Below are 72,089 nucleotides of genomic sequence, written 5' to 3'. Positions count from 1 at the left end.
AGTGAAAAACAGTCAGAAAAGATGAGCAGGGCGAAAAATGTCCTGTAAAAACCATTCCTGTTTTGGGGCCTGTCTCATTGTTGCCCATCTAGTGCACCTGTTGTTAATTTCATTAACATCAAAGCAGCTGAAACTGATTACAAACCCCCTCTGGTGCTTAACTGACCTGATCAGTATCTCAGGAGTCTAATTGACTTGATACTACACTCTGATTAAAAAGTGTTTCTTTAATTTTTTTTGAGCAATGTGTATATATATATATATATATATATATATATAAAATAAATGTGTTTTTGCCACTCCCTCTGTTCCTGTCAGAAGTCAGAATAATAATCCCAATAATATCTCATCCTTTTGACACCCTATCACTGTAACAGTAAGGGTAAGTTTCTCCAAAAGGGAACTCAGATGGTCTGAGGTTCTAAACTTTTTCTACTATATCCAAAAACGAACAAAAAGTTTTGGCTAGAGCTGGACTTTAATTACATAAAAAAAACACACACAAAAAGATAATTTTGGTTTATATTATTTTTCTTTCTATTTCTAGGATTTGGGAATCGATTCGCTAAACCAAAGGGTCCTAGAAATCCACCAACAACATGGAAGATTTAACGCAACCCACCATGTGCACATTGGAACCTCCGTCACTTCCCATTTCCACTGTCATTAGACAGTTCTAAAAATGTTATGCCACAATTTAACTGGAAAACATTACAAACCTGAGCTGTTCCTTTCCTATATTTGGGCTCATATGTAGAATTCAGGGTTTGCAAAGCTTTTACGATACACATAGACAGAGTGCACCTTTTGCTATGCACTTCTCTAAAAGTTTGAAAATGCCTCTGTTCTTAATTACTGGAGGTATTTCATTATCCTAAATGTAAAATGTGCAGACATTATGGCAATCAGAAATTTATAATGCAGTTTCCAACTTAGAAGTGCATTATTGTGAAGAGGACTCAAGTATTGTATATGTGTACATATTAGGTTTCTTTACATATCTCCTGTGTTTGCTGAAGATGAGAACTAACTGGCATGATACCTTGATGGGTGTATAAAAATAAGTCATATCAATGAATCAAACCATGTCGTTTGGCCTTCACATTTTGCAGCCCTGCATTCAACCGCTGCAATGTCTTGGTCAGCCATTGTAAATAACTAATGCCTCCTAGTCTAGCATACCTCCTCTTACCTGGAGATGATAAATGAATTGCCTTTTATCTTGCAATGGACAATTGTGACCAAGTGAGTGTTATTAAAGCCCAAGGCTGGCCATGGATAGATATTTTCTTTTTTGTTCAGCTAGTGTGCTGAATGAAAAAAAAAACAATGGATTCCTTCCTCCATGCAATTGAGGTGGATAGAGGATTCCTCCTGCTGAAACATTGGAGTTGATTTACTAAAGGTAAATAAGCTGTGCACTCCAAGTGCAGTTGCTCTAGATCTGACGGGAACATGCGAGGAAAATTAAAAAAACAGAATTTTTACTGGACACATGATTAGATGAAAGAAATCAGCAGAACTTCGCCTCATTTCAGATCTTCCTCTTGGATCTAAAGCAACTGCACTTGCAGTGCACACCCTATTTGCCTTTTGTAAACCAACCAGATTGTATTCTGACAGCAGGGAAACTCTGCAGTTAGAATGCACTGATCAGTGTCTACAGCCGCTGTTCGAGAAAAATTTCCCAACAAACTCATTAGTTCAACTTCTGTCAAGCGGGGGCAGCCACATATGGATCAAAATTTGATCCATCCATGACCAGCTTACAGTAAGGCTAGGATCACACCTATGCAGTTTGCATTTGACCCGTTTCTGAATTGCGTTTTGCCGTATTTTGCATTTTTTTTTCTTGTTGCTAGGCAGATTTAAAACGCATCAAAAACGCTGCAAAAATGCAGCAAAAAGCACTACATGCTTTTCTGCAGTGTTCCCATTGAAGTCTATAGAACCAGAAATGCAACTTTTTGCATTCAAAAAAGTCCCCGACCCTTTCCAAAAAACACACCGGGTGAAAACACGGAAATGTGAAAGTTTCCTATAGGAAATCATGGTAAATGGACTGTAGTGCATTTCTCCAAAACGTGAAGCACTACGGAAAACTTTTAAGTGTGAACCTAGGGTAACTCCAGGTTTCTTGTGACTTTAAATAGTGTGACCCAAAGAAACTATTTGCTTCACTAACAGATGCACAAGTTGTGAGTGCAGTATAAACTGTATATAGCATCAGCGCTGTGTTTCAGCAGCAGTACAGGGACTTCCCATCCCACTCCTGGAACAGAATTGAGTTAGACTGAGAGCTGTTCAGCCATTTACAGGAATCATTGTATTTCTGTAAAGAATACAGGGCTTCTTCTGATTCTCTGAGTTGGAGAGGTCGGCAGATTACACCATGCTCTTCACCTCAGCCAATCAGAGCAAGCCTTGTATTCATGGATGACCTACAATACTTTTTGTGAATGGCCGAGCAGTGCTCAGTCCTACTTTTATTCTAGGAGCGGGACAGGAAGTCCCCATCCCACGGCCATAACACAGCGCTGCATACCTTTTAATAGAAATGGAAGTAACAGGTTCCCTCATATAGTACAACGCTATCATCATTCTAAATCAATATCATAGAGTCCAACATTTTATAAAAAATGGAAAAAATAAGTGAAAGCTGTATAGTGTATGTAGGTGAAGCTACAGACTATTAATTCAGCACGGAGGCATCAGCTGGTGAAGAAGATAGTTCTGAACTTGGAAGCTTGATCCAAACAAACTATAGAGAGAAGGAACCCTGGAATTAGATTTTGCTCTAGGCAGATTTAAAAGGCACAACTTAGCAGATGTATAATCATTAATACATCAATAAATGTATATTTTTAAATTCAAGCATTGTAGACAAGCAGTGCTGGTATAGCAGAGATGGAGTGTTTGAGGGAGAGGCAGCACTAACAGCTAATCAGTGCAAATGATAACCAGCAGCTTGTTAATTGTAAAAAAAAAAAAATCAGAGAGATCAACTCATCACTATGCTGCTTCTCCTTTCACTGTCCAGTAACAGGCAGGGGTGCACCCAAAAAAAACCTGGGCTCAAAGGTAGTGAGTTGAATGATGCTGGTCATCACACTGAAGAGATCTATATGTATGATCTATCTATACAGCGCTGAGCAAACCTTTTAGCGCTATATAAATACTGTATAATAATAATAATCTAGCAGCAGAAAAAGTAATGCAGGGAAATCTCTTCATTGATCGTGACTATAGGAGCACAAGTTGGTAACTTTAATTATCTTGTAACCGCTTCCCGTCCGCCCTATATCAGAAATACTGCTACATGGGTATGCAAAATCACGCATATATACATGATTTTGCAGTTCCAGGTAGGGGGGCATGCGCGCCCTACCTGCGCCTCCATTTGCGGCCTCGGCTGTCAATCACCGTGTCCCGGCTGGTGATTACCCGCATGCACCCGGTGATCGCCGAGTATTACTGACGGGGGAGAGAACTGTATGTAAACAATACAGTTCTCTCCCCTGTCAGCTCCTGCACCCTGCTTTCTATGGCTCTGCATAGTGGAGCCATACAAAGCAGTGTGCTTCCAGTTGAAAGCACACACAGCAGATAATGTGAAACAGCACACAGTTAACCCTTTGATCGCCCCACATGTTAACCCCTTCCTGCCCAGTGCCATTAGTGTCAGTGTTTTTTATTAGCACTGATCACTGTATTGGCGTCACTGGGGATGTCAGTAACACCAAACCAGTACCCCCTAGTGTCAAAATGCCCGCTTCAGTCCCACTATAAGTCACTGATCGCTGCCATTACTAATAAAAAAAAAATGTAAACCAATTAATTTATACGTATTGAGGTTTTTTTTTTAGCAAAGACGTAGCAGAATAGATTTTAACATTTTTTTATTGGACATGTTTAATAGCAAAAAAGTCAAACATATTGTATTTTTCTCAAAATAGGCGTTTTTTTGTTTATAACGTAAAAAATTAAAAAATGCACAGGCAATCAAATACCACCGAAAGAAAGCTCTATTTTATGGGAAAAAAGGACGTAAATTTAATTTGTATGCAGCATTGCATGAGTGCGCAATTGTCAGTTAAAGTAACGGAGCGCCGTAACACAAACAATGGCCTGGTCAGGAAGGGGGGTAAATCCTCTGAAGAGCAAGTGGTTAATGAGCTATTCATTTTCATCCTGTTGGTTGGAGTTCTGCTTAAAGCAGAACTGTATGTATATATAAAAAACACGCCCATTTATGTATTTATTAAAATAATTATATATATTTTTATATAGTATTGCAGTCTATCTCTTTATTGATATTGTGCAATCCTGTGCACACTTGGGCCAAGGAAGGAAGGGAGAGTATTGTAAGCCACTTAGACTGCATTGCACAGTGCTGACAATCTAAAGCCCAATACACACGATGAGAATATTGGACAAATGATTATCTGGGGGTTTTTTTTTTGCATGCTAGTGTCATATCAAAAGTGAAGAGGTTACTAAAGTTACAAAAAATCTTGCACGCCAGAAAGAAAATTCGGAAGGGATGTAATGTATTTGTATTGTATTTTTGAATGAAAAGTGTACTGCTTAAATGAAAATTGTATGATCTGGTATCGTATAAGAAAAATTTGTTGTGCTTGTCCCTTCAGATAATTTCAGATGAAAGTTGTGTACTAACAATCAGATTATGGTACGATAGCTTTGAAAGCTGTATTTTTTTTCAAGATTTTCTGTTCTTGTGTACTAGGCTTAAGATTGGAAGCTTGCAGGTAGGCCGTGACCAAGTTTGTATTACTTAATTGCAGAGCAGGGACCAGGCTAACTTATCCAGCAGGGGTTCCTGGGTCACAAAATTGGCTAAGTAGAATATTATGTCTTTAAGCAGATAAGATACTACACACGTATGTATTTCAAATGTAAATTTAGATGTTTGTTCACAGTTGAATAAAGATTGAGAAAAAAATACAAATGTTTCTGTTGACTATATACTATCATAATAATGGTAAATGTAAGATTATTTATGTTGGGTATACATATTTTAAATACAAAACTCTTTATCTTTTTAATTTTGTTTCTGTGTCATTTCACAATATGGCCATACCTATATTATACAACATTCAACAGCCAATACAGCAGTTAAAAGAAAGCTAACTAGATCCTAGATCCTAAGTTTCAGATTTTGTCATCTTTAGTTAAGATCATTTCATTAGTTCAATTGCTATTTGGGTCACTAGGTAGGGAAACGCAGCTATTGATGGAACTGATGTTTTCCAGCATTTTGCAGGAAGGGGTCTATGCTTGTTTGGGTCTCATTTAAAAAGTGTCAGTAGTAAGAACTGTCATTTTTTTACTACAGCCACCAAGTAAATGCTTGCCTATCTTAGAAAATAAAAGCCGTAATCAGAAAGTATGGATATGAATGGAGGTTGTAGGTGACTAAAACTGATCACCCTAAACCCTCATGGACATTCCATAAGAAACAGTGAGCTCACAAGGAAGAACAAACAAAATTCCTGAGTAGGTGTTTACAGCAGTGCATCAATACCATAGTATAATGTGTCCCTGCCACAGGAAACCAATAAATGTTATCTACCAAACGCTATAGGCCTTTTGCTCCAGTGTAGTACCTTATTTTTGTAGTGCTACCAGGGGCGGGCTGACAACTCATGGGGCCCCCGGGCAATAGGGGATCATGGGGCCCCTGTGTCCTTGCCCACACTCAAAGCACCCCCATAAAAGCCTATAAAAAGGTACCAGGGGCATTTTATGGGGCCCCCTACTGACCCCAGGCCCTCGGGCAGTGCCCGAGTGCTCGAATGGTCAGTCCGCCCCTGAGTGCTACCCTCTTGAGGGCCCCCTAGGCTCTGCACAACCAGGCAACATGCATATTCCACACTTTCATCCACAGTCAGTAAACAGTCCATGAGCTTGTTTTATTGTTGTTTAATTAGGGGGTTAACAACTTGGATGGGGCATATGGGATGCCCAATGGAACTGAAACAACTTTGCGGACAACGTTTTAGACACAAAAAGGCAAAAATCCAGCAAAAAGCACAGAAGACCAGATCCTAGACTCTCTATTGCTTCAGGAGTGGCTCTTCCTTTCTGACAAATCGACACACAGTATTTGCAAGGAGCACTTGGTCCCCTTAAATGAACCGCCTTCTGACCCCAAATGAAAATCTCCTCATCCACTTTGTTGTCTTGAGAGTATCTCAAGGCAAGGGATTCCAAGACACACTAATAATGCAGTCCCAGGGAGAACTATTTGGGTACTGCACCTGAACGCCCTCTCCCTTCTTTGACCCAGGGGGTGTAGACGTACTCACACTGCCCTGTTCCTGTAGCTTTAAAGGTTGGCGCTGCTTTCAGGGCTTACGCTGGGCTGGCTTCTGTTGTCTTCTAAATTATGACAATTATAGCGTTTCTTTTCCCAGAGAGATTTAATGGGCTCAATGACAGTCCATAAAGCATAAATCCAGGTGAATACTTGTAAATATTACAACGAACATTACTTTTCCTGTAGCAATTAATCCAACGATTCTTTTCCAGAGAGATGAATTTATTCGGATAAAGATATTTGTTACAGATAACAGAAATCCAGCTGAATACTTGTAAATATTACAACAAACAACAACCCTCAAAGTCCCATTTAAGATACTTCATATCAAACATGGAGATACTACACCGTCCAGCATTTGTCTAATCTATAATATTCACCTAGGTAGCTTCCATCTCTGCAATAATGCAAGTTATGATCTATACCTGTGCTCCCACATTAAAGACAGGAAGAAAATAAATTAGAGTCCCGGCACCAATGTTGTCTTCAAAATATATGAGGTCCACACAGAAACAGTTCATAAGACAAATCTGTTGTCGTATATCAATGATGGAGGACGTATGACCAGTGTATATTTATAAATGTACTTTTCCTGCAGCAACTAACAGTTCTTTTCCAGAGAGATGCATTGAATCAGTTCAGCAACAGTTCATAAGACAGAGGTACAGACAAGGCAGATGACAGGATACTTGGAATATTCATGCAATCATTAGAAATCTTCAGAGAACTCCTGTCTCCTGTGACCCCACAACCAAAAAGAAGCTTCCTTAATATACACATTTTTCCCCATTCAGTACAATGGCAAGCACTTTTAGGAGCCCCTTTGATCTTATGTGTCTAGACCTAGAACAGCTGTATGCATAGATTTTAATTGAGAAGTTAAATAGATATTCCTTGTCTTGTTTATGGCAAATCTGCTGTCTTCACCATAAACAAGCACACCATGAATATTTAAGACCTTTTCCAATCTATTTGCAAATAACCTGCTCTGAAATGTCCCCTGATTCTCCACATATTTACCCAAAAACTGGTTAACCCAACAAAACAAAGATAAGGTAATTACCTTGTGCATAAATTAACATAGTAAGGAGTTCTTGGCTATCATTTTGGTGTGTAAAATATGCAGTTGATCTGGCCCACTATGAATGCCAACTTCACATACATGAATATGAGTATATTTACTCATATTTTATATATATAGTTATATCAATGATACGCACATTTTATATGCCTACAGCTTCTTCCCCTGCTGACAGGTAGACTGTGGGACAGTGAAAATCCTTATTTCCAGCTTCCAGCCTGTAGACCATGGGTGTCAAACTGATGGACCTCCAACTGTTGCCAAACTACAAGCCCCATGAGGCATTGCAAGACTGATAGTTACAAGCATGACTCCCAAAGGCAGAGGCATGATGGGACTTGTAGTTTCACAACAGCTGGAGGGCCTCCAGTTTGACACCCCTGCTGTACACAGACCTCTCCCAGGCTCCACATCAGCAGCACTTCCTCACTCTATCTTCCCCCTGACTCCCCTGCTGACCAGGCTCTCTCTTATTAAGGGCTGACCTAGTCTCCATGCCAGGCCTCCTGTCTGGGGATTGGCCAGATTCCACTAAGTATGCAAATCAGCCCCTTCTCACCCCCACCTACTGGCTTCTAGAAACTTCTCCAAATCTATACAGCAGGGGGAGGTATCACAGAACTGACCTGTAGAGCCCTCCAGCAAGAAACTTCGCTGACTCACTCCCAGGCTGACTCATGCCCAAGCTTCTGGCGAGCCTATAATTGTACAAAAAGAAAACCTATCTACACTGGATTGCATTACATTTTTTCTTATATTTTACAGGTTTTTAAATAGCACTAACAATTTATTCAGTGCTTTAAATATTATACATTCACATCTGTCCCTGCTCTCAACAAATCACAATCTGAGGTCTCTGTCTATGTGATTGGTTTTAAAGGGATGAGGTGGCAACCGTAGGCGAGCTCAAGACTGGCTGTACACAACTCTATAGTAAGAGTCTCCTCCTATAGCCGTCTCTGTGTAAAAGACAGTGCTGTAGACTAGGCTACAGCAGCATTCCTTTTTTTTTTTACTGTGTGCTGGAGTTCAGCTTTATTCTGAATTATACAATTATAATGAAACACAAAAAGAATATAGAAATACTGCATTATTTGTTTAAATGTGGAAGACATATAAGGTGTGATATGCTACAGTGAATTGGTTTGAAGGAAGAGATGATATCACATCACATTTAACTGTCACATGTGTAGCAGGAGTGTCTTGCAGGGAGTCTGGAGAAGGCTTGTTTGGGATTTAAACATCTCCTGGGCTCCCTTCTTACACCTTCCAAGATCTCTGATCCATTCCAGGATCTGCATCGCTCACTTTTTGGTATTTTTGGTTAACATGAGGTACACAGTGAGTGCACTGCAGCTGGAGATCAGACAGCTTGTGTCTGTTAGAGCTAAAGGTTAGTGAAAACTGCAAATCTGCGTATGTGGAGGCTGACAAGTATCAGGCTTGGGCAGCCTATTAGGATTGCTGATGCGTAGTAAGAGCTGAGACACGGCTACGTTTTGATTTATTTTTCTCTGAAACACTATACAGCACCTGTAAATTGCTTGTAAATAGAAAAAAGTAAACTCACCATTATTTGCCAAGACATTAATAGACTGGATCTGTGCCTAACCCAGGATCTCCAACCAGGGAGCATTACGCTTGCTACCTATCCCCAGCTTACATGTTTAACCAATTGCCTACCAGGCACTTTTACCCCCTTCCTGTCCAGGCCAAATTTCAGCTTTCAGTGTTGTCGCACTTTGACAATTGTGTGGTCATGCAACACTGTACCCAAACAAAATTTTTAAAATTTTTTTTAGATAAATAGAGCATGCGTTTGGTGGTATTTAATAACCATTGTTTTTTAGTTTTTGCTAAACAAACTAAATAAGACAAAATTTTGAAAAAAAAAAAGTTTTTTCTTAGTTTCTGTTTATAAAATTTTGTAAATAAGTAATATTTCTCCCTCACTGATGTGTGCTAATGAGGCTGCAGTGATGGGCACTGATAGGCTGCACTGATGAGGAGGCACTGGTAGGTAGCACTGATGGGCATTGACAGGCATCACTGATGGGTACTGAAAGGCAGCACTCATATATGGCACTGATGGGCAGCACTGATTGGAACTGATAGGCGACAGTGACTGGCACTGATAGTTGGCACTGAAAGGCAGCTCTGATTGGCACTGATATGTGGCATTGATGGGCACTGATGGGGCTACACTGATCATCAGGGCACTGATGATCAGTGTAGATGTTCCCTCTGAGGAATGCCGATTACTGGCTCTCCTCTCCTCACGCGCTGTCACTGTGAGGATAGGACTGCCGATAACCGGAATTACCTTGTTTACATGCAATCAGCTGTGATTGGACACAGCTGACCACATGACAGAGCCGACATCATCAGCTCTTTACTCTGATCAATGATCCACTGTGTCCCAGGGACACAGTGCACCACCGATCACCGCACACCCCCAGGGGCTCGCATGTGCCATTAAAGTGGGAGGATGTCATATGACCCCTTTTTGGAAAGCAGACACACCAAGGAATTTGCTGATAATTTACCATGGCCTCTCAACAAATAGCTTGGGGTATATACTTTCTGAAAAGTGGTCATGGGGGGTATTGTGCTATTCTGACATTTCAGAGCCTCTGAAACTGTGATAGGTAAAGGAAGTGGAATGAGGAAATTGCGTCTTTTGAAAGCCTGATGGTGGTCATTACTTTTCAACTAGGCTCCAAAAAAGTCTCACACATGTGGTATCCCCATAATCAACAGAAGCAGCAGAATGTATTTTGGGGTGCAATTCCACATATACCTATGGCATGTGTGAGCAATATATCATTTACTTTTTTTTATTTTTACACAAACTTGTCATTTAAATTATATATTGCTATACAACATCACCATCAGGCTTTCAAAGATCATAATTTCCTCATTTCACTTTCTTACTACGTATCACAGTTTCAGAGGCTCTGAAATGTCAGGATAGCACCCAAAATGGCCCCTTTTTGGAAAGTAGACACCCCAATCTATTTGCTGAGATTTGGTGAGTTCGTGGAAGATTTTATTTTTTTCCACAAATTTTTGGAAAATTACACTTTTTTTTTTTACACAAAATTGTGTAAAAAAATGAAATATTGCTCACACATGCCATGGGTATATGTGGAATAACATGCCAAAACACATTCTGCTACTTCTCCCAAGTATGGGGATACCACATGTGAGAGACTTTTTGGCAATCTAGCCACACACTGCTCCCCAAAATCCAATGACCACCTTCAGGAGGCCCTGAAATGCCAGGACAGTACAAACCCACTCCCAAATTAACCCATTTTGGACACCTAAAGGAATTGAATAAGAGGAATGGTGAGCATTTTGAAGATATAATTTTTTTTTCTCAAAAGGTTTTGAAAAATAAAAAAAAGAAAAGAAAAAATATATTTTCTCCTATCACTTTCCAGGACAGCACATCTGAGAGATGAGGAGCTCCTCCCTACAAGAAACACAATCAATTTACAGCTGTTATAAGTCTCCTCCCTTCCCCTTGCCCTCCAGTATTGATTGTGTTTCTCCCTACATCGGAACGTTTGTTGTTTTCTGTGACCAGAAGACCGGGGGAGGGTCGGATGATACCCCTGTGAGGCAGGCATAGGGAGGGCGGAACTAACCTGCAGGCTTGTTCCTTCTCACAGGCTGCCCCCACTTGACACCAGCGCTCCGGTCACAAGGGAGAGTAAACCGCAGTGTAAGGTCAAAAATGCTGCCCAGCTGCTGTCTCTTTCTCTCCCGCATGGTCTTCAGTACCCATTGGCTTGCAGAGGAACAGGAAAAGGAGGCGTACACTCCAAGCCTCACTCTGGCTCCACAGGATCCCCAGCCGAATGACCAGAAGTGGGTGCGGCCAGGAATACGGCGTGGCCCACAAGAAAGCTGAGAGATGCCGGAGGACATCGGGGACTGAGGACAGCAGGGCAGCTGGGAGCGGTCAGCTGATGGCATATGTTAAAGCCCTGCAGCTGGAGGGGATAGGAAGAGAGAGAAACTAAGCAATTGGTGTTCCTCTTCTCTCTTACAGAATCCCCTAGCAGTACCCAGGAGACCTCTGATAGACCGCCTTCTGTATTAGTGGGCTCTAGCTCCTCTAGGAAATGAGGTTATTGTGGAGAGAAGCTAGCTAAGTCCCACCCTAAACCATTTTGCGATAGATGCAATAACAAGCTGGAAGGGAAAGATGCTTCAAACTTGATGAAAGATTTCCTAGCATCTATGCTATCTAGGAGATGGTAGCCACTATCCAGTCTTTGCAAAACAGTGGCATGGCCGCAGGGCCCAGGTCCAGAGGAGTTAACAACAAAAACAGCAGACTCAAATACTCCTGTGCTTGGGGATGGACTCAATAAAGGTTATGACCACATTGCGGATGTCCTGGAATGTGCACTCCTTGCTGCCCGCAGAGGACCGGGGAAGTCCAAATGTACTGGGTAGAAAGAAAACAAACAAAGGGCACACCAGCATAGTGCATTACCTTAAAAAACATTTATTAAAGCAATAAAAGTATGTATTGTACTCACAAACGACAATTTTGTCAAAGGTACATCATGAAACAACAGCTCAGTCCAATCTGCACGTGTCTATCCACAATGGGAACCCTGGACTTCCAACAGGCTAACGCATTTCGAGGACTTGCCTCTTCCTCAGAGCCACTGGCACAGTAGTAATCCACCCACTGAACACCCCATGCCCCATGCTTGGTCCTATATATTTTTCTATCTTCGGATGAGAAATCACCTCCTGCAGTGCTGCACGTTTTTTATTTAAATCTGTGCCAAAAAAATGAAAAACATATATGATGCATAGGCGCGATCTGCCCACCGACCACACCAGGCCCCCATGCTTGGGCATATACCTTCTTTTTTTAACTGCAGATGAGAAGTCTCATCCAGCAGCGCTGCACTCACTGACATATATATTCTAAGAGCAACACCCAGTGGTTGTTGGAATAAACAGATCAGTGCCGCAGCTGAATGGTGTTCCTGCAAAGCAAACAACAACAGTTAAAGGATAAGTTCACCTTTGGGTGGAACATGTAACATGTTCCCAGTGCTGCAACCGCTGCCCCACCCCTCCCTGTGACAGAAGCACCGCGTGCTAACACTTTTTAAAAACAGCCACATCATTCATTCACATTGTTCTGTGAATGAATGAACTACAAGTCTCAACTGCCTTAGTGGCTATTGGCTTGCACTTCTCAATGAACTACGATAGCGCTGTGGTAGTTCATTGAATCTTCCTGTCAGTATATCTGCTTGCTCATAGATTCCGTACAGGCAAGCAATATACTGACAGGTCTGCAAGAGACCTACATGGCAAAAATATGTGCCAAAGCAATGTATTAATCCACCCACTGACCACCCCATGCCCCATTCTTGGTCCTATATATTTTTTTGTTTATCTTTGGATGAGAAATCTCCTCCTGCAGTACTGCGCACACTATTGCTGTCAGAATAAACAGATCCGAGCTGCAGCTGATTGGCGTTCCTGCAAAGCAAACAATGGTTAACAATAAAACACAGTAGCAATAGAACATTAACTCAATGAAATAACTGTTTTGTGAATGAATAAACTACAAGTCTCAACCACCTTAGCGGCTATTGGCTTGTAGTACTCAATGAATGAGCGCCGTGGTAGTTCATTGAATCTCCCTGTCAGCATATATGTTTGATCATACATCCCGTATGGGCAAACCAAAAGAGACAAAGATTTTGCCTCGATCATGTGATCAGCTGTGTCCAATCACAGCTGAGCACATGTAAATAGGGAAATGCTGGTTATCAGCATTTCTCTCCTCACAAGCTGTCACGCTGACAGCTCAAGAGGAGAGCCGGCAATCGGCATTCCTCAGAGGGGATGTGTACACTGATCACCAGAGCACTGATGATCAGTGTGCCCTGATGATCAGTGTAGCTCCAGCAGTGCCACCTGTCAGTGCCCATTAGTGCCACATATCAGTGCCTACCAATGCCACATATCAGTGCTCAGCTGCCTTTCAGTGTCACCTATCAGTGCCAGTCAGTGCCACCTATCAATGCCAGTCAGTGCCACCTACCAGTGTTGCCAATCAGTGCCAGTCAGTGCCGCCTATCAGTGCCTGTCAGTGCTGCCTATCAGTGCCACATAACATTGCTAGTCAGTGCCATCCAGTGCCGCCTATCAGTGCCATATATGAGTGCTGCCTTTCAGTGCCCATCAGTGCCTCCTCATCAGTGTCCATCAGTGCCCATCACTGCAACCACATAAGCGCATATCAGTGAAGGAGAAAAATCACTTCTTTACAAAATTTTGTAACAAAAACAAAGAAAAAACTTTTTTTTTCAAAATTTTCAGTTGTTTTTGGTTTGTTTAGCAAAAAAAAAAACCCAGAGGTAAACACCACCAAAAAAAGCTCTGTTTAAAAAAAATGATAAAAATTTTGTATGGGTACAGTGTTGCATGACCGCACAATTGTCATTCAAAGTGCGACAGCACTGAAAGCTGGGAATTAGCCTGGGTAGTAAGGGGGTATAAGTGCCCAATAGGCTAGTGGTTACGTGGGGGGCAAAAACACAGCTCAACCATTAGGTTTGTCAACCCCTCTAACTGCACATCTAGTTGAAGCCTTGAGGCATAGTGGAAGAAAAAGTATACTATTCTGCAGGGGCGGACTGACCATTTGGAAACTCGGGCACTGCCCGGGGTCAGTAGGAGGCCCCATGATATGCCCCTGGTACCTTTTTCATAGGCTTTTTTGGGCGTGGTTTGAGTGTGGGCAAGGACACAGGGGCCCCATGATCCCCTATTGCCCGGGGGCCCCATGAGATGTCAGTCCGCCTCTGCTATCCTGTATTTTCCCCATGGCAAATGCACTGCAACACAATGAACGTAACAGTCCAAAGAAAGAAGAAGGCAGTGACCTCATAGAGAACAACCAATGGCGAGACCTGCACCACCTGCAGGGAAATGTGCATGAAAAGACGTGCAGTCTTTTCCGCTGTGCCTGGCCCATTACTCTGCCAGAGCAGGCAGTCTACGTAGTGTTTACTATCTCGTTCACTACAAGGACTACTATGTCATGCAGCCAGCACTGTATGCCTGCTCCCCCACAGCACACACACAATTATCCGAAAACGAGGGCTCTCCACTGGAATGTAAACAACCGGCCACTCAATGGTTAACATGACGTCAGAGGCTCCGTGCACCCAGGCACGATCTCCATCCTCGGACTACAGCTCTCCTTCCATAACAACTACAACTCCCATGAATAGGCGGGGCACTGCGCATGCGCCCCACCTGAGCTCCGCTGCCAGCGATGACAAGAAGGACTACACCTCCCAGGCGGCTTAGCACTGCGCTCATGCGTCGTAGCACAGGTCGGGCCATTTAAAAGTCGTCGTTAGGGGAAATGGCCGCGCAGCTTGGTACGTTCGCTGAAGAGAGGGACAAAGCCAAAGCAGGTCGTAAGAAGAAGCGGAGGGAAGGCTCACCTTGCTCGGAGAAGAAGAGGAAGAAGAAGAGCGAGCTGGATGGCGGGGACGGGCCGAACGAGAAGGAGGCCAAGAAGAGGAAGCTGGCCAATGAGCCCCACCACAGCTGTCATCATCACCACCACCATCATCACCACAAACACCACCATCACCACCATGGCAAGGAGGAATTACCTGCCCCCGGCCTGACACACAGCGCCATCCCTGTCCCTGCCATCACCCACATGGACAGGCCCCGGGACAAGAGCAAGAAGAAGCACCGCACCAAGAAGAAGGAGAATGGAGGCGGGGAGACCCCCTTAAGGATTGTCAAGAAAGGTCAGAGGGGAGGACTGGGCACGGGAGGAGGGAGGGTGTACCTGTGTGTGTGATAGAGACAGGTAGGGGGTGTGCGAGGGGGTGTGTGTGAGATACAGAGATCAGGGATATATATATATATATATATATATATATATATATATATAAAATTTTACAGGCACTCATGTAGCATCCATGTACACAGATTTAGTGTGTGTATATATATATGTATGTATGTATGTATGTATGTATGTGTATATGTATATATATATATATATATATATATATATATATATACCATATCTGTGTAAATCGATCCTACATAAGTGCCTGTAAAATTTAATTTATATATGTATATAAAAGTATGTTTGTTTGTTTTTTTTCTCACACACACAGTTATCTTGGGTACCAGGTGTGAAGGGGGTGTGTCTATAAATATGGGGTGCTGTATGGGATATAAATATGGGGTGCTGTCTGAATTGGATGTGTATATACAGATGGGGTGCTATGTCTGTGAATGGGGTGTATGCATATCAATTTGGGATGCCGGGGGGGGGGTGTAAGAATGTGGGGGGTGTTTATAAGTTTGGTGCGCTGTGTGAAGTGGGAGTGTGCATGTCAATTTGGGATGGGGGGTGTGTTTATAAATTTGGGGTGCCATGTTGAGGGGGTGTGTGTATATGAATTTGGGATGCAGAGTGCATGATTGTCAATTTGGGATGCCTGGTGTGGGTGAAGGGGAGTGTGTGTGTGTTTATAAATTTGGGGTGCTGTGTGAAGGGGTTGTGTAGATCAATTTGGGGTGCTGTGTGTGTATCAGTGAGGTGCTGTGAGAAGTGTTTAATTATTTATAATATAGGCATGACCAAAAATATTGACACCCCTGCATTTCTGCACCACTTCACCCAGAAAAGTGTTGCAATTACAAATGCTTAGGCTTTCTCATGTTTGCATTGGTATGGCACGAGAAAAAAAAGTCAAATCCTGACATTATTCTAAATCCGACACCTAAGTCAGGTGTATTGCAGGTGTTCCCAGATGTTCGATAAATGCACAAATCGGATACATCTATATATTTGTCTTACCCACCAAAGGATTTGTAGTTCTGTACAGCCAGTCTCGTGATTTACGCACATTGGACAGGTTACCGATTTTAAAGCATAAACGCCAACAATAAACTTCTTGTTTTGCTCCGTTTTATTTGGTCTGTTCACCTTTGGAACATGTTATACTGTATGTTTCACTCATATTTTAAGATGGAAAATGTAACAAGTTCCGGATCCTGTCCCCGCATCTGTTGTCACAGTTCAAATACCACACAACTGCATCATTCATTCAAAGTTCTGTGAATGAATGAACTACAACTACCGTCGGCCTCCACAGTTGACTACATATAGTTCTCAATGAAATAAGAGGGCAGCTGTTGTCATTGCTTTCTTCACTGAAGCTGGCTGCTGGGTAGATCACGTGACCAGACCGGAGCACCTTTAAATTAAGAAAGTATACACATCTTTCCTTTACAGGTTACTTCCATTGGGAGTGGAGAGTAGATTTTTGCTTGGTTAGCTTTTGCCAGGAATTCTACTTTAAAATATAATTCAAGGCAAAACTCTTTATTTTTGGGCAGAGTTGAAAGAGATAAGAACAACTACTAGTTTTTTTTTTTTTTTTTTGCTGTTTGTGCCCCCAACAGGGGGATTCACCCTCTCTACTTGCGCTGTTTACTGTTCTCACTGAAACTAAAAGAAAATCACAAAATTTGCATTGTCCAGAAAAGTAATAAACGGGGACACTAGTTCTGGTGAACTGAAAGCCCTCATGGGGAGGGGGCACATGGCCCAAAAAGTTTGCATTGAGCCAGCCATATATTATTATTATAGAGTGTTTAGCGCCAAAAACGTTGCTCAGTGCTGTACAATATAGTGGGGGACAGTACATGAGACAATACAGTAACAAAACAATACACTAGGGGTTCAAGGGCCCTGCTCTTTCAAGCTTACAATCTAGGAGGGAGGGGCTAGTGGTACAGGAGGAAGTGGCTGTGGGGAATGAAGTGGTGGGAGGAGTGGAGGAGATTGGCTATTAGGTGAGGGTGGGGTAGGCTTCCCTAAAGAGATGGGTTTTCAGGGTGCGCCTAAAGGTGAGGAGGGTTAGGTGACAGTCTGATGGATTGGGGTAGTGAGTTCCAGAGGATGGGGGAAGTGCTAGAGAAGTCCTGCAGTCCGGTGTGGGAGGAGGAGACCAGGAAGCTAGAAAGTAGGAGGTCTTGTGAGGAGCGAAGAGTACGGGTTAGGTGGTATTTCGGTATCCGGTCGGCAAGGTAGTTTGGGGCAATGTTATGAACAGTTTTGTATGTCAATGTTAGTAGTTTGAATTTAATGCGTTGGGCAATTGGAAGCCACTGGAGGGAATGACGGAGGGGGGTGGCGGATATGGAGCGGTTGGTAAGGTGGATGAGTCTGGCCGCAGAATTCAGGATAGACTGAAGCGGAGATAGTCTGTGGTGAGGTAGGCCGGTGAGAAGGGAGTTGCAGTAGTCCAGCACGGGCTGGGGGGAAAACTAGGAGCTCGGTTTTGGAAAGGTTTAATTTGAGGAAGTGGAGTGGCATCCAATCTGATATGTCGTTCAGTAGGTGGGTGATTCAGGCGGAGACTGAAGAGATGAGGGGTAGAGAGGTAGATTTGCGTGTCACCGGCGTAGAGCTGGTAGTTGAAGCCGTGGGAGTGTATCAGTTGGCCAAGGGAGGAGGTGTAGATGGAGAAGAGGAGGGGCCCGAGGACAGAACCTTGGGGGACCCCAACAGAGAGGGGGAGGTGGCAGCGTTATAGGTAACACTGAAGGAGCATTGGGATAGGTAGGAGAGCCAGGAGAGAGCGGAGTCTCTGATGCCAAGAGTATATATAGATATATATATCTATATCTCAAAATTTGGCCAGTTCAATACATGTATGGGCAGGCTCATTGTACCAAAGTCAGTCAACTTGGGTACTACTGGCCTGTCTGATTTTTTTTAATTAATTTATTTATTTTTATACAATTACTGCCAGTGGCTATAGCCAATAGCAGGAATTATTGTGTTCTGCTGTCCGGAAAAGAAAATCAACCCCTTTTGCAGGCCATAGACAGGTCGTTTATCGGCCGAATTTTCGTCCGCATGAAAAATCGTCCGATATTCACACTATTAGTGGGGCCAGCCCATCGGCCGTTTTTCACGGATCTCCTCATTTATTTTTATCGGTCGTGCTGGAAAATCCACGAAAAACAGCTGTTTTTCGTGGACATTGGTGGCAGTATTGGCAACGGGGCCGACCAATTTTTTTTTTTTGGCCAACAAACGGCCCGTGTATGGCCTGCCTAAGTCTGCTCCTTCTGTGATAGATATAGAGATATACAGTGCTCAGCATAAATGAGTACACCCGTTTAGAAAAGTAAGATTTTAATCAGTATCTCAATGAACACAAGAACAATTTTCAAACTTTTGACCAAACTGAGTTTTATAGAACATTTGTTTAGAGCTGATTACTTGAAAGTCAGGTTAATAATATAACTTGGATTACAAAATGTTCACTTTTACTTAAATTCATTGATGCACAAAATGAATGCACCCCACAACAAAAACTACTACATCTAGTATTTTGTTTGACCTCCATGATTTGTAGGGACAGCAGCAAGTCTTCAAGGCATGGAATGAACAAGTTGGCAACAAATTGCAACTATCTTTTTCCATTCTTCAAGAATGACCTCTTTTAGGCTAAGTTAACACTAGCTTTGTTAGAAGGCATTTCAGTGAACTTGTATGGCGATTTTCTTCAACCCTTCTCATCAAAAGACTCTTCTGTCCAGGTGTTAACTTCTGTGGATGACTTTGACATCTCTGTGAAATGGTTGCAGTTCCATCTTTGTTAAACTTTTGTATCACTTTTGCTACAGTATTCTGACTAATAAGTAAATCTTTGCTGATCTTCTTGTAGCCTTCACCTTTCTTGTGTAAATAAATTATTTCTTTCTCAGGCCTTTCTCTTCCATGTGGTGCCATTGCTGACAGCATGAAATGGAAAGGTTGTTTTTTTTAAGTAACGCCCTTTTATAATCCGCTGTCTGCTGGGCACCTGTTTAATGAATAATTAGACTCGCGTGTAGTTGAATTCTTGTTCATTTTGATTTTGTCTAAAATTTAGCTTTGCTGCGAAGACTTTCATTGGGGTGTATTCATTCTTGCAACATGGGCTTGAATAAATTTGTTAGGAAATACTTTTTTGTATCTGTGGGAGTATTTTGTAGTACAGTGTCCCATATAAAATGTTGATTCTAAAAGGGAAAGTTAAAGGTTTTCTGACAAATCTGTTGGGGTCAGGGTGGATAAAAATCAATGATACTTTTAAAAAAATCAAAAAAATCAGATTTTTTTTGAATAAAATGCTTTTTGAGGAAAATATATTACCATCCAAAGGTTATTCCATCATGAAATAAAGATTAGTTTTTTAATTATGTAGAATAAGGCTGTATATGTTTAATTTGTTTGGTAAATAAATTCCATGAATCCATTCACAATGTCATGCTCTTCCAGAGGTTTCTGTAAGATTATTGGGCAGTTTCTCTGCCTACAAGATATTATCACAGATGCTTGGTTTACTTTTGCAGTTCTCAAAACTGAATTTGACTCAGCGGAGATCACATGCCTCTTCTTCACAGCAAAAATGTTATAACATGAACAGAGTTAAGAAAAAGACCTGAATCCTAACTTCTACAAACCTATGAATACAGAATCAACCCCTTCAGTGCTAAGTTTCAAGAAGTTCAGTGAATAGAATAGAAACAATATTTTTCTGATTGTTTGGAGTGGAATAGATCTGCACAAGAAGAAAGTGAAACGAAGTGTGAGGAGGAAGGGGCTGACAGTCTAAGTTTCTTAAAATATATATATTTTGTTTAGCCAAATTAGTTAACAAACATGGATGTTTAAGCAAATAACATATGCTGGAATGTTATTGTTTCAGTTGAATAAATCTATTTAAATTGTTATTAAGGTAATGATTATTTTTCTCCTTCCTAAGTACAACAGAAAAGTTGTCCAAATATGAATGATTGACCTATTAAACTGGGGATAATAAAACTAATATGAAAAGTTATTCTAAAAATCTTCATCTACTTGCATATTAAAGTTATACCAGCAAGAATTAGTCTTTATATAGAAAACTAGGATTTAAATCAAGCCTTACTGACTAGTGATTTAAATCGTGATTTAAATCAGTTTGATTTAAATCAAATCCACCCTGGTTGGGGTGTACTCATTTATGCTGAGCACTGTATATAGATATTTAGGCTGGGTTCACACTTGTGCGGTATATCGCATGTGATTCGTACAGGAACTACACAGCATTCCTGTGCAAATCACATGTGCAATTCGAGCCATACATTTTTGTATGGCTCAAATCGCACTGCATCCGCACCAAAAAGGTGCAGGACCCTTTTTTGGTTCGCACTAGAATTGGATTGCATGGGTATTCACACCTATGTGATACAATTCTCATATCGCACTGCATTTTGCAGACCTCTTTCGGGGTGTTGTTAACTTAACATACACACCCGCAGCAGTTCGCATGAACTGGGTTCGATCGCTGTGTGTGTGTCGCAAAAAATAAAACACCCAGTGGTGATTAAAGACCACCAAAAGAGAGCTTTGTTCGTGTGAAAAATTTATTTTTAAAAAGTAAAGTACAGTGTTGCTTGACTGCGCAATTGTCATTCAATGTGCAACAGCACTGAAAGCTGAAAATTGCCCCGGGCAGGAAGGGGGTGTAAGTGCCCAGTGGGCAAGTGGTAAAGCATTAGCTTACTGTAGTAAGAATGTAGTTGAACATCAGAGGGAAATTTCAGGTGAATTATTGTTTATATTATCCTATAGTTATGCTTTAATGAGCAGAAGTGGAAGCTGAAGCTAGTAGCCTCTTTCACACTGAGAAGAGTTCTTCAATTTATGCAGGGGAACACAGGCATACCCTGCTGAACTATATGGGCAGTCAGGTGTTTGTTTTCATCAGATTACCTCTGATCCAGTCCACTAAAATATAAAAGAATGCTGATGAATTTGGACATCCATCAACCATGGAATGCCTAGTGGCAGGTGGGGGGAGCTGTCAAATGACACATGCTGGTTGGTGGAGAGCGCAACCAGAATCCACACTAGGTACTATTGACTGAGGCCCACTGAGGATATGCTTTGCTCATTTTTCATTTCAAAGGTTTACAACCCCTTTAAGGCATATCGAAGCACCCAAATATTATATATTGCAGCTTACCAATTTTTAGAGGCGGCTGCTCCCATTTGTTTTTACTTTTCAGGCTAAGAACATTTTCAGCAAGTACAGAAAATACCCGTTGATCTTGCTAGAAATGCAGTGTCCTTGTCCTGTGGACTTAAAATTGTGCAAAGAACCTTATCTTTCATTGTGTTAACTACAAGTCCAACCAATTCACCAATTAATGATCATGAGCAAGGACAGACATGTTTGAAGTCCTGCCTGTGTGACAGCCATAGCTCCCCCCACAAATACAATGGAGAAAATAGTGTAGATGTAGTATGTCTGCGGTACTGATTATAGTTATATATATATATATTTTTTTTATATTCTGTCGTTTTTTGGTGTTTGACATGTTTGCTCACGGAGTATGAAACTCTTATGTTACATGTGTCTTTTGGTTTCTGCTTTAACAGGACCACACTTTCTTGATTTGTAAGAATGCCAAATGAAACACCTGCTGTTTGTATTACAGTGCCATTTTATGTATAATGTGTCCAAGGTGATAACAGGGAAGAAAAGGGTCATAATGTGATGAGTGCAGAGCCACCTGGTATAGTCTACGTCCTTGATATTACCCTTGGTTTTCTGTTCCAGCAGTGTTTAAAAAAAGACATATTGCTTTTTTAGCTGAACTTGGATAATTATGAGATATAGACTTTGTTTTTTCCTATTTTATTACTTTTTTTTTTTTTTTTTCTTTATGCTGATTTTAATCAATGACTAATAATTTCTACCATTTGGCTGGATTGCCTTTTTTTTTTTTCTTGTGTGACCATTACAGTCTCAGATACCAACGCTAAGGCCAGAATCTGATGTTTACACTCCAGATCTCACCCTACGCAGAAATTTTTTTTTGCTCTGGGACAACCATCTAAGCGCCAGCAGATCGAAAGAGAGAGTCTCTGGAGCAGGTTAACCCTTTATACACTTGCACAGTAGCTTCCACCATGTTTTTTATTGGTAATCCACTTTTCATTGTCTGTAGTTCTGATTTTTTTTTTTTTTTTTTTTTTTATTAGAGCATCTAGGGATTCGATTTAATGATTTGTAATTATCGTTTCAATGTAGAAAGAGGAAAATGGTACTGAAAAAAATAATACATATCCAGGAATGGCAACAGTAAAATAAATGGGATAAAAAAAACAATTAGCAAGGTTTGCCCAGACTATGGTTCTGTGCAGTGTCCAATTCATTTGTAAAGTAATTCCATGTGATGTATTGGAGTCACTGGCTTTCAGAAGCATGACTCTCGCAGTATCTTTAGTGTTACCAAACCCACAATGGTAAAATCAGTCTGCATATGCAGTAAAGCATGTTTATATAATAAAAAAACAATGTGCGCTATCAACCTAGTGAATAAGCTAATAAAATAGAACTGCTGCAATAACACTTAGAAGGTGATCCCACACTTAAAACATACATAAATAGTGTTGCGCTAACTCCTATAGACATAATAGTCCATAAATAGATTCAAACAAGATCAATCAAAATCTGAAATATAAATATACATATAAAGTGCTTGAATGGTGAAAATCAAATAAGGTGCTTGAATGGTGAAGAATAACTACGATGTGCTCTGAATAAAGTCTATTTGAAAAACACGGTGCTCCACCTTAACTCAATGTTCCTCCACCATAAAAATATATAATATAGCTGGCCGCTCACCTCCTACTATGGACCCATAAGTTAATACAGGTCCACCAAGCATAACTCCAAAACAATGCTCTAGATGGCAGCAGAGAGATGACAGGCACCCCTTCAATGACCATATAAAACGGGACTCTTCTCAGCTTGACTCCACATATAAAAAGAACAGAGGACATCTCCCTTAGTGTAATACTGTTTTAATTTCACATAAAATAATGCCAGTGTCACTCACAGGATAGAAGCAGTAACCGTGATTTCAATTCAAAACTCCCGCCCTGTAAAAAGCTGGCAAGGCGGAGACTAGTGACATCATTGCCAGCTTTTTACAGAGTGGAAGTTTTGAATTGTAAATCTGCTTAGCACAGAGCCAGTCAGCTCTGTCTAGACAGAGGGTCAGGGGTCATGCAGCCTCATCGGACAGTTAGAATAGAATGAAAACTCTTCCTACAAGATTAACCAGTACTCAGCCGGACACTGATAGAAGTCACAAGACTACTATCTACTGCTGATGAGAGAAGGTATTTAGCAGTTTATATTTTCTAAAAATAATCGCATTTCTATGTTCTGTGTACTGTGCGAGGCCAGATATAGTGAACGCAGGGTCCTGGGTTCCGTAAGACTTGATGTCAAATGAGAATTCAGAGCTGCAAATACAGCTGTTATTTCTGGTACTTGGAGAGTGCATTACAGAATCCAATCCACATCAATAAGTCTGAGAGGTCTGCTAAAGGGACAAGAGTTTTTTTTTTTTTTTTTTTTTTTTTAATGATGTACCCTTAAGGCCAACTATATGAAATACATTGATACAGCCAACATATTGCCTATAGGTCCCAGATTGATGGCAGGACGACTGTCTGTTTCTTATCCCAGCAACTCGTGGGATGGGGTTTGCATCAGCTTTCTGCAGACATGAATCTGGTCATCTGATCCATTTTGAGAACCAGAACTGCTGGTGTTGCACAGGTACTGTGGGGATTTATGCAGGACTCTATCTTCAGCATCTACACAAGCTCCTCCAGAAGTGGGAGTTTAGCTCTATGGGAGAGAAGTGTGAAATGATCTTTAGGTCTGCTTTCAAGTGTCTGTAAACAAGTCTAAGCCCTGGTTCATAATAAACGTGGCACAGGAAACATGCAAACTGTGCAGGTTTCCCACACCACATTCAAAATGCAGTCCAGTTGCAGTGTCAATGTTAACTGCACCCAAAATGCAGTTAATGGGTGCAAATCATACTGCACTGATTTGCATGTGAATTAAAATGGAAAGTGTTGCACATTCCTGTGCGATTCATAGTGTGAACTGGGGCTAACAGTGGGTCTGTCTCTTACTGTTCAGGCTGGCTGCAAACTGGCATTACATCTGCTTTAGATGGAAAATATTTGTCTTCTACCGCCTTCTCCCAATCTTGCCACATAGTGACATCATTCAGGTGCATTTTGCTTGGATATGATCCCCCTCTATGCTTCCTGTAGCTTCCTTTGCCACATAGGGAGTAGAATATATTCCTGACCCACATTGCGCAAAAGCTTTCTGGCATTGCAGTCATACCAGAATTTTGTGCTTGGCCTGAATCTGTCATGTTCTCCTGCACTATCCCAACCAGTGTGTCCAATATTACTTTTTTTTTTTTTTTTCTTGGAAAATTTGTACATAATCCATGACAAACGCCTCTTGACCAGCAGTCTTTCCCTCCCCAGGTTTCTCAGATTAGGTCTAAAGCTTGCCATACTCTGCTAAATGAGGTGGATGGGGAAATCCTGACCTTCCCCACCAGCACCACCACTGTCAGAATACATACACTGATCAGTGGTTGCAGCTGATTGGCTTCTTGCCCACAGGTGCATCAAGGGTTGCCGTTTTAGTTTTTGTTTTTTGTTTTTTTTTCCCCCTCCTTTCCACCCACTAGGGAAAGCTTGACAGTTGTCAGATACTTGAGTGTTTACTTGGGTATCTGCATTTTTCCTTTGCCATCTTCCAGGAGAGCCCTTGAGAGACTGCCTCTCCCATCAGGACAGGAAATGTATTGCCTAGAAAATTCAAAAGCAAGCCCTCCAGCACATGCTCAGTTATTTGTGTTTCCTCCTTCCAGGGGTGACATTTTGCCAGAGGAATCGTGTGGGGTTTTTTTTTTTTTTTCTTTGTGCACAGGTAGGCACTGCATTTCCATGTGTGGTTATTTTGGCAGGAGGTGGTAGTTGTTTTAAGCTGACTGGGACCTGTTGGTGTCAGTATCAGCTTGTTTTAAGGCCTCCTTGACATGGAGCTGCTGGATTCCTACAAGAAGAATTGACATCCTTGCTGCTGCAATAGCCGGGCCATGCAATGAGCTGCCAGCCTGCCAGTAGTTTAAATAGAGTGAGTAATACCACCCCCCAAAAAAAAAATCTTCCTGGTACACAAAGTGTTATCTAAATACATTCTTAAGGAATGGGCTTGCCCTGCAAAGACTTTTTTTTTTTTTTTGCCCTTTGAGGACCTGGGCCAGCTTAAATACCTGTACGGATAGGACAGGGGATGTTCTTAAACAAATTTAGAGTTTTGGTTATCTCAATTACAGGCTCCTCTGCAGGAACACCTAGGGATCGATTATTGGAATCTCTTCCTATGCTGTTTTAAGGCAATCAATTTCATTGCAGATGTATAAGCAGACTAGAGCAAAAGGTCTGCAAAAAGTTGTACTCTGGTTGCAGCAGCCAGAAGGTCTCAGTTGTAGCTTTGTAGTATTCCATTCCCAGGAGATAAGTGGTTTACTGTAGTTGGATGCAGTCTTGGACCTCACAGCAGATCGTAAGAAAGCATTTCCAGAGAAGAGGCATTTCTTTTGTGTCTGGAAGAGCCAACTTCAAGTGGTAAGACACTAAACCTAAAAAGCACTGCACAACCTATATGGGGAAAGGCGAGGGGGCATACTCTTTAATCCCCCCAAGTCACCATGTCACAAGCGACTCAGTGGGAGGAAGATTGGAGTCCTTCCACCCACAGTGGAAGAAGAATGAACAATTTATTCTGAGGATTATTAGGAAAGGTTATGCCTTAGAGTCTAAGCCTTCCTCAAGATTTTTCATAATGAAGTTACCCAGGGATCCAAGTAGGGTCAGGGTCTGGCTCTCATTTTAGGATATCTTGTGGATCAGAGAGTTCTAGTACCCATGCCAGAACAGGAAAAGGGTTCTATTCTTGTGTGTTTTTATGGTAAAAAACAGTCAGGCAAATTTCTAAGTCTCAGTCCTTTGAACAAGGTAGTCAAATACAAGAGGTTCCAAATGTACTCCAAGATGGCATTCATCTTCTCCGCAAGAAACATCCAGCAGCAAGATTGCTTTATGACAACCTTGTACTTAAGCATGCCTATCTGCATGTCCCTATCAGTGAAAGCTCCCAAAATTGTCAGGCAGTGGAGAGCAGGGTATTGGTATACCATTTTCAGAGCAATGCATTGCCTTTGAGCTTTTTCTTCAGCTCCAATAATTTTTTTCAATGGTTCTTGCAAAGCCCATGACTTTGCTGAGGCTACTGTGCATTAATTATTCCATACATGGGCAACCACCTTTTTAAAGACTGTAACCCTAATATTTCATATTCCTGATATGTGCTTGTTGTACTATGTGCTTGTTTTAAAAAGTATCATTGTATTGCTTTCATCATGTGACATTCCTGGTGATCCTGCCAGTCTCTTTGCTTTCCTATTTCAAACTGATCATGCTAGGCATGAGAGCACATCCATCCCACTGTGGTTAGTTTTCTGGCTTAACCTTTGGAAGACAGGCAGACTTTTCTCCTAGCTTGTGCCCCACTGCACAGCCATTCACTGGGAATATCTGTGTACTGCTGTACCCTCACCTCTCTCAAAGGCACTTTAGCAGCTGAGAATAGAGGTTATGTGATCACTTGTGAATGTTTTGCTTTTCATATATATTTTACATTGAATGGGTAGTTTTTACAAGGTAAGGATTTACATATATTGTAACAGCTTCTTTAAGTGAACAGCTTCAAAAGGACATTGTGTACACCCAGCAGTGGTTGAATGATCTTGACTGAATAGTAATCTAGAAAAATCAAACTTGTACCCTACTAGGGTAATCTCCTTTTTAGGGTACCCTAATCATTCCCAAGAACAGAAGATCTTCTCCCACAGAAAAAGTCAGAACATCAATATGTGGCTGAGGCAGCGGGCACATTTTCATCAGAGGCTCCCCCAAGGGTTCCTTTTTCAGGTCTGGGATCAGAAGTCTTTACACAAGCATGTACTCCTCCCAGCCTGAGTTAAGAGTTCTGTGGTGATGGAGGAATTGCTCAAATCCCAACAAGGGATTTCTATGCCTTTGAAACTGACCACAGACACAAGCATGTGGGCCTGGGGAGCCCATATGGGATCAGAACTGGCCCAAGGGAGATGGTCCTTGGAGTCCAGAGCCTCATTCAATTAAAGGGAAATAAAAGTGATTGTAAAGGTTCAGTGTTTAATACTAATAAAATAATAATAATAATAATAAACATGTTTACTTGCCTGCTCTGTGCAATCCCTTTCCTCCTTTTCTAGGGTCCAAGGCTGATGTTCTCGGCTTCCCCTCCCCTCCAATTGTCCCTATAGCATGCTGCTTGCTAGGGGGGGTCACTTGTGCACACTTGAAGCAGTCTGTGTGTGTCTGTATACAGTGCCTTGAAAAAGTATTCATGCCACTTGAAATTTTGCACATTTTGTCATGTTACAACCAAAAATGTAAATGTGTTTTATTTGGATTTCATGTGATAGACCAACACAAAGTGACAGATAATTGTGAAGTGGAAGTAAAAAGATAATTGATTTTCAAAATATTTTACAAATATCTGAAAAGTGTGGCATGCATTTGTAGTCAGCCCCCTTTGCTCTGATACCCCTAAGTAAAATCTAGTGGAACCAGTTGCCTTCAGAAGCCACCTAATTAGATTAAATTAAAGAACATTGGTGAACAAACCGTATCATGAAGGTCAAGGAACACACCAGGCAGGTCAAGGATAAAATTGTGGAGTTTAAAGCAAGGTTAGGATATATTTAAAATTTAAAAAAAACCCCAAGCTTTGAACATCTCATGGAGTACTGTTCAAGCCATCATCTGAAAATGGAAAGAGTATGGCACAACTGCAAACCTACCAAGACATGACTATCCACCTAAACTGACCAGCTGGGCAAGGAGAGCACTAATCAGAAGTAGCCAGGAGGCCCTTGGTAACTCTGGAGGAGCTGCAGAGATCCATAGCTCAGGTGGGAGAATCTGGCCACAGGACAACTATTAGTCCACAAATCTGGCCTTTATGGAAGAGAGCCTTTTTTTTTTTTTTTTGAAAGAAAGCCATAAGAAGTCCAAGTTTGTGAGAAGCCATGTGGAGGGCACCGCAAGGCTGTGGAAGAAGGTGCTATGGTCAGATGAGACCAAAATTGAACTGTTTGGCCTAAATGCAAACCGCTATGTGTGGTGGAGAACTAACACTGCACATTACCTTGAACACACAATCTACACTGTTAAACGTGGTGGCTGCATCATGTTGGGGTGCTTTTCTTCAGCAAGTACAAGGAAGCTGGTCAGAGTTGATGGGAAGATGGATGGTACCAAGTACAGGGCAATCTTAGGAGAAAACCTGAGTCAGCAAAAGACTTGAGACTGGGGTGGTGGTTCACCTTTTCAGCAGGACAATGACTGAATACAAATGCATGCCACACTTTTCAGATATTTATTTGTAAAAAAATGTTAAAAACCATTTATCTTCCACCTCACAATTTTGTGCCACTTTGTTGGTATATCTAATACATAAAATACATTAACGTTTTTGGTTGTAACATGACAAAATCTGGAAAATTTAAAGCGGTAGGAATACTTTTTTCAAGGCATTGCAGACACACAAGACATGGCTCCATTTCACTCTTAACCCCCCCCCAATTCTCACAGGATTTGATTGGAGGCAGCATTGCCTCCTGTTGCTGTCTCTGAATCAAAATCGAGGAGTGATTGAGGGAGAGAGCGCGGGAGAACACTCACTAGAGGAGTGGGGGAAAGACACCGCGCGAGAGGAGGAGAGGCATCGAGTGTGCGAGTGAAGGAGAGGGAGGGAGAGAACACGAGAGGAGGAGGGGAAAGATTGAGCATGTGAGTGGAGGAGAGAGGGAGGGGGAGAACACTCACGAGAGGAGGAGGGGAAAAATTGAGCATGCGAGTGGAGGAGAGAGGGAGGGGGAGAACACTCACGAGAGGAGGAGGGGAAAAATTGAGCATGCGAGTGGAGGAGAGGGGGAGAACACTCACGAGAGGAGGAGGGGAAAGACTGAGCATGCGAGTGGAGGAGAGAGGGAGGGGGAGAACACTCACAAGAGGAGGAGGGGAAAGACTGAGCATGCGAGTGGAGGAGAGAGGGAGGGGGAGAACACACACGAGAGGAGGAGGGGAAAGATTGAGCATGCGAGTGGAGGAGAGAGGGAGGGGGAGAACACGCATGAGAGGAGGAGGGGAAAGATTGAGCATGCGAGTGGAGGAGAGAGGGAGGGGGAGAACACGCACGAGAGGAGGAGGGGAAAGATTGAGCATGCGAGTGGAGGAGAGAGGGAGGGGGAGAACACTCACGAGAGGAGGAGGGGAAAGACTGAGCATGCGAGTGGAGGAGAGAGGGAGGGGGAGAACACGCACGAGAGGAGGAGGGGAAAGACTGAGCATGCGAGTGGAGGAGAGAGGGAGGGGGAGAACACGCACGAGAGGAGGAGGGGAAAGATTGAGCATGCGAGTGGAGGAGAGAGGGAGGGGGAGAACACGCACGAGAGGAGGAGGGGAAAGATTGAGCATGCGAGTGGAGGAGAGAGGGAGGGGGAGAACACGCACGAGAGGAGGAGGGGAAAGATTGAGCATGCGAGTGGAGGAGAGAGGGAGGGGGAGAACACGCACGCGAGGAGGAGGGGAAAGATTGAGCATGCGAGTGGAGGAGAGAGGGAGGGGGAGAACACGCACGAGAGGAGGAGGGGAAAGACTGAGCATGCGAGTGGAGGAGAGAGGGAGGGGGAGAACACGCACGAGAGGAGGAGGGGAAAGACTGAGCATGCGAGTGGAGGAGAGAGGGAGGGGGAGAACACGCACGAGAGGAGGAGGGGAAAGATTGAGCATGCGAGTGGAGGAGAGAGGGAGGGGGAGAACACGCACGAGAGGAGGAGGGGAAAGATTGAGCATGCGAGTGGAGGAGAGAGGGAGGGGGAGAACACGCACGCGAGGAGGAGGGGAAAGATTGAGCATGCGAGTGGAGGAGAGAGGGAGGGGGAGAACACGCACGAGAGGAGGAGGGGAAAGATTGAGCATGCGAGTGGAGGAGAGAGGGAGGGGGAGAACACGCACGAGAGGAGGAGGGGAAAGATTGAGCATGCGAGTGGAGGAGAGAGGGAGGGGGAGAACACGCACGAGAGGAGGAGGGGAAAGATTGAGCATGCGAGTGGAGGAGAGAGGGAGGGGGAGAACACGCACGAGAGGAGGAGGGGAAAGATTGAGCATGCGAGTGGAGGAGAGAGGGAGGGGGAGAACACGCACGCGAGGAGGAGGGGAAAGATTGAGCATGCGAGTGGAGGAGAGAGGGAGGGGGAGAACACGCACGAGAGGAGGAGGGGAAAGATTGAGCATGCGAGTGGAGGAGAGAGGGAGGGGGAGAACACGCACGAGAGAAGGAGGGGAAAGATTGAGCATGCGAGTGGAGGAGAGAGGGAGGGGGAGAACACGCACGCGAGGAGGAGGGGAAAGATTGAGCATGCGAGTGGAGGAGAGAGGGAGGGGGAGAACACGCACGAGAGGAGGAGGGGAAAGACTGAGCATGCGAGTGGAGGAGAGAGGGAGGGGGAGAACACGCACGAGAGGAGGAGGGGAAAGATTGAGCATGCGAGTGGAGGAGAGAGGGAGGGGGAGAACACGCACGAGAGGAGGAGGGGAAAGATTGAGCATGCGAGTGGAGGAGAGAGGGAGGGGGAGAACACGCACGAGAGGAGGAGGGGAAAGATTGAGCATGCGAGTGGAGGAGAGAGGGAGGGGGAGATAGAGTGAGAGAAGGGGGGGGGGGGGCGGGAAGAGAGTGAAGGGAGAGAGATCGAGAGCGCGTGGAGGAGGAGGGAGAGAGAGTGTTTGTGAGAGGAGGAGGAGGAACAGATTTTATTGCTGCTGTATAATTTTGTAGTTATGATAATATGTTTGGTATATGCATTTTTTAGAAATAGCACTGCACAAATTTATATATTTGTCTACATTAGAGGGTTGACAGGCTGCTAAGATTATGCTTGATTTCTAAGGGCTCATTCACACGGGACGTATGAATCTGTACCTGTTAGGCCATGTTTACCTGCACGAGGATGCACAGCTCTTCCATGCATCCAATGCAGGCAGCCCCATTGCTGCCAGTTGGGGAGTACAGGCTGCATCCCGGTATGAAGGAAGCTTACATGAAAGGAATAGGCAAAGATCTACACGTTTTTAGGAAAAGATATATTTTGTCTTAACTTTTCACGAGGGATATTTTAACATTACCAATACTTACTGGTGCATAAAGACTTGGTTTTTTAACTGTTTAGTCTGGGAACAGGTTCGCTTTGAAGCGGCACTACGCTGCATCTGAGCACCACAAACAAAAAAGGCTATTTATACATGCTTTATTTTGCTGAGAAATCACCTTAAAAATGCCTTAAAAATAATCTTGAGTAAGGTTAGATAATTCATGTAGCATTTATTTTTTGAATCCATGTGCCCTTAGCTCAGCCATGCAAGCAGGAGGGTGTGCTTATCTGAGAACCCCCTCCTGAAGACTCCTGATATGTATGGCATTGTTTGCATAGGCCTGGAAACCAGTAACTGCAGTAACTGCAAAAATGTGGGGAAAAAAGTATCTTATGTTCATTGATGGACACAGCTGCTGCTTCTTTATCCATAACCAAACAGGGTTTTATAGCCCCACCAACAGGAGTAGGACACTAGGCAAAAAAAAAACAAAAACTCTGCACCTCCTATGGGCAGTCCTCTTGGGCATAAATTCCCCTCTGGTATAGGCCTCCAGTCATTTTCTGCCTAATGTCTTCAGGAGTTATGGACAGGTTTTTGCTGAGACCTATGGTTTCATTCCTTTTTTTTTTTTTTCTTTTCCCTGGAATTTTTTCTTCCTGTGGAGATCTTCTATCAACAGTTGTGCTGGATAATCTAGGACCAGTAGTTCGCCTAGTCTGACCAGCAAGTGTGCGCAGGCAGCTAGCTCCGCACTTGGTTGGCCATGACAGCCTCAATCCTGGACCAAGGTGGCCAGCGAGCTAAACATCTTGCGCGGACACCTACAATGGGGAAAATAATTTGATTCCCTGCAGATTTTGTAAGTTTGCCCAAGGGTCCATGATTTTTATCATAGGTGTTTTATAAATGATAGAGACAGAATATCAACCACAAATCCAGAAAAAACGCATGATACAAATGTTATAAATTGAGTTGCAACTCAGAGTTTCAGCTTCCTCTATAAATTTTCTATAGGATTAAGGTCTGGAGACTGGCTAGGCCACTCCATGACCTTACAGGATAAGTTCACCTTTGGGAACATGCTACATGTTCCACCCGTTTTTAGGGTGGAACATGTTTCCATAGCCGCAGCTGCCACCTGCTGCCCCTCCTCTCTGTAATATCTGTCAAATTTGAAGACAATGCGGCCGTGTGGTTCTCTACCCATGGAGCTACAGTCAGGTCCATAAATATTGGGACATCGACACAATTCTAACATTTTTGGCTCTATACACCACCACAATGGATTTGAAATGAAACGAACAAGATGTGCTTTAACTGCAGACTGTCAGCTTTAATTTGAGGGTATTTACATCCAAATCAGGTGAACGGTGTAGGAATTACAACAGTTTGCTTATGTGTCTCCCACTTGTTAAGGGACCAAAAGTAATGGGACAGAATAATAATCATAAATCAAACTTTCACATTTTAATACTTGCTTGCAAATCCTTTGCAGTCAATCACAGCCTGAAGTCTGGAACGCATAGACATCACCAGACGCTGGGTTTCATCCCTGGTGATGCTCTGCCAGGCCTCTACTGCAACTGTCTTCAGTTCCTGCTTGTTCCTGGGGCATTTTCCATTCAGTTTTGTCTTCAGCAAGTGAAATGCATGCTCAATCGGATTCAGGTCAGGTGATTGACTTGGCCATTGCATAACATTCCACTTCTTTCCCTTTAAAAAACTCTTTGGTTGCTTTTGCAGTATGCTTTGGGTCATTGTCCATCTGCACTGTGAAGCGGCGTCCAATGAGTTCTGAAGCATTTGGCTGAATATGAGCAGATAATATTGCCCGAAACACTTCAGAATTCATCCTGCTGCTTTTGTCAGCAGTCACATCATCAATAAATACAAGAGAACCAGTTCCATTGGCAGCCATACATGCCCATGCCATGACACTACCACCACCATGCTTCACTGATTAGGTGGTATGCTTAGGATCATGAGCAGTTCCTTTCCTTCTCCATACTCTTCTCTTCCCATCACTCTGGTACAAGTTGATCTTGGTCCCATCTGTCCATAGAATGTTGTTCCAGAACTGTGAAGGCTTTTTTTAGATGTCGTTTGGCAAACTCTAATCTGGCCTTCCTGTTTTTGAGGCTCCCCAATGGTTTACATCTTGTGGTGAACCCTCTGTATTCACTCTGGTGAAGTCTTCTCTTGATTGTTGACTTTGACACACATACACCTACCTCCTGGAGAGTGTTCTTGATCTGGCCAACTGTTGTGAAGGGTGTTTTCTTCACCAGGGAACGAATTCTTCGGTCATCCACCACAGTTGTTTTCCGTGGTCTTCCGGGTCTTTTGGTGTTGCTGAGCTCACCGGTGCGTTCCTTCTTTTTAAGAATGTTCCAAACAGTTGTTTTGGCCACCCCTAATGTTTTTGCTATCTCTCTGATGGGTTTGTTTTGTTTTTTCAGCCTAGTGATGGCTTGCTTCACTGATAGTGACAGCTCTTTGGAGCTCATCTTGAGAGTTGACAGCAACAGATTCCAAATGCAAATAGCACACTTGAAATGAACTCTGGACCTTTTATCTGCTCATTGTAATTGGGATAATGAGGGAATAACACACACCTGGCCATGGAACAGCTGAGAAGCCAATTGTCCCATTACTTTTAGTCTCTTAACAAGTAGGAGGCACATATGCAAACTGTTGTAATTCCTACACCGTTCACCTAATTTGGATGTAAATAACCTAAAATTAAAGCTGACAGTCTGCAGTTAAAGCACATCTTGTTCGTTTCATTTCAAATCCATTGTGGTGGTGTATAGAGCCAAAAATGTTAGAATTGTGTTGATGTCCCAATATTTATGGACCTGACTGTATATTGTTTATTCACAGACTTCCATGTATGAATGAACTGCAATTTCCAACAGCCTTAGCAGCTGTCGGCTTGTAGTTTTCAATGAACTACCACAGCGCAGTGGAGCACCGTGGTAGTTCATTGAAGCTTCCTGTCAGGATATCTGCTTGCTCGTACATCCCTTGCAGCAAGCAGATATTCTGACAGGTCTGCAGGAGACCTGCATGGCATCTGCGATCTACTGATTGCTTGTGCAATGTTTTCCAGGCTTCTTTGGACAAAAATAATAAATGCACATTTTTTTATTTTTTTTTTTTGTTACCTTGCAAAAAATGTGCATTTATTTTTGTCTAAAATGTGAACTTACCCTTTTTAATGTGCTGCTTCTTGAGCCACTCCTTTGTTGCCTTGGCGGTATGTTTTGGGTCACTGTCATGCTGGAAGACCCATCCACGACTCATCTTTAGTGTTATGGCTGAGGGAAGAAGGTTCTCATCCACAATTTTACAATACATGGCCCCGTCCATTGGCCCCTCAATGCGGCAAAGTCGGCCTGTACATTTGGCAGAGAAATGGGCCCAAAGCATAATGTTTCCACCTCCGTGCTTGACTGTAGGGATGGTGTTCTTAGGATCATAGTCAGCATTTATCTTCCTCCAAAATTGAGCTCTTTGACATTAACTCGACACACCATATTTGGTCTCATCCAACCATAGCACTTCCTCCTAGTCCTTCTCTGAATCATTTTAGGTGTTCATTGGAAAACTTCAGATGGGCCTGTACATGTGCCTTCTTGAGGAGGGGGACATTGCGGGTTCTGCATTTCAATCCATGACAGCGTATTGTTACCAAAGGTTTGTTTGGTTGTTTGTTTGGACTGTGGTCCTAACTGCCTTGAGATCATTCACAAGCTCCTCCTGTGTATTTCTGGGCTGATCCCTCACTTTTCTCATGATTATTCTTTACCCCACAAGGCGAAATCTTGTAAATCTTCTAAACCAAGGGTGATTGATGGGGATTTTTTTTTTTTATTTCTTCCATTTGCAAATAATCTCCCCAGCAGTTGTCCCCCAGGGTGGATTTGATTTAAATTTACTAGTGAAAAGGCTCAATTTAAATCATAATTTTTAAAGAGCAACTGTCATCTCTGTCCCGCAGCGGCTCCTCCTCTGACCCGCTGTTGACTCATTGACAGTCCCATTCACTTTAATGGGACGGTTGTTTATGCAGCAGTGACACAACAAGGTGAGGGACGTGGCGGCAGGTATTTGGATGTCTGCTAACAGTCGCTACCATGATTTATCTAAAGTGACAGGTTCTCTTTAAATGTAAGGAATCTAACTCATTCTTGCTGGTAGTTAGAATCTTTAATATTTGCAAACCAAATGAAGGTTTCCTTTTTCCTGTTAGTAAAACAGCGATATCAGAACCGATTTTAGGTTAATAGGGTAACCACACATAGCTAGAGAACTCAAAATCTTTTATTTTATGTGGTTTTTTTTTTCTCATGGTTACTGTGAAATTGTGTGAATGCAGTGCATGTTATCTCAGCTTGCAGAGCTTGGATTCATTGAATGAGTTTACCAAAAATTTAAATATTGCAGAATATACAGCCTCATGCTACATAACGAAGCTCCATTTCATGCTGAATAAACTAAATTATTAATGTATCTTAAATAGGAAACTATATTTTGATGGTTTTTTACTCCAAAAGCATTTTATTAAAATTTGATAAAAACAAATCCGATTTCAATAAAAAAAACTTTTTTTTTTTTTTTTTAAATCGTCGATTTGTATCCACCATGGTTTGTCTCCTTCTCACCAAGTTTCTTGCTGATGGTCTTGTAGCCCATTCCTGCCTTGTACAGGTATACAAGCTTGTCCCTGATGTCCTTTTGACAGCTCTTTGGTCTTGCCCATAGTGGTAAGTTTGAATGGAAGAAAGATTTCGTGGACAGGTGTCTTTTATACACATAACAAGTTGTTTGTTAGCACCTTTTTTAAATTGACAGGACTATGTAGGGTACGATATATTTACTTTACTCACTGAACTGCAACTCAGTTAATATTATTGTATCACGTGTAGGTTTTTTTTTTTTTGTTTTGATTTTTGGTTGATTATTATGTCTCTATCATTTAAAATACACCTATGATAATTATAGACCCTTCATTTCTATGTAAATCGACAAAATTACAAAATCTGCAGGGGATTAAACAATTATTTTCCCCACTCTATGACCAGGCGCCTAAAGTCTGTGTCAGTGTTACCCCTGGCTGACAGCCCCCCCACTTTGGTGGAGAGGAGGATCTGTCACAGGAGTGTTGAGCACACGCTCCATGGATCGGTAAACAGATGCTCCCTCCCCGGATGCACGAGGGGAGCGAGTACCCCCTGTGGTGGTCGTTCCCTACAGGGTTCTGCCCCCCTCCCCCATTAATCATTGGGGTTTGTAGCAAGGTGGGTACTCTGCTAACCTTGTTTGCTTGTGTCACGGTGGGTTTAGCTAGGGATACTGGGCTGTTTTAGCATTGTTGTACTGTGCTGCAGTGGATCTGCAGCCCAGGTGCACTCTGTCCCCTGGCCTGTTTAGCTGCGGGTGACTGTGCTCCCGTGAGAGGCCTAATTTATGAACCTTCATTACGGTGCCTCTACCCCCTTTTACAAGTGTTTTGTTAGCAGCCTCCCTTGTGGGGCCTTTTCTGGCTGCCGCCTTTACAGGGTTTCTAACAGCGTGCCCTTTTGGGGGGACCTCGTATGGTGGCTGCCTTTGCAGGTCCCAGTCAGCAGCCTCCCTTGCGGAGTCTTGGACTGTGGTCGGGATCTCATCCGGTGGTCTCCCTGGCAGGGCCTCATCTGGCGGCTTTCCCTGGGGAGCTCCTTCCTGTGGCCTCCTTTTTCTGGGCCTCGCCTGGCGGCCTACTTTTGCAGGGCCTCAGTGGGCGCTGGATGGCTGAGCCGGCAGCCACATGGGGCGAGTCTCTCTCCAGGCTCACGGACATGCGTGTGTTTTTTTTTTTTTTGTGTGCAAGCTGGCCTGCACCTTGTTTACCAGGTGGCTTGTCTGAGTTGCTAGTTCGTGGCTCCTCAGATTCTGAAGTCAGGGACCAGGTGTCTGTCGGGCCCATAACGGCAGTTCATCCTTTCTGCTAGGCTACATCCTGCCCTTCCAGGCCCCCGTGGCTGGGGTCAAGCGCTCCTGAATGCACAAGTCCACATGTTGCGGATAAGGTCCACCTTAGCATGCAGGTTTGCCCTGCCTGTTTGTAGGGTGGAGGTTGTCCTTGCTGGTTTGGGGGCCTGTGGTCTGTGAACTGCTGCTGGCCAGCTACAAAATAGTTTTTTTTTAAATTTGTTTTTTATTCTTGTCTATTGGTGCAGGATCTGCCTCATTGGGGGTTTTGTGTCTTGATCCTTCGAGGAGTGTTTGTTCCGTTGGTCGAGTCAAAGCGGTTCAGGGGTTTTTACTCCAGTCTGTTCACAGTTCCCAAGATGGACGGGATTCACCCGATCCTGAACCTTAAGGACCTGATTGCCTTGGTACAGGTTCACAAGTCCCATATTGGGGTCCATTCACTCGGTGGTGACCTCCCTTTACCAGGGTGAATTTCTAGGTCTGTAGACATAAAGGACCCCTTCCTGTACATTCCCATCTGTTTCTGCCGTATGTATTACGGGGTCAAAAACTGGCAAGGAGATTCTCAGCTGTCAGACGCTAGATCAAGGTGAGTGATCTCTATACCCCGGAGGTGTTCTATCAGCCCTGCCTTTGATGGGGGATGCCAGATGTGGATCTTCTGTTGTCCCGGTTCAACCAGTAGGTTCCGTGGCAAGACTGTTGGATCCTCTGCTGGCGCCGGGGGATCAGTGCAATCTCATTTTTATATCTTTCCACTCCTCCGCTTGATTCTTCATTTACTATGTAGGATAGAGGCCTGTCATCCTGGTGGGCCTGGACTGGCCTCACCATCTATGGTACGCACATTTTTATCCAGGGGTCATCATGTAGTGCCCCGTGCGCTGCATGTTGCTGCCGTGAGACTTACATTTGGTGTTGTCGGCTCTTCGGTAGCCTCCTTCAGTAGCATTTCAGAATATTCCCTTTCTTCCACTCTCACGGAAGGTTGCCTTACTAGTTGCTATCAGTTCGGCTCATTGGGTGTCAGGAGTGGCAGCTTTGTCCTCCTAAGCCGCCTTATTTGCTTCTGTGCAAGGATACGGTGGCATTTTGGCCATCCCCTTCTTCTTTTTTTTCTCTGAAGGTGGTTTTGGCTTTCCACTTGAATGAGGACAATACCTATTCCTCTATTTGTCCGTGACTGTCGTACCCACCCGCTCTACACTCCTGGCTTGGTTCCCATGATAGTGTGTACTCCTCTGATGGCCGCCTTCTGTAGAGTCCAATTTTTCTATTGTGGGCCTGGCTGGTTTGAGGACTGGCATGGAGGCTGCCTCTGCCACTTTTTTCCATTTTATTTGGCTGACGCTTGTGCAGGTGCATGCCATTAAGGGCCAGGATACTCCCTTCCGTGTGATGGCGTCCTCCACCAGGGCAGTTAGTGCCTCCCGGGCATTCTGACATCTGGCGTCTGTCTCAAGTTTGCCTGGGCTTCTATGCTCCTTGTTTCTGACATTTTTATACAGTTGATCTGTTGGGCATCCTCAGATGCTAGTTTTGACCGCTAAATTTTTGCAGGTGGCTGTTTACTCTTGGGTGCTCATTTGAGGTGGTCCAGACTGTTGACAGGTTGCCCTGGGAATTTTCTCTATTTGTTGGTTTACCCATCCCTCATTGTGGCAGTGCTTTGGGCCGTTCCGCTACTTCTGGTCAATGTGTAAAGTCTGACGTCACGTCCCTTCGGATGTTACACATTGACCGGAAGTAGCGGAGAGGCCATCTTTACTAAGGTGATATCAATACATGCATTCTTGGAAGCTGCTTGGAGATCCTGTCATGTGGGAATACTTGCAATTTTATTTCTATACTGATGTAAGCATATTTTATTAAAGCCTCGACTTATTTAATCTGAATACTACGCTATATAGTCCTTTCTTTCCTTCTGAGCGGTAATCTATGGACGACCTTGAGAAGTGTTTCCTTATATCATGCTTGAGAACATTGGATAGTCGACCATACTTTTTGGATAACTATATTGAAGTAAAAAAGAATTGAGAGGATTCACTGACACTAAGAGGGTTTTATTATTCATTTTGGACTTTCAAGGGTGAAAGTGTGACTTTTTGAATGTCAGTCTTTTAGGGTTATTGTTTTTGTATATTTTATTTAGTTTATGCGGACACCGGTTTTGGATTTTGAATTTCTGATCACTGTCACCTGTAATACATTGCACACAAAACCACAGTGTTCACAGAATCAGGCCTGATCTCTGTTAGCACTTGCCGGTTCAAGCAGTCCCTGACAGCCAGGTGCTCTTTTTCCCGTGAGTCGCACTAGGTACCTGTAAATTTAGAATCCAAAATGTCCAACGAAAAGTACACTAGTGAAGAGGCCTACAGGATTCTGAGCATGTCAGGTGAGAGCAAAGGGGAGGAAGACTCCCTGACACACTCTCCCTCAGAATATGAACCTGTAGACCGCAGCGGAACCCTGACAGGTAGTTCACACAATGGAGAAGAGGTCCCTGTTAAGTTAAGGCATAACCGATCCCATGAAGCTGAAGTTCTAGGACGCATGACTTGTCTCATATACAGCAGAGTGCCAGTACTAGTGCTGCACTACCTTTTGGTGAACTGGCGAGCACCAGCAGCCTAGTACATCCTGGTCTTTTTTTTTTTTTTATATATACCAGCACTGCAGTATCATTTTGCTGATGTGGCGAGTCCCATAAGTGCAGTACAAGCTGCTGTCTGGGGGACACTACTACACAAGTAGTGTCCCGCAGCCACCAAGAATTCGCACACAGGCCCGTACAGCCCCTAGTGTCCTTCCGGACATGCTTGCAAATCCTGATTGGCAGCCCACAGATTCTGCAGCACCCGTACTTCCCCCATTCACTACCCATCCTGGAATTCAGCTGGAAACAGCAAATTTAACTCCCTTTGATTTTATGGAGCTGTTTTTCACAGAAGATTTGTATAATTTTGATTATGGGCCAAAGCAATTTATAAGCTCAACAATGTATCGCTGCAAACCCAAATTCAAACCTTGCCAGACCATTCTCATGGAAACCCATTACGGTTTCCGAATTTAAAACCTTTTGGGGCCTAACCCTCAACATGGGCATTGCAAAAAAGAATCAGTTGTGATCGTATTGGTCCACAAACCCAATTCATCATATGCCTGTGTTCTCTGCTGCCATGACCAGGCATAGATCTGACACGATAATGCGCTTCATGCATTTCAGTGATAACACATTCTGTCATCCTTTGAGTGACCCATCTCACTGAGAAATTTGCAGATGTGTGTATGCCCCAGCAAAACATCTGCGTGGTTGAGTCCCTCATTCACTTTACTGGCCACCTTACATTCAAACAGTACATTCCTAGCAAGCGTGCCAGATATGGGATCATTTAAGACGGAAGAGACAGCGAAGTAGAACCTCCCAACTGCCCAGACTACATGGGAAGCAGTGGCAAGATAGTTTGGGACTTGGTGTCATATTTTTTCTGTAAGGGATACCACTTATACGTGGACAATTTGTATACAAGCATGCCACTATTTCTACAATCTTGAAAGTGGCTCATGTGGCACCATGCGACCTAATCGCCGGGGTTCACCTCAACGGCTTGTAAATACCTGACTTAGAAAAGGGGAGAAAGCCTGCTTGAGGAATGATCAATTGCTCACAGTGAAGTGGAAGGACAAATAGGATGTTTTCGTCCTGTCTTCCATTCACGCAGACGTGACAGTCCAAATTAGCACGGTATCTGGCGTTGTTGAGAAACCCCTCTTTGTCCACGACTATAACCTTAACATGGGAGGGATGGACTTCAACAACCAAATGATGAATGCATACCTAGTTTCCTGGAAAGTTCTTCACTGGTACAAAAAGGTACAATTTATTTTAATTGGCTATATACATATACTGCTTTTGTAATTTACAAAGCAACTGGATGAAGTGGATCCATCCTAAAATTCCAGGAAGAGATCATCACAGCCCTTTTGTATTCAGAAGGTGCTGTGACCCAATGCTCAAATCCACACACTTTTTTTTTCTGGCAGACATTTCTTTTTGTTTTTTTATGCAACCTGTGGGCTGAATGAAAAAAAGATAACATAGCATATACACCCAACAAGTACCAGCGACGTACTAGTATATCACTGGACTTTGAGTGGGTATACCAGGATGATGCCTGCAGCTGCAGGCATCATCCTGGTGTCGTATTTTCAGCCAGCGATCAGCTTTCATGTAAAAGCAATCCTAGTTGCTAATTAGCTGCAAGATTGCTTTTACAAGCAGCGGGAGAAGATTCCCCCCTCCCCCGCTGCCTTCTCGGGCAGTCCCATGCTATCGGAACCTGAGAATACAGCCGGTGTTTCTGCCAGCTGACCATAGAGCTGATTGGAGACCGGAATAGTGCCAATCCTTTCTATAGTCTAAGAAATCAGAAGCTACAAGCATTTCATCACTTCAGTTTTGCAGGATATAAACAGCGCCATTTGTAAATTGGGAAGGCATCTGATTACACCAATATTGGTGAGATTAGATAATGTAAGGGCAGGGGAGATATCTAGAGTCTGATAGACCCCAGATTTCTCAAAAAAGAATATATGACAATGCTCATTGAGGTTATAGGGGGATATTTGCATTCCCTGTGATAGCATTAAATGTGCTAAAAAATAAAAACAAAAATGAAAGGGACAGTGTAAAAAAACCTTCGTTGACCCCGTGCCAGTATGTAAACAGTGGTTGCACCATGCATGTGATGTATCGCTGCAAACATCAGATCAAGGGCAGTACTTCTAGCACTAGACCCTTCTGTAAATCTAAAATGGTATCTTGTAAAGACTTTTAAAGCATTCCCTATGGCTATTAAAAATGTATGCAGTTTGTCGCCATTGCACGGGGCATGCACTGTTTTAAAGCATGTCATGTTTGGTATCTCTTTACTCGGCATACCATCATCTTTTATAGTTTACCATATAATTGGCCAATATATTGTGTTTTTGTGCATTAAAAGTAAAAAGTGTATTTTTTTTTTTTTTTTAAATAATTTGTGCATGAAAAATTGCTGCGCAAGTACTATGTGACATAAAAAATTGCAGCACCCACCATTTTATTCACTAGGGTGTCTGCTTTAAAAAATATGTATAATGTTTGGGGGTTCAAAGTAATTTTCCTAGCAAAAAATACTGTGGGTTTTTTTTTTTTTTATGTGAACAAAAAGTGTCAGAAAAGGCTTGGTGTATTCAGGTGGTTTGAAGAGTAAGTGATGTGTGGCATAAACTTCTAATGCTGGACATAAAATGACCTTTTTTGGAAAGTAGACACCCCAAACTATTTGCTGGGAGGCATGTTTAGTCAATAGAAGCATTTATTTTATTTTATTTTTACCTCACGTTTTTGGAAAATGACAAATTTTTTTTTTTTTTTTTTTTTTACAAAAAATTGTCCCTTGTAAATTATATATTGCTCACACATGCCATGGATATATGTGGGATTATTCCCCAAAATACATTCTGCTACTTCTCCCAAGTATTGGGATACCACATGTGAGAGATTTTGTAGCAGTCTAACCAAGGCACCTTCAGGCTTTTAAAGGGCTTTATTTCCTCATTACACTTCCTGACTACCTATCAGTTTCGGAGGCCCTGAAATGCCAGGATAGCACCAAACCCCCCAAATGACCCCTTTTTGAAAGTAGACACCCCAAATAATTTGATAAGAAGCACGGTGAGTATTTTGCAGATCTCGTTGTTGCCACAAGTGTTTGGAAAATTTAATTTCAAAACCCTGCGAGGGACAAAAAAGAGATCTGAAAAATACTCACCATGCCTCTTTCTAAATTCCTTGTGGTGTCTACTTTCCAAAAAGGGGTTATTTTGGGGGGGGGGGTATCCTGACATTTCAGGGCCTTCGAAACTGATAGGTATTGAAGAAGTGAAATGAGGAAGTTACGCACCTTCAGGCTTTCAAAGTGGTCATTGGATTTCAGGCTCCTGTATGTGGCTAGGCTCCCAAAAAGTCTCACACATGTGGTATCCCCATACTCAGTAGAAGTAGCAGAATGTATTTTGGGGTGTAATTCCACATATACCCATGGCTTGTGTGAACAATATATCATTTAAGCAACAACTGTGTGAAAAAAAAAAGTTTTTGTCATTTTCCAAAGACTTGTGGGAAAAAAAATATATCTTCCATGGATTCAATATGCATCTCAGCATATAGCTTAGTGTGTCTACTTTCTGAAAAGGGGTAATTTAGGGGTGTGTGTACTGTCCTGGTATTTTCACACCTCAAGAAATGTGAGAAAGCAAAAGCTGTGTAAATTCCATTATTTATACCAGTGGTCTCCAAACTGCGGCCTGGGGACCGGATGTGGTCCTTTGCTTACCTCTGTCCGGCCCTCAGGGCTCTTTTCCTCCAACTGATACAAGACACTATTCCTTTCCTCCCACCAACAATGGGGCATAATTACTGCTACTGACATCAGCAATGAGGCACTATTTCTCCCATTAACACCAACGATAGGGTACTATTCCTCCCACTGACACCATTGATGGGGCACTATTTCCCTCCCACTGACACCAACAATAGTAAACTATTCCTCCCACTGACACCAATAATGGGGCACTATTCCTGCCACCGACACCAACGGTGCGGCACTATTTCCCCCCAATTACACCAACAATAGGACACTATTTTCCAAACTGACATCAATGATGGGGCACCATTCCTCCCACTGACACAGCTGCGCACTATTCCTCCTGCTAACACCAACAATTGGGCACTATTCCTCCCATTTACACCAATGAAGGGGCGCTACTCCCCCTAATAACAAAGGTGCGTTGTTTACTCCCACTGATTCCAGGACAACTACTCCCAATGGCCACAGTCCGGCCCCCCAGAAGTGTGATGGACAGTAATCTGGTCCTATGTTTAGAAAGTGTGGAGACCCCTGATCTATACCATAGTTTGTAGATGCTATAACTTTCACACAAAGCAATCAATATACACTTTCATTTTTGTATGACCGCACAATTGTCAGTGCTGTATAGCAACTAGCGCAGTGCTGTATAGCAAAAAATGGCGTAAATTGCAGTATCTATACCATAGATTGTAGATGCTATAACTTTCACACAAAGCAATCAATATACACTTATTGGGATTTTTTTTTACCAAAGACATGTAGTAGAATACATTTTGGCCTAAATTTATGACTAACTTTGTGTTTACTATATATTTTTTATAGCCGAAATTAAATATTGTGGTTTTTTTTTTTTCAAAATATTTGTCATGAGGGACAAGTAAATTGGGACCCTGATGTAGTCCTTGGACAAATAGTTTTTCAAAAAATTTCCACATCCATGAACAGTGATCAGTGTTAATAATATGACACTGACTGGAAAGGGGTTAACATCTGGGGGCAATAAAAGGGTAAACTGTGTGCCTAACAAGTGTAAAGTGTTTACTGTGTGCGGCTTTTACTAAGGGATGTGCCAGTTTTTGTTCCCTGCTCTGCTTTAGGTATATTTCTAAGAATAAATCCCTGCAAATTAACTAGTGTTTTAATCACTTTTACCTCTTCCACAGAAATTCCAGATGAGAATGGCAAATCCCAGAGAGTACTAAATGACGATAAGGCTTTCCTTCTTAAAAAGCTCAAGAAAAAGAAGAAAAAGAAGCATAGAGATGATTTAAGAGGAAGGCGGCTGAAAATGTACAACAAAGAGGTCCAGACTCTGTGTGCTGGACTGACCCGCATTAAGCAGGAAGCCCTAGACCAAGTCAGTGTAGGAGTAGAAATGAACCAGGAGTCCTGCAGATACCTAAAAGATGAACAGCTTTGTCGATCAGACCTTGGAACTGAAGAGTACAGAGTTCCTCAGGAGGTCCAGATGCCCTTTGCATCTCATCAAGAGCACTGTATCCGTACCAGTATCTTAAAAACAGAATCTCGATTTAGCAGACTAATGCATGAAGAGAATCAGTCGAATGGTGGCGCCCCAGTTTTACATGCTTACATGGATGAACTTTCCTTTTTGTCTCCTATGGAGATGGAGAGATTTGCGGAGGAGTTCCTTGAAAAGACTTTTAATGAAAATGACAAGAGTGCGTCCTGCTATGCTTTGGCCATAGTGCATGGTGCAGCTGCTTACTTACCAGATTTTCTGGACTACTTTGCTTTTAACTTTCCAAATACACCAGTTAAAATGGAAATCCTTGGCAAGAAAGACATTGAGACAACAACAATTGCAAACTTTCATGCACAGGTAAATGTTGAACCTATAATTAGAAAGTGATATTGAGCATGTATTTTAAACAATTGTAAGCTTACATTTGTTCTATTGTGAGATGTATATCTTGAATGGCTTGTAAGGCACATCATTTGGTTACTCTGTAGGACAGGATAAGTCATGTCCTGGGGGAGTTGCCAATGTGCCTGAAGGAAAGGAAAGCAGCTGAAGCCATCTTAGTGATGTTTCTATTGTTCAGGGGTGGGCAACTGTGGCCCTCCAGCTGTTGTGGAACTACAAGTCCCATCATGCCTCTGCGAGTCATGATGCAACTGTCAGCCTTTCAATGCCGCATGGGACATGTAGTTCCATGACAGCTGGAGGGCCGCAGTTGCCCACCCCTGCTATTGTTGGTAAAAGCAAGAGATTATGGATTTTTGTTTTTTTTTTTTGCGATTCACTTCATAAATCTAAAACTAATTCAGAAATATGCATTGACCAATTGTCAGTATTTTATAATATTTTTTTTTTTTATTATTACTACTCTAGAAATATGTTTCTAGAACCAATTTCGTGATGTTTTTGGTACATTTATTCTCATATCGGTCCCTAGCTGCAGTTTTCCTTATATCAAACTGTTCAGGCTAGTTTTGTTGGCATATGGATATACAGGAGCATTTTTTGTGTCCTCCTGTTTGTAAAACATTGTTGTAACTTTCTAAAGGAATCTCCGCCACATATGAATTCATTCTATCAGTTAGGCAGGCCATACATTTATACGATTTTCTTTCCTTCCACCACAGGTTGAAGGAAAGAAAATTGTCAGTGTTGATGGGGTTGTCCCCGCCCACTGCGCTTTTGTATTCTGACAGCAGCAGGTTGCCCAGCCGTCAGAATACAATTATCAGACATTCAACAAAGAAAAAAAAAATCAGACAGGCTGGTTGAACTGGCATTGATCAATAGATCAGCGTCTGTACAACCAGCCTTCCTGTAGATAGATCAAAATGCGGCCTGTTCCTGCTGAACCTAATGGATTTCGATCTGTCTATGGCTGGCTTTACGCTGACCATGCACTGAAGAAAAAAACAAATGTAACAAATTTACTCCATCCACAATAAACAGCACAGATGGACAAATCTCCCACTGCAGATATGGTAGTCTGACAGCTGGCTGTCAAAATACTGTAACAATGTATGCATCTTTTTGCCAGGCTCTTTCAGTGTTTCAGTCCTAAGGATGTTAAGTGGAAGAGTTCAAACAGGACCATTCACATAGCAAATTTCAGCTGTGTTCTGATGACCGTGTTGAAATTTGTTGCTTATTGGGTCAGTTTCGGCAAAGCACAAATTGGGCATGTGATCAGATTAGTAGTTACTAGAAAAATATAAAATTGCTCTGTATACTGTCTGTATAAACTTGGCTTACAGTGGTGGGCAGGCCGAATGATCAATGCCTAGATTAGCTGAATTCTTGGCTACTTGCCAATTTTGACGCTTATTTGTATAATATGCAAGTTTAGTCTGGTACTATCTTGCAGATTGGAAATGTGTAATCGCGCTACGTGAAAAGTACAAATGCTGCTAGCACACCAATGGGTATCCTTGGCTAAAATGGCAACATAAAAAGTGCTGTGCTACTATCAAATTAAATTACATTAAACCATACAGTGACATATCAAGCATATAATGAATCCAATAAATGTCTTCAGTCGCACAGACAAAATTTAGCTTGCAATGTACTCCTCTTGCAGGTGTAAAAATCTGAAAAGCGGTCAACCACATCGCCATGTGCTCCTCTACCGCATGCTATGTAAAAGGTCAAATGTCTCTTGATGTAGATCCATGGGATTAGGGTATGCCATTAGGGCAATCGGCATTATCCTCAAATCTACTGGTCCCTTCACTCTCAATTAAACTTTTAAAGAAATTAAAATTCCAAGGGTACAACATAGTGTAAGACCAGTCACAACTAATTTTTATTAAAATGCAAAATACTTACAAAGGTTAAAAACTCAAGCACTTTTATAGTATAAGCCAGTCCCAGAGTGGAGTGGACTGCTTCTGGATATTCAATGCGTTATGCTGTCACGAGCGTTGGCTCCGCCCTAGCGTTTCAATATAAATGGTGTTTGCCAAGACATTTGTTATTAAATACATGTGATCAAGCTGACGCTTGTGATGGCATCCCACACCCAAAGGCGAACACACACGAATTTGGTCATGCACATGAGCAGCGATGGTTCCACATGTGAGGCATCGCTGCAAATGTCAGGTCCTGGGCAGTAATTCTAGCACCACACCTCCTGTGTAAATCTAAATTGGTAACCTGTAAAAGCTTTTAAAGCATCGCCTAGGGATAGTAAAATTTTACGCTGTTTCTTGCCATTGCGTGGTTGTCCGCAATTTTAAAAGTGCGACATGTTTCGGAGCTATTAGCGTAACCTCTTTTATATTTTACAAAAAACAGGTATTTATATTGTTTTTGTGCATTAGAATTAAAAAAAATTGTATTTAAAAAAAAAAAAAAAAAATAATAATAATAATTTGGAAACCTGTTGCGTAAATACTGTGCAAAACCCACTAATTTATTCTCTATGGCCTACGTTTAAAAAAAAAAAGTGTGTATGTGTATATATACCGTATTTTCCGGCGTATAAGACGACCCCCTACTTTTCCTGTTTAAAATATAGGGTTTGAGCTATACTCGCCGTATAAGACTACCCCTCTTCCAACGCACACCAAATAAAAATGAAAAAACATCAGATTTGATTTCAATATGGTATCCTATTTCAGTATGGTATTCCAATGATGGGGCGCTACTCCTCCCACTGACACCAATGATGGGGCACTATTCCTCCCACTGATACCAATGATGGGACACTATTCCTCCCACTGACACCAATGATGGTGCCCCATCATTAGTGTCAGTGTGTGAGGAATAGAGCGCCATCATTAGTCAGTGGGAGGAATAGTGCCTCATCATTGGTGTCAGTGGGAGGAATACTGCTCCATCATTGGTGTCAGTGGGAGGAATAGCGGCCCATCATTGGTATCAGTGGGAGGAATAGCACCCCATCATTGATATCATTGGTGTCAGTGGGAGGAATAGCGCCCTATCATTGGTGTCAGTGGGAGGAATAGCGCCCTATCATTGGTGTCAGTGGCAGGAATTGCGCCCCATCATTGGTGTCAGTGGGAGGAGTTGCACCCCACCATTGGTGTCAGTGGGGAGAATAGTGCCCCATCGTTGGTATCAGTGGGGGGGAGAATAGTGCCCCATCGTTGGTATCAGTGGGGGGGAGAATAGTGCCCCATCGTTGGTGTCAGTGGGGGGGAGAATAGTGCCCCATCGTTGGTGTCAGTGGGGGGGAGAATAGTGCCCCATCGTTGGTGTCAGTGGGGGGGAGAATAGTGCCCCATCGTTGGTGTCAGTGGGGGGGAGAATAGTGCCCCATCGTTGGTGTCAGTGGGGGGGAGAATAGTGCCCCATCGTTGGTGTCAGTGGGAGGAATAGTGCCCCATCCTTGGTATCAGTGGGGAGAATAGTGCCCCATCGTTGGTATCAGTGGGGAGAATAGTGCCCCATCGTTGGTATCAGTGGGAGGAATAGTGCCCCATCGTTGGTATCAGTGGGAGGAATAGTGCCCCATCGTTGGTATCAGTGGGAGGAATAGTGCCCCATCGTTGGTATCAGTGGGAGGAATAGTGCCCCATCGTTGGTATCAGTGGGAGGAATAGTGCCCCATCGTTGGTATCAGTGGGAGGAATAGTGCCCCATCGTTGGTATCAGTGGGAGGAATAGTGCCCCATCGTTGGTGTCAGTGGGGGAGGAATGGTGCCCCATCATTGGTATCAGTGGGGAGAATAGTGCCCCATCATTGGTGTCAGTGGGGAGGAGGAATAGTGCCCCATCATTGGTATCAGTGGGAAGAACAGTGCCTCATCGTTGGTGTCAGTGGGGGAGAGGAGCGGCTGCTCCTTCTTCCAGTTCGGCCGCTCGACTTTCGCGGGGCCGCTCGGCTCCGCCTCCTCGCCGGTGATTGGTCGCCTGTGTGCCTTTCCAGTGCTGGCGCCCAATCACCGGTGAGGAGGCGGAGCCGAGCGGCCGCGTGACCATCCAGCGGCCGAACTGAAAGAAGGAGCAGCCGCGCTCCCTGGACCGGATCGTCGTGGGACCGGAGCCAGGTAAGGTACAGCAGCCCCTCTGCCCACCCTGTACTTAGTGTCCGTTGGAGGAGGGGGGGCGGCGCCGCGCCGCCCTTCGAAAAAGTGTTGCCCTGACACCGGCTCGCACCGGCGTATAAGACGACCCCCGACTTTTCAGAAGATTTTCAGGGGTTGAAAAGTTGTCTTATACGCCGGAAAATACGGTGTGTGTGTGTATATGTGTATAGATGTGTGTGTGTGTGTGTGTGTGTGTGTGTGTGTGTGTGTATATATATATATATATATATATATATATATATATATATATATATAATTTGGGGGTTCTAAGAAAGTTTCTAGCATACAATACAGATTGTTACATGTCAAAGTACCAGAAAAGACCAAGTATACGCTACTAGTATTTTTTTTATTTATTTGTTCTCGTTCAACCCAGCGGGCTAAATGGAGAAAGAAAAAAAAAAATGATGGAGGGACGGCTCCCCCACCGAAACACTCCAGTCAGTGCTCTCAGTCATTGGCTGAGAAAGCTGATTGGGAGCTGATCGGTAGTACTTTTTCGGTCATACCCCTTCAACAGAAACCAGCCTAATGGCTGGCTTCTGTCAGACCAGCTTCCGTACACATGGGCCGAATGTTGGCCGGTTTCGATTGAACTGGCTGATGCTACCTGACGTTTAGCCGGTGTGTACTAGGCTTTAAAGTGGATGTTATTGTTGATTATTATATGTGTAATCCAGCATTGATGTTTATAATAATTGTGTACAGTAGTGACAAAGTCTGATATTTCTTTGTGTGGACAATTTTGTAACTTTTCTCTTGTCTGAAAATGATGTACCATGAAGGTAAAGCAGTGCTTCTGCCAGACAGACCTAGTGGTCTGGTTGTAGCTCAGGAACTTGCATTTCTGTGACCAAGAGGGCTATACTGAGTGGAGCTTTGTTCTGCTGGTGTGACTATGACTACATTTATTCATATAGGTCCCGTGGTGAAATTCAAACAATTGTAAAACGTTTTTCCTAGGTTTGCTACAAAGATGATTGATTGGATAAAGGCAGCCTTCCATTACTATGGAATCTGTAAAATAACAGGCATTCTGCCACCAACACTTTCAGTCAGTTTTAATATTTTTGCAAAGAAAAGATGGTTGGAATTGGTTGAATTTCTGTGTTTTGCATGTTCTCCCTGTGCCCGCATGGGTTTTCTCTGGGTACTCCGGTTTCCTCCCACACTCCAAAGATATGCTGGTAGGTTAATTTGATCCTGTCTAAATTGTATATAAATACCTGTTAAAAAAAAAATAAATATGGCCAGCATTAGGAAACCATGTCCCTCCATCTTTGTAGCTTATAAGTTTTACTTCTTTTACAAATGAGCCTGATTGACTGCTAACACAAAAAAGACAGTCATAAAAGCTAGTTTGAATCTTCTAAAGTTTTGTAGATGGGACACTAGAAAATCAGAGCTTTTCAAAATGTTTTCTAACCTGTTAAATTTCGTCTTTAACATGATATGCTTGCATGGCACAATAAAGACCCTCTATCTGCTGTCATTGTAGCTCTATTGGCACAAACGTTTCACCTGCATGCTGCTGACAGAAAAGACCTGGAGGGACCCAACTACACAGCCATTTATGAACAAGCTGTTCTTCTCTTATTCATAATACCTAGTACTTATATACATTTTCTAAAAGTGCAGATCTTTCACTTTTCTAAGCTGAAGGGCTTAAAGTTATTGTCATACAATGAGAACAGTAAAGGCTATTGCTGGTATGTGTAGGCAACTGAGTTTAGGTCCACTTAAAAAGGTAACTAAAGCTGGAAAGTGAAAATGTATCCTGGTATAGGGAGCCTCTAGAAGCATTAATTGTTCCTGAGCAATATCCTGAAATGTTTTGTTTTGGTTTTTTTCAGCTGTCAAGAAAAACTTTATCTCTGTGATACTTTTTTGATTTGGTTATTAATTAATTCCTCATAGGTCAGCAGAACTTACTGCTGTGGCACTTACAGAGCTGGTCCAATGCGACAAATCAGCCTGGTTGGAGCAGTTGATGAAGAAGTTGGAGATTTTTTTCCAGAGTTCCTAGACATGTTGGAAGAGTCTCCATTTTTAAAGGTTAGTTTGACATACACATTCTATCTGACTTTATCTGATGTGCCTTATGTTTAAGGTTCTCCACATGCTTTTACTTGGTTATTGCTACTTTGGAAGTGGCTAATTTACAGTAATATTTTGTCTTTACTGTGCTGCTTTTCAGTTGCAAGCTGTTCTGTGTTACCAGTATTGTAAAAAGGGCTGGACTAGTTGGCTGGACCAACTAGTTTCTAGGGACCTTGCTGTCAACCCATTACTAATTCTTTGTCCTGCCCTCTTGACTGTTTGGTGATGCAAACGGTAAACTGAGCAGTGGCGGGACACTTTTGTTTCCCAAATCACCCTTTAAGGCATAAGTTTAAAGAGGAGCTCCAGTCAAATTGGTGTTTATTAAAAGTTAGCAGCTACAGTTTTTGTAGCAGCTGACTTCTAATAAACAGACACTTACCTGTCCCAGGATCCAGCAATATGCTCACCTGAGCTGTTGTTTAAAATTGCTGTCCTTTTCCCTGGTACCAGAACCTCAACTGTGGGCACTCTGCTGAGACTGAACTTAATCTAGGCGCTGGAAGCGGGTGCCTGTCAAAACTAGGTACCTGCTTTCCCATCCCCCCCAAAAAAGCATCATTAAGTAAAGAGAAGGAGGCCTTAAATCTACATTTCTTTTTTTTTTTTTTTTTTTTCCCCCCTTCTTTTGGGCTTTAACTGCTTTTTAAATATGTGGCTTGACAGATGTTGGGGGTGACCAACAATTTAAACCTCACTACACAGTGGGTGTGTCAGTGTAATAAACTGCATAATGCAAGCAGTGCAGAGCATGCATTAGTCAGTGACTGCATTAGACAATGAAAAGCCTCTTTTGAGGCTCATTTCATCCTGGACAGCGTCACTGAACAAAGATTCTCATTGGTTAGGTCACAACGCTGTGTGGTAATGTTTTAAAGTGGTGGACCATTTATATCAGCTGGAGAGAATGGTGGAAGATTGAGACCAGAGGAGTCTACATATGGTTGACTTTGCTGTTGTTTTTGTGTGGCATATTATGGCAGCTAATTAGCAACCTCCGTGTAGCAGAAGAGAAACAAATTGAGACATATCTGGGAATTAGTGTTTCACCGCAAAGAGATGAGCATGTGCAGAAGAGTACTTTTCAATAAAAGCATCACAGTGAGAAATGTATTGGTTAAAATTAAAATGACCAAAGCAAGTGTACTTGTTCTAGTGTCTGGTTAACCTGGGATGGGATCTTTCAAGGAATTTTGGATGAGTTTTTATTTGGTGTAAATGTTATTTAGGCATGCCGCACAATATTTTTAACTTTTGTGTAATGAATAATTTTCATGCTAGAAAACTACAAAGCTTTTTAAGGTGTCCCATGTATTGACACCACTGTGTGTTGATTAAAAGCTGCTTGTGAAAATTCACTATATTGTAATGTCATGTTTGTGTTTACAGATGACTTTGCCATGGGGGACAATGTCTACACTTAAGCTTCAGTGCAGATCACAAAGTGATGATGGACCTATTATGTGGGTGAGGCCAGGAGAGCAAATGATCCCCACAGCTGACATGCCAAAATCCCCATTTAAACGTCGAAGGTAAGGGTGTCTGTTTTGTTATTGTGCAATATTGTATTTTCAGATTGGCTATCAATTGTGTAATATCAAATGCTTTCCAGATTGAATATAGATTTAATAGATTCTTTAGGAGCGCAATCCTGCTTAATAGTGGTTAATAAATAAAGGTAAGCACACCTTCATCTTGGTGGTAGATTGTATGTCCAGTGTACTATATGTTCAGTGTAATATTGAAATTTGCCTTGAGCTTCTTCTTTTAGGAAAAATATTTGTTTTTGGACAAAACTTTGCAATCGGGAGTTAATGTGCCTCTTCTGCAACAAAGGCTTCCTACCTTCCTATTTACAATCCACTTCAGTATGTGCAGCTCAGTGTACGTTCTTGGCTTGTGCTGGGATGAGTGCTTTGCCATGCTGACGAGTGAGCTTGCTGGAATAAGACAAGTTTTTAGTAGTGGTGTGCCGAAATGAAAATTCTTGGACTGAAAATTCAGGATACATTTGGCCGAAATCAGAAATGCACAGTTTTTTTTTGTTTTTTTTTAAAGAATATACAGTGCTCAAAAAAGTTAAAGGAACACTTTTTTTTAATCAGAGTATAGCATCAAGTCATTTAAGCTCCTGGGATATTTATCTAGTCCATTAAGTAGCAGAGGGGGTTGTTGATCAGCTTCATCTGCTTTGGTGTTAATGAAATTTAACAGGTGCACTAGATGGGCAACAATGAGACGACCCCCAAAACAGGAATGGTTTTACAGGTGGAGGTCACTGATATTTTTTCCCTGCTCATCTTTTCTGGCACTTTTTCACTAGTTTTGCATTTGGCTGGGGTCAGTGTCACTACTGGTAGCATGAGCCAATACCTGGACCCTACAGAGGTTGCACATAGTCCAACTCCTCCAGGATGGCACATCAATACGTGCCTTTGCCAGAAGGTTTGCTGTGTCTCCCAGCACAGTCTCAAGAGCATGGAGAGGAGATTCCAGGAGACAGGTAGTTACTCTAGGAGAGCTGGATAGGGCCATAGAAGGTCCTTAACCCATCAGCAGGACAGGTATTTTCTCCTTTGTGCAAGGAAGAACAGGAAGAGCACTACCAGAGCCCTACAAAATGACCTCCAGCAGGACACTGGTGTGAATGTCTCTAACCAAGCAATCAGAAACAGATTTCATGAGGGTGGCCGGAGGTCCCATCCTCCTCTATTGGGCCCTATGCTCGCTGCCCGGCATCATAGAGCATGATTGGCATTTGCCATTGTACACCAGAATTGGCAGGCCCTGTGCTTTTCACAGATAAGAGCAGGTTCACCCTGAGATGAAATTTCAGCAAAATGAAATGGCCTGCTGCATAATTTTTTCACTTTGATTTTTGATGTGTATTTGAATTCAGTCCTCTGTTTGATGGAAATGAAAATTATCAACCTACAATGGGGCATTCTTACATACCTAACACATTACCTAGACCATGTCAGTATAGATATCCAGCATGATATTTTTCCCCATTGAGATCTGATGTGTTTTCAAAGTGTTCCTTTAATTTTTTTGAGCAGTGTATTTCCCAAATAGTCTTCCAGGACAGCCCCTGAGATATAGGCACCTCCTCCAACAGGGATAGGTAACACATCACCAAGTACACTTTAAAAGGAAGTCCCTCTTTGGTTGGAGGAAACACAAAAAACTGACCAGTTCAGAGGAGATGTATCACCTGGGCGTGAGAGAGAGGCCTTTGTTTTTCTGGCTAGACGTTTCTTCCAGTCGCAGCTTTACCTACCTGGCTCCCCTTGGAGCAGCTGGAAGGGTTATCTGCTAAAGACCATTCCTCAGTATGGAAGGAGGTTTGCTTGGTTCCCTTTTTCTTTCCATGCCTAGCGAAGGCCATGTCTGGAAGTGGCATTCCCTCTTGACAGGGTCAGCACAAGTAGCGTGGTTTCCCAGTCTGGGTGCGTGCACTGGAGGGCACTTTTTAGCAGGGGCTCACACGGTACCTGCAATGGGTGTGTGGCCTGTTTGTGTTCCTGTTCGACTAGATGATGCAGGGGCATTAATCCTGGTAGGGGTATAGTCATTTCCAGACTTGGTTGGAGCCACACCGATTTCTAAAGTAGTACATGCACTACTTTTGGTGCTATTTACATAGACCTCTGTATCAGATGTCTTTTCAAATCACACCTGAAATCGGCAAAGTAAGGTTTAATGTGACGGGTGTAAACGCGTTTTCGGCAGCCATTATTGGCACCTTTTTTTTTTTTTTTTTTTTTTTTTCTTCTATTTAGCTTTTCATTTAAGGGCTTGTTCACACCATACGTGCATGAAAACAGAAGGAAACTGACTCGGAGAGTTTACTTGCATAGACTAGTGGTGCACCGAAATGAAAATTCTGCTGCCAAAACCCAAAATTCAGGATGCACTTGGCCGAAAACCAAAATGGACAGTTTTTAAAAATTAATATATTTTTCAAATTAAATTTTTTGGAAAAAAAATTTCAATGATTAAAAAAAATATATATATACACCAATTTTTGTAAAATGTGAAAGATGATGTTACGCTGAGTAAATATATATCCAAACATGTCATGCTGTAAAATTGTGCACGCTCATGGAATGGTGTCAAACTATGGTACTTAAAAATCTCCATGGGTGACGCTTAAACAATTTCTACAAGTTACCAGTGTAAAGTTACAGAGGAGGTCTAGTGCTAGAATTATTTCTCTTCCTCTAACATTTGTGGCGACACCTCATATGTGTGGTTTGAACACCGTTTACATATGTGGGTGTAGCCTACGTATGCGTTCACTACTATGCATGAGGGGACAGGGGCACTTTAAACTTTTTTTTTTTTTAGAGACCGTGTAAACTAAAAAAAAAAAAAAAAAAAAGGTTTAATCACTTTTATTCCTATCACAAGGAATGCATGCATCCCTTGCGATAGAAATAAGTAGTGACAGGTCCTCTTTATGGAGAGATATGGGGTCAGTAAAACCCCACATCTCTTTTACAATGTAAAGCATTAGATAAAAAAAAAGCATTGATCCAGTGCTTTAAGAAAAATTAAAATGGCCTCCGGTCCTCCAAGGGCATAGAGATGAGTGAAGGTCATCTTTCCTCCACTTATCTCTATACCCAGAGCCGTGATCGTTCGGTGGTTTCTCAGGTAAGGCTGAGAACCACGGAGCAGCTAGTGTTGTGGTGTGAACAGGGCACATAGAGAACAATTGATTTTGTTGTGCCCTTGCAGAATGCATGCAGAAAAACTGACATCACTGCACCATGCTGTTAACCAGCTGTAAAGTGGAACTTTAGTCAGCAAATGTCCTGCTAGATCACTTCAGGCTTGTCCCTTTTGCAGGATAGCTATGTAAAACCTTAGAAATAAGTGCCTATACTGTTTAAAAGACAGTAATATAGTGTCTCACCCTGCTCTGCATATGATCAGTTGCTCTTTGTTTTTCGGCCGAAAATAGAGCCGAAAATGTAGAGGCTGAACTGCTGACAGTCTATACTTTTACTGCTGCTCAGGTGCTCTGGGCTTCAGCAAAATTGCATCCTCCAGCAAGATGAAACGGGAACAATGCTGGAGGCAATTTACAGCACACAAACATTTTGGTAGCATAATAATGTGAAATGTATGTTCCTTGCTAAAGAACATTTATTTATTTATTTTATTTATTTTTTTAATCAAGTGGTTATGGGTAAAGTTCCACTTTAATATATACTGCAATTGTTGACTCCTACCAGGATATGGTTAACGTACATGTTGCACATTACCGTGGCTGCGAACATTGGGTTATAGCCCAATTCAAGATTTCTATTATGCAATCTTAGAATGTTAAGTTAATGCCGCTTTCTGTAGATTTGGATGCTTGCCACCTGAACAAGGCACATTAAATTGGAGGCTAAATACTCGCTTTTTCTTAAACTTTAAAAAAAAAAGAAGAAAAACCCTTCAATGGTTGCCTTCATATTTTAATGATGGACCCATTCATGAATGAAAAACACCTCTATGCCTTTTTTTTTTTTCTTTTTTTATAAAGCATGAAATAGTCTGAAGATTGAGGGAAAATGCCATTGCTTCTGGCAAATGTATTTTCCGTTTTAATTCTCTAGCCTATATTTGAAAGTGTAAAAGAGAAAAGTTCATTGCACAAAGCAACTGTGAATAAGACAAAAAAAAAAAAAATCCTACATTCAGTTTGCAGGTAAGTAGGCTGTATTTACCATATGTCCTTTTTTGTTTACTTTTTGTTGCAGGTCCATGAATGAGATAAAGAACTTGCAATATCTGCCCCGAACTAGTGAGCCTAGAGAGGTCCTCTTTGAAGACAGAACAAGAGCACATGCTGATCATGTTGGCCAAGGTTTTGACTGGGAGAGTACAGCAGCTGTAGGGGTTTTAAAGGCCGTGCAGTTTGGAGAATGGTAAGACCAGTAAGAGCAGAAAAGCTGCATATTCTGTCATCCAAAAAAGTATTGACTAATTTCCAACACGGCATATGCATTTTATAAAACCTAGGCTCAAAACTCAATATAAGACCTGGTTCACATATATGTAGATTGGATGCGGTATGAACCACATCCAATCCACACAAAATGTGAAATAACAGGCACTATGGGAAGCAATGTTCAAATACTTCTGGTGCGCTGGCAGTGCGGATTGGAAGTCTTGTCCAATTTCTGAGCTTTGCAGGTTAAAGGCTCATTGACTTCTATGTGAAGCGCTTCTGAATCGCATATGTTATGAGTGTGTGGACAGGATATCAGGCAGGTTTTCTCTCTTGATCCTGATGTAAACCTAACCTGAACCGCTAAACAACAATTTTGTCAGTTAGCTGTGAAAACAGAGCTTCAGTTCGTACCGCACATGTGTGAATCCACACTAAAAAGAAAAGCTTTGGCTTGTTAAACCCAGGAAAGTGAAGAATCTACATGAAAATATTTAATTTCAATAAGTACAGGTGTGTGTGTGTGTGTGTGTGTGTGTGTGTGTGTGTGTGTGTGTGTGTGTGTGTGTGTGTGTGTGTGTGTGTGTGTGTGTGTGTGTGTGTGTGTGTGTGTGTGTGTGTGTGTGTGTGTGTGTGTGTGTGTGTGTGTGTGTGTGTGTGTGTGTGTGTGTGTGTGTGTGTGTGTGTGTGTGTGTGTGTGTGTGTGTGTGTGTGTGTGTGTGTGTGTGTGTGTGTGTGTGTGTGTGTGTACCCATTCTGTATTTCATTAACTTTTGGAACAGAAATGATAATGTGTCTGATATGAATGGGATGTATTCTAGTATACTCGGCTACACTATAGTAAAAACAATACAGAACAGACTTGGTGACTTTTTTTTTTTTTCTCTTTATTTACCTTCAGGAGTGATCAAGCTCGCATAACCAAAGATGTGATCTGCTTTCATGCAGAAGACTTCTCTCAAGTTGTGCAGAGACTACAGCTAGATCTCCATGAGCCTCCTGTGTCTCAGGTAAAGTTGAAGAACTTGACATGATGCTTCTCCGTTGACAGTAATGTTATTTTTTACACAGAAGTGGTTCCATTCCTTAAAATTGAGGAGAGAAAATTTATTTTAGAAATGCTGTGTAACCTGGACAGTGGTAACCATGAAAATTGAGGAAATTTCAATGGATGTTCATTTTCTGGGTATCCGTTTCTTTTCTTGACTGATTGCTGCTGCTGCTGCTGCTGCTTTCCAGAGTTGGAGGTGATTTTAGGGTATAGATGTATATGTTCACATACTCGTCATAAAATTATAATAATCATATATAATGATCCTTCATTAAGGGTCAGAAGGGATTCCAAGACAAGTGGGTTACGGTTTTGCATATAGGAGATTGATCAATGACCAACAAAGCTGCTAGTCAGCTAAATATAACTGCTCCCCTTCCCATCATGCTTTAGTTTTTTGCTAGTGTCCTAGGAGAATGGGGTGTCTTTCTCCCTTTTGATCAAAGCAAGCCCTTTTTACTTGACTTATTTTTTTTTATTTTTTTTATCACCTATTGTGTTGGCCACAGAGTGCAATACAGGTCTGCTAGCATGTCCTGAGGAGTATATCCACCTAAGCGGTGAGTCCTGCACTGGCAGTCTCTTGTAGTAAATTGCCATTTTGCTACCACAGGGTGCACTTCAGACCACAGCGGCAGCAAGTTATTGGGCCTTGTTCCACCTTTTAATGGAGCTGGGCCTCTGGGGTCATCTCATTGTTGCCAATCTAGTGCACCCAATTAATTTAATTAACACTAAAGCAGTGTAAACTGATTAACAACCCCCTCTGCTACTTAACTGACCAGATCAATATCCCAGGAGTTTAATTGACTCGATGCTATATTCTGATTAAAAAGTGTTCCTTTAATTTTTTGCAGCTGTGTGTGTGTGTATATGTATATATGTGTATGTGTATGTGTATGTATGTGTGTGTGTGTGTGTGTGTGTGTGTGTGTATATATGTATGTATGTGTATATATATATATATATATATATATATATATATATATATAAAATTTGTATGTGTGTTATTATATAATACACACACACACACAAGAACAATATCCACAATTTTGACAAAGTTTTTTTTTTTTTTAATAGAACATTTGTTTAGCTCATTACATGAAAGTAAGGTTAATATAACTTGGATTACAACATCTTCAGTTTTAATCAAATTTAGTTGATGCAAAAATGAATACACCCCACAACAAAAAAACGACCACTTCTAGTATTTTGTATGACTGCCATGATTTGTAAGGACAGCACCAAGTCTTCTATGCATGGAATGGACAAGTTGGTGAAATATTGCAACATCTATTTTTTTCCATTCTTCAAGAACGACCTCTTTTAGAGCCTGGATGCTGAATGGGAGTGATGATCAACTTGTCTCTTCAGAATTCCCCATTGGTGTTTGATTGGGTTCAGATCAGGACTTTTCTTCTTCAGAAAAGCAACTGTGGCCTTGGATGTGTGTTTTGGATCATTGTCATGTTGGAAAAGTGCACGACGATCAAAGGCATGGAGTGATAGTAGCATCTTCACTTTCAATACAGAGCAGTACATCTGTGAATTCATGATATCATCAATGAAATGCAGCTCCCTGACACCAGCAGCACTCATGTAGCCCCACAGAAGTACACTGCCACCACCATGTTTCACTGTAGGCACCGTACATTTTTCTTTGTACTCCTCACCTTTGCAACGTCATACAGTTTTGAAGCCGTCGGTTCCAAGAACATTTATCTTGGTCTCATCACTCCAGATTACAGTCCCAGTAGTCATCTTCTTTTTCAGCATGGGTCCTGGCAAATTCTAGGCAGACTTTTTTGTGCATGGGCTTTAGGAGAGGCTTCCTTCGTGGATGACACCTATGCATGCCATTCCTCTGCAGTGTACTCCATATTGTGTCATAGGAAACCATCACCCCAGTTTGGCTTTCTACTTTAGCTAACTGCAGTGAACGTGCATGGTGATTTTCTTCAACCCTTCTCATCAGAAAACACTCCTGTCTAGGTGCTAACATCTGTTGACATCTCTGTGAGAGGGTTGCAGTTCAATCTCTGTTAAATTATTGTATCACTGTTGCTACAGTATTCTGGCTAAGTAAAGCTTTGCTGATCTTCTTGTAGCCTTCGTCTTTCTTGTGTAAAGAGATTTATTTGTGACATTTCCTTTCCATGTGGTGCCATTGCTGACAGCATGAATTGGGAAGGGGTATTCTTTTAATAACACCCTTTTATAATCCACTGTCTGCTGGACACCTGTTTGATGAATAATTAAGACTCATCTGTAGTTGAATTCTTGTTAATTAGGATTTTGTTGTCTAAAAGTTAGCTTTGCTTCTAAGACTTTCATTGGGGTGTATTCATTTTTGTAACATGGTCTTGAATTAATTTGTTAGAAAAAATACTTTGTTTTGGTGTGTGAAAATGAACAAATCTTGTTTACAATCAATGGCCCACATTTCTGGGAATATTTTGTAGTACAGTGTCCCATAGAAATGTTGATTCTGAAAGGAAAGGAAAGGTTTTCTGACAAATCTGTTGGGGTGTACTCATTTATGCTTATGTATGCATGTGAGTGTATATATAATATATTTGTGTGTGTATGTATATGTTAAAATGTCAGGTGATTTAAAAAATGAGACAAAGATAAGTTCAGAACTTTTTCCACTTTTTTTTTTTTTTTTTAATTTTTTATGTAACCTATAAACTGTACAATTCAGTTGAACAAAAAACTGAAATCTTTTAGGTGGAGGGAAGTAAAATAAAAAAACTAAAGTAATATGGTCGCATAAGTGTGCACACAGCTAAAATCAAAAGGTGCTTCAACAAAGTATTAATTTATTCCAACACTCAGTCTTTTTGGGTATGAGTCTATCAGCATGGCACATCTTGATTTGGCAATATTTGCCCACTCTTCCTTGCAAAAATGCTCCAAATCTGTCAGATTGCGAGGGCATCTCCTGTGCACAGCCCTCTTCAGATCACCCCACAGATTTATGATCGGATTCAGGTCTGGGCTATGGCTGGGCCATTCCTAAACTTTCTTCTTCTTCTGGTGGAGCCATTCCTTTGTTGATTTGGATGTGTGCTTTGGGTTGTTGTCGTGCTGAAATTTGAAGTTCCTCTTCATGTTCAGCTTTCTAGCAGAAGCCTGAAGGTTTTGTGCCAATATTGACTGACTGGTATATGGAACTGTTCACAATTCCCTCTACCTTGACTAAGACCCCAGTTCCAGCTGAGCAAAACAGATGCTGCTACCACCATGCTTCACTGTGGGTATGGTGTTCTTTTGGTGATGTGCAGTGTTGTTTTTGCACCAAACATATCTTTTGGAATTATAGCCAAAAAGTTCAACCTTGGTTTCATCAGACCATAACACATTTTCTCACATGCTGTTGGAAGACTTCAGATGTGTTTTTTGCTAAATTTAGCCGGGCTTGGATATTTTGCTTTGTAAGAAAAGGCTTCCATCTTGCCACTCTACCCCATAGCCCAGACATGTACCACACAGCCAGTACTTGTCAGATATTCCTACAGATACTTTAATGTTGCTGTAGGCCTCTTGGTAGCCTGCCAGACCAGTTTTCTTCTTGTCTTTTCATCAATTTTGGAGGGACGTCCAGTTCTTGGTAATATCACTGTTGTGCCATATTTTCTCCACTTGATGATGACTGTCTTCACTCTGTTCCATGGGATATCTAATGCCTTGGAAATTCTTTTGTACCCTTCTCCTGACTGATACCTTTTAACAACGAGATCCCTCTTTAAGTGATGGCAGGTGTGTTCTGGCTCCTATTTAACACGATTTTGAATGTGATTGCCTAATTCTGAGCACAGATACATCCCCAGTTATAGGAGGGTGAGATTTCAGTTTGTTTTTCAATTGAGTTGTACAGTTTATAGGTCACGGTAAAGGTGGAAAAAGTTCTGAAATTATTTCTTTGTCTCATTTTCTTACATCACAGAAACTTGACATTTTAACATGGGTGTGTAGACTTTTTATATCCACTGTGATACATATAGATGGATATCGACACTATATTGTCAAAAGTATTGGGATGCCTGTCTTTGCACGCACATGAACTTTAATGACATCCCAGTCAAAGTCCGTAGGGTTCAGTATTGAGTTGGCCCACCCTTTGCAGCTATAACAGCTTCAACTCTTCTGGGAAGGCTGTCCACAAGGTTTAGGAGTGTGTCTATGGGAATGTTTGACCATTCTTCCAGAAGCACATTTGTGAGGTCAGGCACCGATGTCAGACGAGAAGGTCTGGCTCGCAGTCTTCACTTTAATTCATCCCAAAGGTGTTCTGTCGGGTTGAGGTCAGGACTTTGTACAGGCCAGTCAAGTTGCTCCACCACAAACCCACTCATCCATGTCTTTTTGGACATTGCTTTGTGCACAGGTGCGCAGTCATGTTGGAACAGGAAGGGGCCATCCCCAAACTGTTCCCACATAATTAGAATCACAAAATTGTCCAAAATGTCTTGGTATGCTGACATCTTAATGGTTCCCTTCACTAGAACTAAGGGGCCAAGCCCTGAAAAACCACCCCACACCATAACCCCCCCTCCACCGTTACACTTGGCACAATACAGTCAGGCAAGTACCGTTCTCTTGGCAGCCGCCAAACCCAGACACATCCATCAGATTGCCAGATGGAGAAGCGTGATTCGTCACTCCAGAGAAAACCTCTCCACTGCTAGAGTCTAGTGATGGCATGCTTTACACCACTGCATCTGACCACTGCTATGCCAGGCCACACAAAGTTTGGAGGTCTTTAGCTATTGACTCTGCAGACAGTTGTTGACTTCTGCCCACTGTGCGCTTCAGCATGCGCTGACCCCGCTCTGTCATTTTACGTGGCCTACCACTTTGTGGCTTAGTTTCTGTTGTTCCCAGTTGCTTCAACTTTGTTATAATACCACTAACAATTGACCATGGAATATTTAATAGCCAGGAAATTTCACAGAGGGACTTATTGCACAGGTGGCAACCTATCACAGTACCACGCTTGAATTCACTGAGCTCCTGAGAGCGACCCATTCTTTCACAAATGTTTGTAGAAGTAGTCTGCATGCCTAGGTGATTGATTTTATACATCTGTGCCCATAGAAGTGATTGGAACACCTGAGTCCAATGATCTGGAGGGGTGACCCAATGCTTTTGGCAAGTGCGTGTGCGGGTTTTTTTTTTTTTTTTTTTTTTTTTTTCCCCTCTCCTCCCCTGTTGAGGATATTTTCCTCACTTACTGTTTTGGTGAGATGTACAGCCCTAAGAGGTTTTGGTTAGTGTTAAAGCAGTATTAGAAGCTAAGTTCTTTGGGAACATGACAGCAGGCTGGGGATCATCTTGAAAAGAGCAGGGCCCTGCCCATATGGCTGCATCATTCATTCAGAGTTCTGTGAATAAATGCCTACAAGTACCATCACCCTTTGCCACTGATGGCTTGAAGTTCAGTGAACTGCCAGGGTGCTGGTGATTGCTCTTAGTCCATTGAGCTTAATGGACTGAAGTAAGTGCCCATATCGGAGGTACTTGCAGAGGGCTATACTGACAATATGCAGGAGCCAGACATTGCATCACAATCTGCTGATTGCGGGTGCAGTGCTTTACAGGCTCCAAAAAAAAGTGCATTTATTTTTTTAAATGTGAGTTAATCCTTTAAACCCAAAAGCAAACATATTGCAGCGTAGATGGGATGGCTGCATTACTTTTTTTTTTCTTTTTAGGTTTTTATTTTCATCTGGTGATCATGCCAGTAAGTGGTGTTGTTCAACAGCGCAAACTGTCCTACTGATGTTGCAGTTACAGGATTGATACAAACCATTTGACACTGACAGGGGTGCTTACAGTAATCAGATTTTGTGTAAAATCTTTATCCCAAAAGGAACAAAACTATTGCTGTAACTGCTAGGTCATCTAATACTCTCCTCATCCCAGACTTAGACTGTTGTATGTTTTCTTGATACTTGTGTTTTTTTATTAAAACTTTCTATTTTTTTTTTAGTGTGTTCAATGGGTGGATGAAGCAAAATTAAACCAAATGCGGCGGGAGGGAATCCGGTATGCACGCATTCAGTTATGTGACAATGACATCTACTTCATTCCTCGCAATGTTATTCACCAGTTCAAAACTGTGTCAGCGGTTTGCAGTTTGGCATGGCACATAAGGCTGAAGCAGTACACCCACAATAAGGAAGAGGGACAGCCTGCAGAAACAGACCACAACTCCACTGAGGCTCCTCCAGAAACTCAGCCCACCAATATAAAAATAGAGCCAGAGGAGGCTCCCTTCTCTCTATCAACACAAGGACCTTTTGTAGCACCAACTCCAACTTCCATACAAACACAAACCCTTCACACTCACCAGTCAGATTTGTAGATATGATATTCGGAAAATTTTATTTTGTATTCTATTTTGTTTCTTAAGCCTATTTTTTAAATTTTGATGTGAAGTTATAGTTTTATAACGGACTGGCTTCATTCCTGTAATTTCCAAATACTCCATACTTATTTCATAACTTTCAATATGAACAGCAGTAAACCATAACGGAGACAGTTCGATGTCAAGAAAAGCAATGTTACCTTCGTAAAGGTTATAACCTCGGAGAGTTGCGATGGCACGTCTTTCAATCTCGTGATCCTTTTAAAAGGCATGGGCCTAAATAAGAAGCACTTTTAACTATCATTTGTTATATGGCTATATTCCTTTCATAACAGACTTGGATGTACATGGTTTCCTTCCAGATTTGTGATGAAACTGAATTCATGACTTGTAAGAAGATGGACTATTAATTGAGCACTTGTTTCCTATTTGTGGTTTTTTTTTCTTTGTAAATGGCACAACTCGTTTGAATTTCCATGAACTATGACTGATCTAATTTTATACACCGGCAACTTCCACTAGACTGCTTGCCAGAGTTACAGGCTTGTTTGTATGTTTATTTTTTATGCAGATTTAATTTGGTACTATAGTTACCAAGACATTTAACTATCCCAGCTTTTGTTTCCTTCTAGGAAAATACTGGTTGGCACAAAGCCATAATCTGTATTTTACTTTTTATTTTTGTATGTATTTATTTTTATATACCTGCAGTTTTTAATTTATGATGATCATCAAATGAATCAAGGACATAGATTCTCAGCACTTATTTATTTTTTTTTTTTCTCGTTTAATTTGAATGAATATTTTCAAATAAGGATTTACTTTATCCTTCTTCAAGCAAAAATTTGCTCAGTGCAGTGTTTTTCATTCAAAGTCAGGTAAATCTGTTCATGTGTTAAAGTTAAATAGGAGATTTATCAGATTTTTTTACTATATTGATGTAAATTTTAATAGTTATTTAATAGTCATTAGTGACATGATGACTGTAGCCAAGATAGAAATGGTTTCTGGACTTGCTTTAATGTTATGCTTAATTAACAAAATTATTCCACAATATTTTAAGCATTTTTTTAATTAAAGGATTGTTGTATGGTAAGTGTGAATGTGTGCAGGTTAGTGGCTAAGAAGAAATGGTCAACTTGATGGCCACAGTTTCCGTGTATTTAAAATTGGCAATGTCTACTAACCAATAAAATGTGATGTCTGCAGTTTTACACAGTCCTCAGGAAATGGGTGGCTTGAATCACACATTGATTTTTGTTTGGATCCTATATGGTTCCTACTGAGGCTTTATTGCTTGAGCAATTCAAATAGAAGTTTTGAGTAATGGGAGACCATGAGGCTTAATTCTAGGTCTCTAGAACTTTCTAAAAAATCACGGACTCCCAAAAACTGACATTAGGTCCATAAAATGAAGGAAGTGTCAGTATTGGGAAGAAGCTCTCAATTTTAAACCTGGTCAATAAAAGTAAAGGAAACCTGTAGCTACTCTGAGCAACATGTTGACAAACTGTCCTTCATTATATTTACATATGGGGCAACCTGTAAATTCAGAATTAATGATTAACCTTGCAAAGAGATTTTTTTTTTTTTTAAATGCTAGAACGTCAGCACCCTTGCTTGTGAATACACTGCGGTTGTAATATTGCTTGTTCATAATCTGGTTTGCTATGAAGAGTTTACAGTGCACTTATGATATGAAAGTAAAACCAAGTAGTGTGTATGGAAAAAAAGACACTTGGTAATGGTGGTACCTGGTAATACTGGTACCCATCTGCTAGTAGTCTGTAATTCCTCTTGTTTTATTTTTTTTAATGGAGTTTTTGTATTGGCAATATTTGATAGAGTGGGGTCAACTGTGGCATTATATAATGCAGTGCCATCAGTTTGGCATCAGAGTCATCAGCATGGCGTTATGTAATGTGGAGGGGTCTTCTTTAGCTTCACTTGTTGTATTGTGTAATGCAGTGGGTCTGCTTTGGCTCCAATGAGTCACTTATGACATTATAGGGTTGATTTACTAAAGACAAATATATTGTGCACTGTCAGTGCACCTGCAAGTGCAGTTGCTCTAGATCTGAAGGGAAGCTCTGCTGATTTCAATGATCAGCAAGCAGAAATGCTCTTTAATTTTCCTTGCATGTGATTGTATATTCCTTGCAAAGTGAAGCTTTACCTCTTTTACTAAGCTCTGGAGCAGCTGCACAGTATATCTGCCTTTAGTAAATCAACCCCGAAGTAATGCGGTGGGGTAATTTCTTGCTCCAATGAATCGCCTGTATGACATTTTATAATGCAGCGGGGTAATGTTATTTCCAGGTTTGTGAAATCTGGCAAATCGAATCTGGATTTGGTTCTTCTCCATTAGGCACGCAGTGCAGAAGAAATTCAAGTTTTTTTTTAAATGATGTAAAGAATATTGTTTGGCCTTGCCAGGTTTTAGATTAAATATTTTCTGAAAATGGGGAGGCATATTAAATCTATTTGTCTCCTTAGAGAAGACATTGCAGGATGTTAAAAGAAACTACTTGTATTGCATTAATACACAAACTAAAAAATTTACTAAAAGTGCAGGTAGTACCCAGATTTTAGTGTAGCTCTTGTTTTCTAAATGGCTTCTGTTTCACCATCTATGAACCACTACAAAGGCCATGATCTTTCGGTTAGAATAGCCTGCTGTAGACATTTCTAGTCCACATGCTTAGGAATCTTGAAACAATAAACTTCCAGCAGTTTTGAAAGGGCTGAGAATAATCTCAGAATTGTAAGCATACACGTCAAAAACCTCTTGCAATACAATGCAAGTTAAGCGAGCCACTCTGCTGTATCATTTTAGTTGTCAGTGGCATTAGCTGAAGAGTTGATATGATTGTATACAAGATAAAGCCAAATAGATTTTAAGCATATGGTTCTTAAATGATCTTTATTTTCATTTTAGAATTAAATGGATTATTGTAAATACTTTTTTGGTGTCTGGCTTTGTTTCTCCTATGCATATGCTGTTGATAAACAGACCTTTTAGTAATTTACTGGCTGCAGAGTTCAGGCTTATAAAAACAACTCCAGGCTAAATAGAGGTTTTTAAGAAAAAATAAAAAAAAAGCAGTTCTGCAATATTTTCCCTGAATCCTGGGCTACTTTGAAGATGAAGAAAAGAATGTGAATGCAGAATGTCATGGTTCTGCTCCAGCATAACACTCTGCAATGTACTGATTGAGAAGACACCCTGCTGTGCATCATCCAGCATCACCCACTGTTTTGAGAACAATGCATAATAGGAGGGCTCCAGTGTCTCGTGCCAGACAGAAGACTTCTGAAAAACGTGTAACGAAACTAGAGGGGAAAAAAAAACTAGTTTGGATGGTGAAGTGGGAGGCCTCAAGAGGGGGGAGCATGCACTTTTAAAGTCACCAAAAAAACCAAAAAAAAAAAAAACTATTGCATACCTGATTCTCTGTTCTGGTACTCCCCTCCTCTTCCTGGTCTGTGTGGAGCCTTGGTCTCATCAAAACCAGTGCAGGGCTGTTGTATGTGGTAGGGGCAAAGGTGCAACTACATGCAAGAATGTAGCTGTGGTGAACCTGTTGCATAAATTGAAGTCTGTTGAAGAGTCAGGTAAGTACCATATTTTTCGCCGTATAAGACGCACTTTTTCTTCCCCAAAACTGGGGGGGAAATGTCAGTGCGTCATATGGAGCGGCCGGTCTGGTATTTCCACCGCGGCCGTGTCAGAATACCAGGCCGGCCGCTAAGCTCTGCAGCGGGACCTTACCTGTTCCTCTATCCAGCGGCGTGCTGTCTTCCCGGCTTCTGTAGTGTAGGCACTGGGCATGACAGCCGGGTGCCAAGTGCGCATGCGCAAGAAGCGGTGCTTTTTGTGAATGGTAAGGCGGTACCTGGGACACATGACAGATCCCAGAAGCCGCCGGACCAATCACAAAGCGCAAGTGCTTCTCGCTCATGCGCACTGGGCACCCGGCTGTCATGCCGAGCGCCATTACAGAAGCCGGGAAGACCGCACGCGGCTGGATCGAGGAACAGGTAAGATCAAACAAAAACTCTGCGGAAGTAAGAGCAGGTACCTGTCAAATTCAGGTACCACCTCCCCACAGGTCAGCAGTCATCTGTGCTGTCCGCAGTCTCTGGTCATCCCTGTGCTGTCCGCAGTCTCTGGTCATCCCTGTGCTGTCCGCAGTCTCTGGTCATCTCTGTGCTGTCTGCAGTCTCTGGTCATCTCCTGTACTGTGTCTGCAGTCCATTAGTTCAGAATTTTTTTTTTTCCTGTTTTCTGCCTCTAAAACCTAGGTGCGTCTTACATGGCGAAAAATACGGTAATACAGTCTGTCCTGCAACAGACTAGGCTTTAAAGCAAGATTTAAAAAATTACATCCTACAAATGCTGTCAGGGGTATGTAAACATGTAAGTTCAACTAAAGTGTGCCAAAACTATGGAGCTTAACACTTTGTGCCTAAGGGTAAAACAAATGTTGGAGATTAACACTTTGTGCCTAAGGGTAAAACAAATGTTAAAGGATAAGTTTACCTTTTGGACAAAATAATAAATGCATATATATTATATTTATTATTAGATCACTGATGCCATGCAGGTCTCCTGAATACCTGTTAGAATATCTGCTTGCCGTACTCTCTGAGGGGATGGCAGGCACGGCTATGGGAACGTGTTACGTTCGCATAAAAACGGGTGGAACATGTAACATGCGCCAAAGGTGAACTTGTCCTTTAATGCTCAAGCACAATTTTGTAACTTTTTTCCATGTGTTGGTAAAACCGTACATATCATCACAACTACTTTGTGCATCCAAGTGGATTATACCTTGTTTTTTTTTTTTAATTTTTGTAATTTTTGTTTTTTTGTTTTTTCTCAGGACAAATTGGGCTTTCATTTGGTGGTAAATGGTAATGAATATCTCCAAAATAATTTTTTTTAATGGTAGCTGTATATTTCTTGTTACTACCATGACCTATCACCAAACAACAACCCAAAATAAATGCTGCTACTGCCGATCACAGTGATACCACATATGTGAATGTTGTGTGTACCTGTAGTACAGCCCAGAAACAATAGTACATTACGTTTTATTTATTTATTTTTAAATTCTACATTGACAATTTAATACCTTCCCACCTGGCCTATAACAGATTGATGGCTGGGAGGGACACTTGCCGTTGTGACTGGGTGTCATATGGCGCCCTGTCAAAACGAGCTGCTCACGTGGCCGTGCGATCTCTCACTGGCTGTGTCCACGGGACACAGCCGATTGACATATAACTACACCGGCCTGTTGCCAGTGTTATGTGACCGTTGTGACCAATCACAGCAGATCACATGTCAATTGTATACAATGGATGGCTTCCTGTCATGCCATCCTTTGTATACAATTATGTTGTTAGCTGTGACTGGTCAAGGCAGTCACATGCTACAGACAGGGCCAATTACAGCCCATCTGTATCATGTGATCAGCTTTGCCCAATCACAGCTAATCACAACAAAAGCCTGAATGAATCAGTTTCTTTCAGTAACAACTATTGCAAATATCAATGAAATACATTGGTATTAGCAATCATAATGTGTTTAAAAGAAAAAATCCTGATCACTTGCCCAGAGTAGTTCAATGTTACTATGGTAACATTGTATTGCTTTGGTCACACTGCTGTAAAATAAAGAAAAAAATGTAATAAAAAATAATAGAAACATTTTGAAAAAAAAATACAGATTCTATTATTATTTTCACCAAAGAAATGTAGCAAAATACATTTTGACCTAAATTTATGAAGAAATGTTATTTGCAAAAATTTATAACAGAAATGAAGAAAAGTGTGTTTTGTTTTTTTTTTCTCAAAAGTTTCAGGTGTTTTTGTTTTATTTAGAAAAAAAAAAAAAAAAAACTCAGTGGTGATTAAATACCACCAAACAAAAGCTGTATTTGTGTGAAAAAATGATAAAAATTTCATATTGGTACAGTGTTGCATGACTGCACAATTGTCATTCAAACTGTGATAGTACTGAAAGCTGAAAATTGGTCTGGGCAGGAAGGGGGTATAAGTGCCCAGTATTGAAGTGGTTAAAAATAAAAAGTTGGGGCTTTTTTTTCTGCCCAAAATATACTGACCTGGATCTTGACCTTTGACCCAAACACTAATCCTGGCACTGACCTAGATCAAACCTTGAACTAGGTATTTTTATTTTATTTTTTTAAACCACTTGCCCACCACCCTATAGCAGAAATAATGCTGCAGGGCTGCACAAAATCACGTGTCTATATATACGTGATTTTGCACTCCTGGGTAGGGGGTACATGCACACCCTTTCCACGCCGCCATTGGCATCTTACATAGTCTGGCTGAAAAAAATACAAAAGTCCATCCAGTTCAACCATAGAAAAAAAGGAGGAAGGCAAAAAAAAAAAAAAATAAACCCAGCAAAGCATGAACCAATTTGCTCCTGCTGAGAAAAAAAATTCCTTCCTGATTCCCCGAGAGGCAGTCGGATATTCCCTGGATCAACTT

General features: G+C 41.9%; 2 protein-coding genes across 2 annotated transcripts in view; both read left to right on the top strand.

Annotated features, from left to right (window-relative positions):
• PTPN22 (protein tyrosine phosphatase non-receptor type 22) overlaps positions 1–5,066 on the top strand; it is a 172,035-nt gene extending 166,969 nt beyond the window's left edge. Inside the window, exon 21 of the mRNA XM_089681073.1 lies at positions 548–5,066. Within this exon, the coding sequence (XP_089537199.1) occupies positions 548–612 (65 nt within the window). The 3' untranslated portion in view covers positions 613–5,066. The remainder of the gene's footprint in view (positions 1–547) is intronic.
• A 9,692-nt stretch (positions 5,067–14,758) lies between these two features.
• Positions 14,759–68,523, top strand: RSBN1 (round spermatid basic protein 1). The gene is made up of 7 exons (XM_089681072.1): positions 14,759–15,244; positions 45,221–45,900; positions 52,008–52,145; positions 53,580–53,722; positions 57,947–58,114; positions 59,039–59,147; positions 65,184–68,523. Exons 1-7 carry the CDS (start codon positions 14,845–14,847, stop codon positions 65,556–65,558), a joined length of 2,013 nt encoding a protein of 670 aa, XP_089537198.1. The 5' UTR covers positions 14,759–14,844; the 3' UTR covers positions 65,559–68,523.
• Positions 68,524–72,089: the final 3,566 nt, after the last annotated feature.

This window comes from Staurois parvus, unplaced genomic scaffold (genome assembly GCF_062004578.1).
Source record: "Staurois parvus isolate SC_StPar_1 unplaced genomic scaffold, SC_StPar_1.0 ptg000258l, whole genome shotgun sequence".
In the NCBI taxonomy this organism is placed as follows: Eukaryota; Metazoa; Chordata; class Amphibia; order Anura; family Ranidae; genus Staurois; species Staurois parvus.
The sequence above is the reverse complement of the archived record's forward strand: the minus strand, read 5'-3'. Positions and strand labels throughout refer to the sequence as shown.

Bases quoted from the DNA above. Each gene is read 5' to 3' on its own strand.
- RSBN1 (XM_089681072.1), top strand. From the start codon at position 14,845: ATGGCCGCGCAGCTTGGTACGTTCGCTGAAGAGAGGGACAAAGCCAAA. The intron at 52,146-53,579 runs GTTAGTTTGACA...TTGTGTTTACAG, and splicing joins AAGAGTCTCCATTTTTAAAG to ATGACTTTGCCATGGGGGAC. The intron at 58,115-59,038 runs GTAAGACCAGTA...ATTTACCTTCAG, and splicing joins GCCGTGCAGTTTGGAGAATG to GAGTGATCAAGCTCGCATAA.